At 37.4% G+C, this 72,089-nt stretch overlaps 1 long non-coding RNA gene across 1 annotated transcript; it reads right to left on the bottom strand.

Annotated features, from left to right (window-relative positions):
- Nucleotides 1-40,342: 40,342 nt before the first annotated feature.
- On the bottom strand, nucleotides 40,343-69,815 carry LOC105706651 (uncharacterized). Its single transcript, XR_001104881.2, has 4 exons — nucleotides 69,739-69,815; nucleotides 48,452-48,539; nucleotides 42,903-42,928; nucleotides 40,343-40,721 (listed from the first exon to the last, which is right to left on the bottom strand). It is a non-coding gene; the product is annotated as an uncharacterized LOC105706651 (long non-coding RNA).
- Nucleotides 69,816-72,089: the final 2,274 nt, after the last annotated feature.

The following is a 72,089-nucleotide window of genomic DNA, read 5'->3' as shown; positions in this document are numbered from 1 at the left end:
TGTATACCCAGAGACACCTCATAAAGAAGAGCTCAGGCTGACATCTGGTGGGACAAAGATAACAGAAGAAGAAACCAGCAGCAACCCTTACTGTTCTGCAGCCCTCACAGGTGATCCCCAGACAAGCAGAGTCTGGAGTGGAACTCCAGCAATCCTGCAGCAGAGGGACCCAACTGTTAGAAGGAAAACTAAGAAATGAAAGAAATAGCTTCAACATCAACAAAAATTATGTACACTCAGAGACCCCATCCAAAAGTCACCAACTACAAAGACCACAGGTAGATAAATCCACAAAGATGGGAAGAAACCAGTGCAAAAAGATGAAAACACCAAAAACCAGAATGCCTCTCCTCCCCCAAAGGATCACCACTCCTCACCAGCTATGGAACAAGGCTGGATGAAGAATGAGTCTGATGAATTGACAGAAACAGGCTTCAGAAGGTTGGTAATAACAAACTTCTCTAAGCTAAAAGAACATGTTCTACCACAATGCAAAGAAATTTAGAACCTAGAAAAAAGGTTAGATGAGATGCTAACTAGAATAAACAGCTTAGAGAAGAATATAAACGACTTGATGGAGCTGAAAAACACAGCATGAGAACTTCACAAAGCATACACAAGTTTCAATAGCTGAATTGACCAAGTAGAAGAAAGGATATCAGAGATTGAATATCAACTCAATGAAATAAAATGAGAAGGCAAGATTGGAGAAAAAAGAGTGAAAAGAAATGAACAAAGCCTCCAAGAAATATGGGATTATGTGAAAAGACCTAATCTACCTATGATAGGTGTACCTGAATGTGACAGAGAGAATGAATCCAAGCTGGAAAACACTCCTCAGGATATTATCCAGGAGAACTTCCCCAACCTAGTAAGTCAGGCCACCATTCAAGTTCAGGAAATACAGAGAACACCACAAAGAATATTCCTCAAGAAGAGCAACCCAAGGCATATAATCGTCAGATTCACCAGGGTTGAAATGAAGGAAGAAATGCTAAGGGCAGCCGGAGAGAAAGGTCAGGTTACCCACAAAGTGAAGTCCATCAGACTCACAGTGGATCTCTCTGCAGAAACTCTACAAGCCAGAAGAGAGTGGGGGCCAGTATTCAACATCGTTAAAGAAAAGAACTTTCAACCTAGAATTTCATATCCAGCCAAACTAAGCTTTATAAGTGAAAGAGAAAGAAAACCCTTTATGGACAAGCAATTGCTGAGAGATTTCATCACCACCAGGCCTGCCTTATAAGATCTCCTGAAAGAAGCACTAAACAAGGAAAGGAACAACCAGTACCAGCCACTCCAAAAACACACCAAATGGTAAAGACCATTGACACAATGAAGAAAATGCATCAACTAACAGGCAAAACATCCAGCTAGCATCAAAATGGCAGGATCAAATTCACACATAACAATATTAACCTTAAATGTAAATGAGCTAAATGCCCCAATCAGAAGACACAGAATGCCAAATTGGATAAAAAGTCAAGACCCATCGGTGTGCTGTATTCAGGAAACACATCTCCATCTCATGTGCAAGGACGCATATAGGCTCAAAACAAAGGGATGGAGGAAGATTTATCAAGCAAATGGAGAGCAAAAAAAAAAAAAAAAAAAAAAAAGCAGGAGTTGCAATCCTAGTCTCTGATAAAATGGACTTTCAACCAACAAAGATCAAAAGAGACAAAGAAGGGCATTACATAATGGTAAAACGATCAATGCAACAAGAGCTAAGGATCCTAAATATATATGCGCTCAATACAGGAGCACCCAGATACATAAAGCAAGTTCTTAACAACCTACAAAGAGACTTAGACTCCCACATAATAATAGTGGGAGACTTTAACACTCCACTGTCAATATTAGACAGATCAATGAGACAGAAAATTAACAAGTATATCTAGGACTTGAACTCAGATCTGGATCAAGTGCACCTAATAGACATCTACAGAACTCTCCACCACAAATCCATAGAATGTGCATATTTTTCAGCACCGCATTGCACCTACTCTAAAATTGACCACATAATTGGAAGTAAATCACTCCTCAGCAAATGCAAAAGAATGGAAATCATAACAAACGGTCTCTCAGACCACAGTGCAATCAAATTAGAACTCAGAATTAAGAAACTAACTCAGAACCACACAACTTTATGGAAACTGAACAACTGGCTCCTGAATGTCAACTGGATAAATAATGAAATGAAGGCAGAAATAAAGATGTTTTTTGAAACCAATAAGAACAAAGACACAATGTACCAGAATCTCTGGGACACATTTAAAGCAGTGTCTAGAGGGAAATTTATGGCAACAAATGCCCAATGATGGGAAAGATCTAAAATCAACATGCTAAATTGAAAGATCTAAAATCATCAAAATTGAAAGAGCTAGTGGAGCAAGATCAAAAAGACTCAAAACTTAACAGAAGACAAGAAATAACTAAGATCAGAACAGAACTGAAGGAGATAGAGACACAAACACCCTTCAAAAAAGTCAATAATTCCAGGAGCTAGTTTTTTGAAAAGATCAACAAAATAGACAGACCACTAGCCAGATTAATAAAAAACAAAAGGGAGAAGAATCAAATAGGTGTAATAAAAAACAATAAAAGGGATATCATCATCAATTCCACAGAAATGCAAACTACCATTAGAGATTACTACAAACAACTCTATGCACATAAATCAGTAAACCTGAAAGAAATGGATAAATTCCTGGACACTTGCACCCTCCCAAGCCTAAACCAGGAAGAAGTTGAAACTTTGAATAGACCAACAACAAGGGCTGAAGTTGAGGCAGCAATTAATAGCTTACCAACCAAAAATTGTCCAGGTCCAGATGTGTTCACAGCTGAATTCTACCAGACATACAAAGAGGAGCTGGTACCATTCCTTTTGAAACTATTCCAAACAACCCAAAAGAGGGAATCCTTCCCAAATTATTTTATGAGACCAACATCATCCTGATACCAAAACCTGGCAGAGATTCAACAAGAAAAGAAAAGTACAGGCCAGTATCCATGATGAACATAGATGCAAAAATCTTCATTAAAATACTGACAAACCAAATGCAACAGCACATCAAAAAGCTTATCCATCACGATCAAGTAGGCTTCATTCCAGGGATGCAAGGCTGGTTCAACATACCCAAGTCTATAAATGTAATCCACTACATAAACAGAACCAAAGACAAAAACCACATGATTCTCAATAGATGAAGAGAAGGCCTTCCACATAATTCAGCAGCCTTTTATGCTAAAACTCTCAACAAACTAGGTATTGAAGGAACATGTCTCAAAACAATAAAAGCCATTTATGACAAATATGCATCCAATATCATACTGAATGGGCAAAAACTGGAAGCATTTCCTTTCAAATCTGGCACTAGGCAAAGATGCCCTCTTTTACCACTCCTATTCAATATATTATTGGAAGTTCTAGCTGAAGCAATTAGGCAAGAAAAAAAAATAAAGGGGATTTTGATTAGGAAAAGAGGAAGTTAAATTGTCTCTGTTTGCACATGACAAGATTGTATATTGAGAAGACTCTATCATCTCAGCCCCAAATCTCCTTAAACTGATAAGCAACTTCAGCAAAGTCTCAGGATACAAAATCAATGTGCAGAAATCACAAGCATTCCTATACACAAATAACAGACTTAAAGAGAGCCAAATCAAGAACGAACTGCCATTCACAATTGCTACAAAGAGAATAAAATACCTAGGAATACAACTAACAAAGGATGTAAAAGATCTCTTCAAGGAGAACTACAAACCACTGCTCAATGAAATAAGAGAGGACACAAACAAATGGAGAAACATTCCATGTTCATGGTTAGGAAGAATCAATATCGTGAAAATGGCGATACTGCCCAAAGTAATTTATAGATTCAATGCTATCCCCATCAAGCTACTTGTGACCCTCTTCACAGAACTGGAAAAAAACACCTTAAACTTCATATGGAACCAAAAGAGAGCCCGCATAGCCAAGAACAAAGAACAAACTGGAGGCATAAGCAAAAGAACAAAGCCAGAGGCATCATGCTACCTGATTTCAAACTATACTACAAGGCTACAGTAATCAAAACAGCATGGTGCTGGTACCAAAACAGAGATATAGACCAATGGAACAGAACAGAGGCCTCGGAGGCAATGCCACACATCTACAGCCATCTGATCTTTGACAAACTTGACAAAAACAAGCAAGGGGGAGAGGAGGAAAACTGGCCAGCCATATGCAGAAAGCAGAAACTGGACCCCTTCCTGACACCTTACACTAAAATTAACTCCAGATGGATTAAAGACTTAAACAGAAGACCTAACACCATAAAACCCTAGAAGAAAACCTAGGCAAAACCATTCAGGACATCAGCATAGGCAAGGACTTCATGACTAAAATACCAAAAGCATTGGCAACAAAAGCCAAAATAGACAAATGGGACCTAATTAAACTCCACAGCTTCAGCACAGCAAAAGAAATAATCATTAGCGTGAACCAGTAACCAACAGAATGGGAAAAAATTTTTGCAATCTACCTATCTAACAAAGGGCTAATATCCAGAATCTACAAAGAACTAAAACAGATTTACAAGTCAAAAACAAACAAACCCATTCAAAAGTGGGTGAAGGATATGAACGGACACTTTTCAAAAGAAGACATATATGAGGCCAACAGACATATAAAAAAATGCTCATCATAACTGATTATTAGAGAAATGCAAGTCTCACACCACTTAGAATGGTGATCATTAAAAAATCTGGAGACAACAGATGCTGGAGAGGATGTGGAGAAATAGGAACACTTTTACACTGCTAGTGGGAGTGTAAACTAGTTCAACCATTGTGGAAGACATTGTGCACCTCCTCAAGGACTTAGAAATTCCATTTGACCCAGCAATCCCATTACTGGGTATATACCCAAAGGATTATAAATAATTCTATTACAAAGATACATGCACACGTATGTTCATAGTGGCACTATTTACAATAGAAAAGACCTGGAACCAACCCAAATGCCCATCGATGATAGACTGGACAAGAAAAATGTAGCACATATACACCATGGAATACTATGCAGCCATGAAAATGATGAGTTTGTGTCCTTTGTAGGGACATAGATGAATCTGGAAACCATCATTCTCAGAAAACTGACACAAGAATAGAGAATCAAACACTGCATGTGTGATGCTCCCCTCCCTGTGTCCACATGTTCTCAGTGTTCAACACCTCATAGGCACCTGCAAAGGACATGAACTCGTGTTATTTTATGGTTGCATAGTATTCCATGGTGTATATGTGCACATTTTCTTTATCCAATCTATCATTAATGGGCATTTGGGTTGGTTCCAGGTCTTTGCTATTGTAAACAGTGCTGCAATGAACATACGTGTGCATGTGTCTTTATAATAGAATGATTTATAATCATTTGGGTATATACCCATAATGGGATTGCTGGGTCAAATGGAATTTCTATTTCTAGATCCTTAAGAAATCACCACACTGTCTTCCACAATGGTTGAAATAATTTACACTCCCACCAACCATGTAAAAGTGTTCCTATTTCTCCACATCCTCTCCGGCATCTGTTGTCTCCAAAGTTTTTAATGATCGCCATTCTAACTGGTGTGAGGTGGTATCTCAATGTGGTTTTGATTTGCATTTCTCTAATGACCAGTGATGAGCATTTTTTCATATATTTATAGAAAACCAAACACTGCATGTTCTCACTCACAGGTGGGTGTTGAACAATGAGAACACACGGACACAGGGAGAAGAACCCTACACACTGGGATCTGTTGGGTGGAGCGGGGCTAGGAGAGGGATAGTGGTGGGTGAGGAGATTGGGGAGGGATAACATTTGGAGAAATACCTAATGCAGGTGACAGGGGGATGGAGACAGCAAACCATCATGGCATGTGTGTACCTATGTAACAATCCTGCAAGATCTGCACATGCACCCCAGAACTTAAAGTATAATTTAAAAAAAGAAAGAAAGTAAGTAACTCTCTCACCATATTTTCAGTAAAACGTAAGCATAAAATACTCATGGCATTTAAGAAATTAATTTTTTATTATAAAGAAAATGTTGCATTGAAATGTCCTCTGAATGTTATTGCATTTGAATAGTTGAATAGTTTAAGCAACTATTTTAACATTGATAATGAATTCCCAGCCTTTATTAACACACATTGGTCTGAGGCCATAAGAAATAAGATATATGTGAGAGTGAATTTCAATCCATAGTCTCCTCACAGTGACGAATACTCTAGTAATGGTCTTTACTCCTGTAATTTTTCAGCAGAAAGACACTAGATGACCTTGCATTCATTCTGTAATAATGAGTTTCATTTACACGTTTCTCTGAGAAGATGAAATGATTAAATTGAGAAGCATTAAAAAAAGATTCAAATCACCTGAAAGCAAATTCTTAGTCAATAATAATAGATTTGATGACAACCTACTATATGCCACACAGTTGTGCTTATAGTTCATTTAAAATAATAATTAACTTCTATAATTTGAGGTAATTTTTATGAAAAGATTTAAAAATGAATTATTAATGCCATAATGTTGGTCTTTAATATTTTTGTAACACATGCAGTAAAAATAATTTGGGCATTTTAATTTCATTTTAAACCAAGTAAACTGAAACTACTTGTAAAATTAATAAAAAGAAATGTTTGAAACTTAGAGTAGTTGAAGTGTATGTGACCTGTTGAAAAATTAATATTGAATTTGTGAAGATTAATGACAGAGAAGGATGAGGAACTCTATACAACAGAAATTTTTATGATCCTCTATATAGCATTAAAAGTTTGGTTTTTGTATTTCACTAGAGCTGCTAATTGGGAAGTAGTTAATGGTCTATTTTTGGGGTAGAGGTGTATCACCCAAAGTCAATCTTGTTTTACCTGTATTTATATCGTGTTTTAAAGATGTAAGTCTTTTTTTACTTAAAACAGTCGGTTTTCACATTAATGATCTGAAATATGTATGGACATCTATTTGTATCTTGTGTCACAAATCAGGAGCGTGATTTACAGCTGGTAAGTAGCAGAGCCAAGTCTCAAGCCTATACCTTTAGATTCCAAGTCCAGTTCCTTTTCAAGGGATTTAAAGTATTTGCCCAATATTATTTCCCAGAACAGCCCATTATTAGCTCAGATTGGGATCCAACTCAGGTCTTTTGACAAAATGTAAATTCCAAATTTCTTTTCTCCACTATCCCACCTTTTTTTAGGGGGAGGGCATTCTTCTATAAAACTAAGGCTTTAGTTACATAAATTATAATAAATTAATATGTCTGTCTGTAGGTCTTAGGTTTCCCTTGGGTAAAATCATGACACTGGGACTTCTGATTTTCTGAGCTTCTCCCCTCAGTCTAGTGTACGGTGTACTTGGATAAAAGATAGTTTATACTTGGGAGAACATGCGTTGGCAACCTTAGTACCATGAATGATTAATATGCAAATAAATGTAAAAAGCAACTTACAAATCAAGTAAAAATTATGCACAATAAAATATGCAAAGGAGAAAAACGGGCAATTAATGGAAGGATTATAAAAGTGGCCAATATAAAAAAAAAGTCAAGGCAACCGGATTTTACAAAGCACTGGTGAAATTATAGCTTCCTAATGCTAGATTGGCTGTTTGGAATCCCATTCTGCATCCAGGAGCAGGGAGGAAGCTGTGGAGAGACTAAGCCTGAATTCATGTAAATAGCCCACATGTTCAAGAATGAAAAATACTTAAAAAAAAAAAAAAAGTGGCCAATAAATTTAAGAAAGAGCACACAATTTCTCTGGCAATCAGTAGTAAGGTTTTTGCTTGTCAATATATTAGTAAACATTAAAATTATTAATATTAAATATAAACAGAGTCTCATATAGTTAGAAGGAGCATAAAATAAGGAGTTAAGTTAGAGGACGATTTGGCAGAATTGATAAATAAATCAAAATGTCATATATTTCAAGTTTTCCATTTCTAGGTATCTATTCAAAGAAATATTTGTATGTGTACTTGAAGAGACATGTTTACAGGGATTATTGCAGCATTATTTGAAATACTAAAAGTTGAAGGTCACCTACAATGTCCATCAATTTAAGCATAGTTAAATAAATTATGCTTTATATATACACCATAGAATTTTATTCATCAGATTTTAATGAGGTATCTCTGAGTTATCATGAGAAGCACTCTAAAATATATTAAATAAATAAAACAAACTGCAGAACAAAATGTGCAGTTTAATTATGTTTATATACTAATGCCTTCACCAACCCTGCCAAAAAGCAACACAACTATGTATTTTCTGCCTATGTAAAATCACAAAAAAGTGTGACAAATATCCACCAAATCATTAAGAGCAATTTCCTTTGAGGAATTTTGGTGAGACACAAATAATCAGATGATAGCACCTCCCTTTATCAACCTCTTTTTATTCTTAGGAGGGAATGTTAAGAGGCAAGTAACTTTCACAGCTCTAAAATTAAAAAAAATAAAAGACTGAATATGAATGCTACCTTTAGTACGTGGCAGCTTACACAATGCAGACCAGTTCTCTTATGAAGAAAACAAATCAGTCTGGGGAAAATAATTCTTTAAAAATCATTTAGATGCATTGGAGAACAAACAATAGCACAGAATGAATAGGCCAGAAACAGGGAAGAACAGAGGCCAGAGAGGTGAGGTACCCATTTTGTGGCCAGTTTTCCTCTAGATTTTTTGTAGATTTTGCAGGAGTGGATGAAACATGAAAAAGCTGGGCAGTACAGCCTCCCTGAGCTGGGCTGAGAGTGATTGGTGTCCAGGGCCATTGGGATAGGAAAGAACAAAACTCCTTGCTTTGAATGAGCTCCAAAAGAGGTGGCATCATAGCAGTAAGGATGAACAAGAAGTAGCTATGGCTCTGCCAGGTAGCTCAGTTTAGACTCACCTCAATTCATGGAAATTGGAAGGAGGAGACCCCAGGTTGCTAGTGGCCCCGGATGCCTAGCAGAAGTAAACATAAATCCCCTCTAGAAGAAAATGACATAATCATAGTCCTCAAAATGTTATTTGCACAAGCAATTTTGCAAATAAAATGTCTGTATACAACAAAACATAATTTGGAAACTGACTATAAGACAGTACAAAAGAAAATAAATGTCAGGCCGGGCGCGGTGGCTCATGCCTGTAATCCCAGCACTTTGGGAGGCCAAGGTGGGTGGATCACAAGGTCAAGAGATCGAGACCATCCTGGCCAACATGGTGAAACCCCATCTCTACTAAAATACAAAAAATTATCTGGGCATGGTGGCGTGCGCCTGTAATCCCAGCTACTCAGGAGGCTGAGGCAGGAGAATTGCCTGAACCCAGGAGGCGGAGGTTGCGGTGAGCCGAGATCGCGCCATTGTACTCCAGCCTGGGTAACAAGAGTGAAACTCCGTCTCAAAAAAAAAAAAAGAAAATAAATGTCAATGTGGACAATAGGAAAAGAACTGTGAAGATTCCAGCTATTGAATCTGTCAGAAAAGACCTGAAAATATAAAATATTTAAAAGCATTGATCAAATGCCAGTGCACAATGTCAATGCCAAATAATTAAAACCCTTTTTAGCATTATCTGAAAACACATTGCCATTATGCTAGAAATTAATAAAAAGAAGACAATTGGGTAATCTACAAATATTTGTAAAATAAGAAATAGATTTCCAAATAAATAGTAGGACACAGAAGAAATCATAATGGAAGCCAGATAACATTTTAAACTAAATGATTATAAAATAATACCTGTTAAAACTTGAGGACGCTGCTAAAGGACTGTCTAGAGGGAAATATATAGCTTTAAAATAATATACTAGAAAAGAAGTAACACTGATAAGCAATGAATGAGTGAAAGGAAAAAAGCACAATAAATTAAATGAATGAATGTAGGAGAAATATATAATAAAGATATAATACAAATTAACTAAATAAACCATACAGTAGAGAATATTAACAAATCTAAAAGTTGTGTGCTTGTTCAGAGAGAAAAAGAGGTAGAGAGCGAGAGAGAGAGAGAGCAAGAGAGAGCGAGAGAAGCACAAAAAACCAATATTGGAAATGTGAAAGATGATATCATTTCAGATCCTGCAGATATTAAAGGGAGTATTAGAAATGTTAAAGACAGGGTAACTTTATATCAGTAAATTTGAAAATTCAGCTTATATATATGTTTCAAAAATGCATTCTAATAAAACTGATTTTAAAAAGTAGTATAAATGTGCAAAAATCACAAGCATTCCTATACATCAATAACAGACTTAAAGAGAGCCAAATTAAGAATGAACTGCCATTCACAATTGCTACAAAGAGAATAAAATACCTAGGAATACAACTAACAAGGAACGTAAAGGATCTCTTCAAGGAGAACTACAAACCACTGCTCAACGAAATAAGAGAGGACACAAACAGATGGAGAAACATTCCATGCTCATGGTTAGGCAGAATCAATATTGTGAAAATGGCCATACTGCACAAAGTAATTTATAGATTCAACTCTATCCCCATCAAGCTACCAATGACCTTCTTCACAGAACTGGAAAAAACAAGTTTAAACTTCATATGGAACCAAAAGAGAGCCCACATAGCCAAGTCAATTCTAAGCAAAAAGAACAAAGCTGGAGGCATCACGCTACCTGACTTCAAACTATACTATAAGTCTACAGTAATCAAAACGGCATGGTACTGGTACCAAAACAGAGATATAGACCAATGGAACAGAACAGAGGACTTGGAAGCAACGCCACACATCTACAACCATCTGATATTTGACAAACTTGACAAAAAAAAGCAATGGGGAAAAGATGCCCTGTTTAATAAATGGTGTTGGGAAAACCGGCCAGCCATGTGCAGAAAGCAGAAACTGGACCCCTTCCTGACACTTTACACTAAAATTAACTCCAGATGGATTAAAGACTTAAACAGAAGACCTAACACCATAAAACCCTAGAAGAAAACCTAGGCAAAACCATTCAGGACATTGGCATAGGCAAGGACTTCATGACTAAAATACCAAAAGCATTGGCAACAAAAACCAAAATAGACAAATGGGATCTAATTAAACTCCAGAGCTTCTGCACAGCAAAAGAAACAATTATTAGAGTGAATTGGCAACCAACAGAACGGGAAAAAATTTTTGCAATCTACCCATCAGACAAAAGGCTAATATCCAGAATCTACAGAAAACTAAAACAAATTTACAAGAAAAAAACAAACAAACCCACTCAAAAGTGGGTGAAGGATATGAACGGACACTTTTCAAAAGAAGACATATATGAGGCCAACAAACATATGAAAAAATGCTCATCATCACTGGTCATTAGGGAAATGCAAATTAAAACTACATTGAGATATCATCTCACACCAGTTAGAATGGCGATCATTAAAAAATCTGGAGACAACAGATGCTGGAGAGGATGTGGAGTAATAGGAACACTTTTACACTGTTGGTGGGAGTGTAAATTAGTTCAACCATTGTGGAAAACAGTGTGGCGATTCCTCAAGGACCTAGAAATAGAAATTCCATTTGACCCAGCAATCCCATTACTGGGTATATATCCAAAGGATTATAAATCGTTCTTTTATAAGGACACATGCATATGAATGACTTGGAACCAATCCAAATGCCCATCGATGATAGACTGGGCAGGGAAAATGTGGCACATATACACCATGGAATACTATGCAGCCATAAAAAACGATGAGTTTGTGTCCTTTGTAGGGACATGGATAAACCTGGAAACCATCATTCTCAGCAAACAGACACAAGAACACAAAATCAAACATCGCATGTTCTCACTCATAGACGGGTATTGAACAATGAGAACACATGGACACAGGAAGGGGAGCATCACACACTGGGGTCTGTCGGGGGGAACGAGGGGAGGGACAATGGGGGGTGGGGAGTTAGGGAGGGATACCATGGGGAGAAATGTCAGATATAGGTGATGGGGAGGAAGGCAGCAAACCACATTGCCATGTATGTACCTATGCAACAATCTTGCATGTTCTTCACATGTACCCTCAAACCTAAAATGCAATAAAATATATATTTAAAAAAGATGCATAAAAATACTTATTTTTTAACTTTTGTTTTAAGCTCAGTGGTTCACGTGCAGGTTTGTTACATAGGTAAATGTGTGATAGAGGTTTGCTGTACAGATTGTTTTGTCACCTAGGTATTAAGCCTAGTACCCATTAGTTGTTTTTCTTGATCCTCTCCCTCATCCCACCCTCCACCCTTCAGTAGGCCCCAGTGTGTTGTTGCCCTCTGTGTCGATGTGTTCTCATGACTTATCCTATGTTCTCCCATAAGATGCATAAAATTATCGGGTACTGACGGCCAATGTAGTAAGATGATGGTGACGGCGTTATAGGACTGAGCCCAGAAACCCAGATAAATCCAAGTTACATACATGCTTACTAAAGCCAAGTTTTTTTGAAGCATTTGAACTTCATTTTAAATACTATAGTAACAATACTGCTGCTTTAGAGTCATTTTACTGTTAGAATCATTTAATTATAAGTGAGAACTGAACATTTTGAAAGTGTTTTTGATAAAACACTATAATTTCTATAAGCTTCTCATGTGAGAGTGTTCATTTTCCCCAAGATTCCCATTTAGTCTCTGGGAGCACTTCATGAAATCTTCTGCCTGAAGATGATAGTTGTATCAGAAGATGCTTGAACTTTTCAAGGATCTTTTGAATTCAAGGATGATGTTTTTGTAAGCCATATGTTCTTTTTAACTTTAAAAGAATTGTAGCTTGATTATAGAATTTTTCCAGATGTCTAAGTTGAAGAGGAAAAAATAAAAGCCAGTTAGCCACTTATAGTAGTTTTTAATGTACGTAATTTCATATAACATACAGTATGATATGAATATGTATATGAAATAAAGAATATGTAATTGTGATTTTCCTCAATTGTAAAGATGTACAAGAGTGATTATCCTGGAGTTATTTGGCAAAATATTTTCTAATGTGTCTTTATATGTTCAAAATCTTATTAACTATAGATGAATCACTGCGAGTGGTTATCCTTGGACATTTGCTATGTCATATGGAAATCCCAATGAACATCAGCCCATCTGTGTCTAGTAAATCAAGACAAATCAACATCTGAAATTGATTCTATTTTGTAACAGGGCAGCAGCAATAAATTTGGTTTTAGGCATTGATTGTTGCTAGGGTCTGTTATTATCTTGACTCTTAGATTTTCTCTCTTAGAATTTTTGTGTGATCAATGCCTACGTCTTTGCCCATATAACATTTATAAGATAATTGACTCTACTGCAGTGTTGAGAGATGTGTTATTACATAAGTTAGAGAATGCTGATTGTCCCCACTTTCTTTCATTATAATTCTTAAAAGAAACCTGGAAAGTAATCTTTCTATATTTCTGTCTTGGCAAACTGTACTTAACACATTTCAGCTGCAATTTAAATAATCATGTGAGCACTTTTCAAAAATAGTGGCCTCCCTAGTATCACAGCATTGTCAGTGATAATGTGAATAATTAATACTTGTTGCTTTCACAGAGACTGTAATCTTTTAACAGATTTTCTCCTTATGAATTTGCCAAGGAAATAATGAAAAATAATTTGTACTCCAAGTTGCAATATTTAAAATAGCTCATATACAATATAAAATTTAATTGTTAATGTGCTTAATATTAGCTACCTTGTGGACTGCAGTGGCTCATGCCTGTAATCCCAGCACTTTGGGAAGCTGAGGCGGGTGGATCACCTGAGGTCGGGGGTTCAAGATCAGCCTGACCAACATGGAGAAACCCCCATCTCTACTAAAAATGCAAAATTAGCTGGGTGTGGTGGCACAGGTCTGTTATCTTAGCTACTTGGGAGGCTGACACAGGAGAATTGCTTGAACCTGGAAGATAGAGGTTGCAGTGAGCTGAGATCATGCCATTTGCACTCCAGCCTGGACAACAAGAGCAAAACTGCATCTCAAAAAAAAAAAAAAATGTATTAGCTATCTTATTGAAGGTAAAGTGTGAAATAAATGAAAATCTAGATTGTCTTATAATGGCAATGAAATTAAATAAATTTTCTTTAATGCATGATTCTTTGAATGCATTTTTCTATGTACGTCATTAAAATCTGATAGGACTTTATACTCTGATATATTTTTCAAAATGCCACACAATAAAGTTAATATAATGCAAAAAATAGCATTTGAAATTAATATTTCTCTTTCAGTTTTCTTTAAAATATGATGGTATCAGGTATTTTGGAGAAATGATCTGCAAAGTGTGCAAATCCCAAAGCAGGTAACATGCCACCACTCACAGCCTTGGAAATCCAGAAAATATTCATGGGCACAGGCCTCAGCGCAAATTAAGCAGGTTATATGTTTATATGGATATCACATGAGGAATTCTCAACAGCCCTTACAGAAGGCCTTGTATTACATTAGTTTAAAGCATGAATAATTGTGCTATCTTACATAGCAGAAATGCAGGGGCAGTGAGTACCCCAGGTACCGTGTGGATTAGTGATGTTAGCAAGAATCCAGGATTGTCGTTGTTGTTGTTAGTGGCTGCAAACATTTATTGTTTTTCTGGAGTAGTGGGGAGCTTATTTGACCCAGCAGCTGCCAATACTGCACCAGTCGAGTCCTGGCAAGAGACAAAGGGCACATCTAAACTGAAGACTTTAAAGAGCATTTTCTCTATAATTTATTTAATTTTAGTTTTTCTAAGTTTGGGGGTACATGTGCAGGACGTGCAGGTTTGTCACACGGGTAAACGTGTCCCATGGTGGTTTGCTGCACCTGTCAACCCATCACCTAAGTATTAAGCCTAGCATATATGAGCTATTTTTCTGATGTTCTTCCTCCCGCAGCCCCCTGACAGGGCCCTGATGTTCCCCTCTCTGTGTCCATGTGTTCTCAAACACATGCTTTGATTTGCATTTTTCTGATGATCAGTGATTTTGAGCTTTTTCTCATGTTTGTTGGTTGCATGTCTGCTTTTGAGAAGTGTGTGTTCATGTCCTTTACCCACTGTTTAATGGGGCTGTTTTTTTCTTGTAAATTTGTTTAAGTTCCTTGTAGACACTGGATATTAGATCTATCCAGGATCTTTTGATGTATCTGCTAAACTGTCTTCAGTACCAGTTTCAGCCTCTGACTAATTCCTCCTCTGTGGTAGTAAGATGGCTCCTGTGGCATTCTGGGCTATCTGCTTTGTTCGTTTCATGTTCAGCATGGGAGAGTGAGAAAAATACACTTTTTCCAACTCTGAAACATAAATCCATTAAGTTTTGTCATATACTCATGCTTGGATGACTAATCTATTTCACGAGAATGTTATAAGATTATAAGTTTAGATGAGACAGGATCAGCCCAAACATAGGAATTGGGACTGGTTCACCTTCCCGGAAACTAATGACTGAGTAGGTAACGTGGGACATGTGAATAAAATCAAGCTCTACCTGGGAAGGAGGAAGTGAAAAGATGGTAGCCCCTGCTAGTACTTTCACAGGAGCCTTAAGAGGTAGTTACTATATGATCATCTCCATATTACAGATGAAGAAACAGAGATAGAGGTTAGGTGACTTGCCCAGCTGGTGAAGCTGGACTTTGAATGGAGCAATTGAACACCAGAGTCCACATTTCAAACCACAGCTTAATGTGCCTTATGGTTCCGATCTAATGGAAGAGCAGAATGGCCCCATATACCTCTACTCTGGAGTTAACGTTAGGAGGAATTACATTCTGTGTTCAGGAGTTGGCTTTGGTTTGGAATAGATTTCCCAAGGTGATTCTCAACCAAAGCCAGAGCCGTGCACTTGGATAGAAGGAGAATCTAGAACCATGCAAATACCTGCCAGTCAGGCCTGAGGTGACTGCTGTCTAGAAAAAATAATGCCTTCTCAGAGTGATAAATTGTTCACTTTCATAAGTGCACTCAAACAGTCAGAATGTAGGACAAATTGGGAATTATTTTTCACACAGTTAAGTTTGTGCTTACAGACAATTGACAGCCAAGAAAAATACAGGGAGATAGAATAAATTAGAAAAATGCATTTGAAATACAATACACATCTTTCAGCAGCCTTGCTATTCTTTTTGTCAAAATGCTTGCAAGCTGTCATAAAGTGGTTGCATAGATATAACAGAACAGGCATTAGAATCAAGACTATGTAGCTTTAAATCTTGATTCCTCTAACCTACTAACTGTATGATGGCGGGCAAGACAGTCTCTGAGTCTCTCCATCTATAAAATGGCAATATTATTATTACTCTCCTCAGAGGACTGCAGTGAGAATTAAATCTACATATTTGTAAAGTGTTTAGTGTAGCAGTTGATATATGGTAAATGCTATAGAAATGTCTGCTATTCTTAGTAATTGATTTATATTCCACATAAATTAAGTGGTTACTATGCTACCACTTCTACAATAATCTTTGTTTGCAAAGAACATGTTTTAATTTTAATAATTTCTTACGCTGGAAAAAACAACATAGTAAGATATTAACGGAAATAAAACACTATTCATTGAGAGTAAAACTCTGCCTTAGAAAATATCTTGTTTCACAAACTATATTCTGTTATTTTATGGTTTGCCATTTGATTAGTGGCCTAAAAATAAAAATATAACTGTCTGAAAAACAAACGCCTTCACTCTTATTTTTGGATTCACACGTTAAGTTTTTGTGATTTAAAAGGAAGAGAGATTTAAATGAAAGATCCAGGGAGCTGATCTATGACCTGCTATTCTGGTAATAACTTTAAATCCCCTCTATGTTTGTTCTCTGGATCCCTGTTGTTTATTTATCTAAGTGTGTCATATGTGTGTGTGTGTGTGTGTGTGTGTGTGTGTGTGTGTGTATTTTGAGACAGTCTTACTCTGCTGCCCAGGCTGGAGTGCAATGATGCAATCTCAGCTCACTGCAACCTCTGCTTTCCAGGTTCAAGCAATTCTCTGCTTCAGCCTCCTGAGTGGCTGGGATTACAGGCGCCCACCACCACACCTGGCTAATTTTTGTATTTTTAGTAGAGATGGGGTTTCACCATCTTGGCCAGGCTGGTCTTGAACTCCTGACCTCGTGATCCACTCGTCTTAGCCTCCCAAAGTGCTGGGATTACAGGTGTGAGCCACTGCACCGGCCAAGTGTATAATATTTTAAAAATAAATTACAAATATTTTCAGACAGAGTACTGCAGCAAACCTGAAATTTAATAGAAGCTAAATGTTATATCCTGTTCATTCGATATTTAGAGTGATTTCTTACTATTTACTATAATTGATTTTTACTTTTTATTTTTAGAAAAATATATTAGTTTTGCAAAGACCAAGAGTGGGGAGAGAATTCATCTTAAAATCAAAGGTATTGGATTAATTGGGTAGCCATATCAAAATTAAACTTGACCCCATTTAACACTATATTCTTGATATATTGTAGGTGAATTATAGATTATGCATGTCATATATGAAACAACAACATAACGCTTTTAAGGGAGAACATAGGAGAATGTCTTCAGGACTTTGGGGAAGGAAACTAAAAGTACTAGCATAAAGGAAAAGTTTTATAAATTGGATTTTATAAAAATTAAAAACTTCTGCTTATGAAAAGATACGATTAAGGGAGTGAAAAGATAAGTAACAGAGTAGAAGATACTTGTAATACCATATCTGTCAAATAACTTATGTATGGAATATACAAAGGTTTTCTATTAATACAACAACGACAGACAACTCAAAGGCAAAACACTTCAACAGGCACTTCACTAAAGAGGATATTCAGTTGATTTTAAGCACCTGAAAGGGTGTCAAACATCATTAGTTATCATGAAAGTACAAATTGAAAGCATAATGAAATACCCGTATTTTACCCACCGGAATGGCAAAACAAAAAAGAACAAAAACTATCAATATCAAGCATTGGCAAACACCTGGATCAACTAGAACTTCCATTCACAGTTGGAAGGAGTATAAATTGCCACAATCACATGGGAAAACTGTTGGACTTATTTGCTAGAAATTAACATTCACAAGCTCTATGATCCATCAATATTACTTCTAAAGAAGAAGGGCAATTCTCTCCTGCCTGCAAGAAATATACACAAATGTTTTCTAAACATACATTTGCTACAATAGTCACAGGAACATTTCCCGTAACAACCTCCATCTTGACACAATCTTTCTATCAACATATTCATATATATGAATATATATATGTGAAATACTACGCAGCAATGAAAAAGAACAAATTACAGTTACATGTAACAACATAAATGAGCCCCATAAACATAATGTGGAATGAAAGAAGCCAGACCTAAAAGTATACATACTCTACAATTTCATTCACATAAAGTTTTAAAATGCAAAACTAACGTGCAGCGACACAAGTTACAAGGGTGGTTTCCTTTGTAGAGGGGCTGCTGTTTGGGAATGGGTATGAGGAATGCCATTGAAGATGCTAATAATGTTCTATCATATCTTAATCTAGATGGAGAAACCCTGTATATTTATGTGTGAGATGTTTATAAAACTATACACTTAAAAATTTGTGAACTATAGTTTAAGTTACCTTGAAACATTTTAAATCTGTAGTGCTAGTGCCCTCAAAATGAAAAAAAAATTCCTGCAAACAACATACACTTTACAGATATCACAAACTATCTGTGAGCTCAAGGGATGCCGATGGTTGCTCTCAAGATTAATGTTTCTACAGGACAAAAGAAGGGTTTAAAATTCCTGTGCAAATTGATCTGTTTGATATCATTCAAGGCATGAAATACTTACAGAGCATTTGCATTGGGCCTATCATTTCTCTAGGGCCATAGAGAACTTAGTTTTGGATGATAAAATATTCAGATATGATTTAGATAATTAGAATTTTTCAGAATAATAAAGCAAGATCATAGTTTATGCCCTCATAAAGTTTTACTTATTTATTTATTCTAGTGGAGTGAGTATAATCCTCGTATGTCAGCTGAATAAGCCTACAGCTACTAAAGTTCTTTAGGCTAATAAGCAAATATGGCAAATGCTGTGTCCAGACCACCTCCAAACCCTTTTGCCTGACAGTCTGGACTCTGGTTAAGGATAGGTATGGTTACATGAATGTGATTAATTTGGATCACAATAAGTGTGAAGAAGCAAGATGATAATCAAATCTGAGTGAGAAGACACAGATCCTGTCCTTGTGCTTTTGGGTTATTGGAGCAGGAGCGCTTTGCAGAGGGAAGAGGAGTTATCCAGCATAGCAGTATGTCATCTTGTTTGGACAGATTTCAAAGTGTCTTAGTTTTGGCCTTGGGCACTGGCTACAAATTCGGTAAATAATCTTAGTCAAATATATCCGGAGAAACAATAGGCAGACACTTCCACTCTAGCTGGCCTGAGTTTCATATGCAAAAATGCACGTCCCATCTCCACTTACAAAGTAACAGTTGAATATGTTAGTTTAGCAATTTGGAAGTAAATTTCAAGACTGCCACCTTCTACCATCTTCCGTGGACCACAGTGTTCCTGAGCAGAGTCAGGCACTTCCTTTTCTGTCAGAAACAATATGACTTCCCCTATAGTTATTCTTAAACAGTATGACCTCACCTATAATGTCTTTGCTTTTCAAGTACTATGTGTTTTGTAAACATATTGGTAATTGTTATAATATTCATTTGAAAAATGCTCCTGAATCACAAGAAATGAACTTAGACATAGAGGCTCCAGGAGAGGCTTTTGAGTGTGGCTCCTCAGTCCCCTAATCAACCCTGTATTGTCACTACTTTGGCATTCTAGAACTTTCTCATATGTGTGACTTCTGCACAAAGAGAGATAAGGAACTGAACCCCCAAAGAGTTCTTAGCTATTCTTAGCAGAGCAATATAACAAGGTAGAGCTTGAGTCGAGGATCACACATCACTGGGTTCAAATCTCAGCCCTAACACATACTTGCTGTGAAGACATAAGCAAATTGTTTAACCACTCCAAGCCCCAGCTTCCCCATCTATACAACCTTCTTCATAAGTCTATTGTGAGGATTAAATGGAATAAAGTATATAAAGCTGTTAATATAGTGTTGGTATTTAATGAGTACTCAATTCATGGGTGGCTACCTGGGATGGAATCCTGGATATACAACTTACTATATGTAGACCTTGGATAATCACTAAACTTTTCTTACCTGTTAAGTTAAGGGAGCTAACAGGACCTACTTCCAGGACTGCTGGGAGCAATCAGGGAGATGATGCACATTCAGCTCTCCCCAGGCTATCGGGGCCATAGAGCAGGCTTACTAAGTGTAGCTACAACAATTACATTGCCTGCACTTTTCCTTAAAGTAAGTAGCACAACACGCACAGTAGGCTGTTTATTATTCCCTCTCATTCCCAATCCCTCATCCGACAAGCTCTGAGAATAATATTGATAATAATAAAAATGGCAGGATATAATTTACAAACTTTCTGTAAACCTAGCTTTTTGACCTTAAGAAAACAACTTCTCATTGGCTGTATTTTCTCATCTGTGAAATAAAGATAATACCACCTATTTTGTAAGGCATATATTCTTTATCAAAGAATTAAAGGCAAAGCTTATACCATCTCACACCAGTTAGAATGGCGATCATTAAAAACTCTGGAGACAACAGATGCTGGAGAGGATGCGGAGAAATAGGAACACTCTTACACTGTTGGTGGGAGTGTAAACTAGTTCAACCATTGTGGAAGACAGTGTGGTGATTCCTCAAGGACCTAGAAATAGAAATTCCATTTGACCCAGCAATCCCATTACTGGGTATATATCCAAAGGATTATAAATCGTTCCACTATAAGGACACATGCACACGAATGTTCATAGCAGCACAGTTTACAATAGCAAAGAGACTAGACAGGGAAAATGTGGCACATATACATCATGGAATATTATTCAGCCATCAAAAACGATGAATTTGTGTTCTTTGTAGGGACATGGATGAACCTGGAAACCATCATTCTCAGCAAACTGACACAAGAACAGAAAATCAAATGCTGCATGTTCTCACTCATAGGTGGGTGTTGAACAATGAGAACACATGGACACAGGGAGGGGAGCATCACACACTGGGGTCTGTTGAGAAGAAATAGGGGAGGGACAGTGGGGGGTGAGGAGTTGGGGAGAGATAGCATGGGGAGAGCTATCCCCATAGGTACACACATGGCAGTGTGATTTGCTGCCTCCATCCCCCATCACCTACATCTGGCATTTCTCCCCATGTTATCCCTCTCCAATGCCCCCAACCCTTGCTGTCCCTCCTTTGGCTCCCCCAACAAACCCCAGTGTGTGATGCTCCCCTCCCTGTGTCCATGTGTTCTCGTTGTTCAACACCCGCCTATGAGTGAGAATATGTGGTGTTTGATTTTCTGTTCTTGTGTCAGTTTGCTGAGAATGATGGTTTCCAGATTCACCCATGTCTCTACAAAGGACACAAAATCATCGTTTTTTATGGTTGCATAGTATTACATGGTGTATATGTGCCACATTTTCCTTGTCCAGTGTATCATCGATGGGCATTTGGGTTGGTTCCAGGTCTTTGCTATTGTAAACTGTGCTGCAATGAACATATGTGTGCATGTGTCTTTATAATAGAATGATTTATAATCCTTTGGATATATATACAGTAATGGGATTGCTGGGTCAAATGGAATTTCTATTTCTAGGTCCTTGGGGAAGCACCACACTGTCTTCTGCAATGGTTGAACTAGTTTACACTCCCACCAACAGTGTAAAAGTGTTCCTGTTTCTCCACATCCTCTCCAGCATCTGTCGTCTCCAGATTTTTTAATGATCGCCATTCTAACTGGTGTGAGGTAGTATCTCAATGTGGTTTTGATTTGCATTTCTCTAATGACCAGTGATGATGAACATTTTTTCGTATATTTCTTGGCCTCATAAATGTCTTCTTCTGAAAAGTGTCTGTTCATATCCTTTGCCCACTTTTGAATGGGTTTGTTTGTTTTTTTCTTGTAAATCTGTTTTAGTTCTTTGTATATTCTAGATATTAGCCCTTTGTCAGATGGGTAGATTGCAAAATTTTTTCCCATTCTGTTGGTTGCCAATTCACTCTAATGATTGTTTCTTTTGCTGTGCACAAGCTCTGGAGTTTAATTAGATCCCACTTCTCTATTTTGGCTTTTGTTGCCAATGCTTTTGGTGTTTTGGTCATGAAGTCCTTGCCTATGCCTATGTCCTGAATGGTTTTGCCTCGGTTTTCTTCTAGGATTTTTATGGTGTTAGGTCTTATGTTTAAGTCTTTAATCCATCCTGAGTAAATTTTAGTGTAAAGTGTCAGGAAGGGGTCCAGTTTCTGCTTTCTGCACATGGCTAGCCAGTTTTCCCAACACCATTTATTAAACAGGGCATCCTTTCCCCATTGCTTGTTTTTGTCAGGTTTGTCAAAGATCAGATGATTGTAGATGTGTGGCATTGCCTCCAAGGCCTCTGTTCTGTTCCATTGGTCTATATCTCTGTTTTGGTACCAGTACCATGCTGTTTTGATTACTGTAGCTTTGTAGTGTAGTTTGAAATCAGGTAGCGTGATGCCTCCAGCTTTGTTCTTTTTGCTTAGGATTGTCTTGGCTATGCGGGCTCTCTTTTGGTTCCATATGAAGTTTAAGGTGGCTTTTTCCAGTTCTGTGAAGAAAGTCATTGGTAGCTTGATGGGGATAGTGTTGAATATACCTTCTTTAGTTTTGTAAAGTGAAAACTTAGATGACTGATTTTAGATTTTTCTTCTTTTTCTAATATATACACTTAATGCATATAGGATTCACTACATTCCATAAGTTTGGACAAATTTTATTTTCAATTTAATATAGACTATAATATTTTTAATTTCTCTTGAGTTTTATGTTTTGACTCATTATTATTTAGAGGTATCTTGCTTAATCTCCAAATATCTGGGGATTTCCTAACTATTTTGCTGTTCTTGATATCTAGTTTAATTCCACTGTGATTAAGAACATACTTTTGTAGAATTTATTTCTTTAAAAAAATTTTAAGATGTGCTTTATGGCCAAGAATGTGGTGTATCTTGCTGAATTTTCCATGTGAAATTGAAAAGAATGTGTATCTGCTGTTGTTAGGGAGAATAATCCGCAAACATCTGTTAGATTAAGTTGACTGATAGTACTCTCCAAGCCAACTATATTTGTACTGATTTTCTGCCAGTTTGTTCTATCAATTACTGAAAAATGGCTGTTAAATTCTCTAAATACAATAGTGGACTTGCCTGTTTCTCCTTTTAGTTCTGTCAGTTTTTGCCTTCCATATTTCGATGTTTCATTGTTAGGTACATGATATCTCACTATGTCGTCCAGGCTGGTCTTGAACTCCTGGCCTCAAGTGATCCTTCTGCCTTGACCTTCCAAAATGTTAGGATTACAGGTGTGAACCACTATGGCAAGCCTCCAGCTTTCTTTTGAATGTGTCAGTATGTATGCCTTTCTCTATCCCTCTACTTTTAGCCTATCTGAGTCTTTATATTTAAGATGGGCTCCTTACAGACAACAGTTAGTTGGGTCTTATTTAAAAAAATCATCTTGACAATCTCCTTTAATTGATGTATTAGACTAGTCTCATTAAAAGTAATTTTGACATAGTTGGATTAATACCCATCATGTTTGTAACTTTCTTATTCATGGCATTTGTTCCTTGTTTCTTTTCTACCTTGTCTGCCCTTTTTGGTTTTAATTGACCATTTAATATGCTTTCTCTCAATCTCTTCTCTTAACATGTCAATTACATTATTTTAAAAAATGTTTTAGTGGTAGCACTAGAGTTTTCAATATACATTTTTAACTAATTTAACTCTATCTTCAAATAACATTATTTTACATTGCATGACCACAAATATTTAGAATATTCCCAATTCCTGCTTCCTATATCTGATGACATTACTTTCACCTCACTTATTCATATGCTATACTCACCCAATACACTGTCTGTCTTGTCCATTAAGTAGTTACCTTTTAGAACAATTAAGAATTAAAAACTAAAAACTTTTATTTTACTTTCATTTATTCTTTCTCTAATGTTCTTGCTTTGTGTAGACTTAAGTCTCTGATCCATGCCATTTTTCACTTTCTTTTTCTATGACACGCTTTTAAAATAAAGCATTTCTTGTCATTCAAATCTTCTGCTGTTAGAGAGTTCCCTCAGATTTTCCTTCTCTGGGAAAGCCTTTATTTCTCCCTTACTTTTTGAAAGATAATTTGACTGGATATAGAATTCTAGACTATGTTTTTTAAAACACTGGGTATTACAATCTGCTCTCATCTTGCTTGTATATATTTTTTTCTGATGAGAAGTTTACTATAATTCTTATCTGTGTGCTTCTAAAAATAGTTAAGGTGATTTTTTTTTTCCTTCTGGTTCCTTTCAAGATTGTTTTCTTTGTCTTTGGTTTCCTGCAGTTTGAACAGGAAATATCTAGGTGTGGATTTTTTGATAGTTATCTTTCGTGGTCTTCTCTGAGTTTTCTGGATCTGAGGTATGTTGTCTACGAAAACTCTCAGCCATTATTACTTCAAATATTTTTCTGCTCAATTGTTTGTCTTCTTCTGGTATTCTATTTACACCTATGTTGCAACTTTTTTTTTTTTTTTGAGACGGAGTCTCGCTCTTGTTACCCAGGCTGGAGTGCAATGGCGCGATCTCGGCTCACCGCAACCTCCGCCTCCTGGGTTCAGGCAATTCTCCTGCCTCAGCCTCCTGAGTAGCTGGGATTACAGGCACGCGCCACCGTGCCCAGCTAATTTTTTTGTATTAGTAGAGACGGGGTTTCACAATGTTGACCAGGATGGTCTCGATCTCTCGACCTCGTGATCCACCCACCTCGGCCTCCCAAAGTGCTGGGATTACAGGCTTGAGCCACCGCGCCCGGCCCTATGTTGCAACTTTTAAAATTGTCTCGGTTCTTGGTTGCTTTGTTCTGGGTTTAAATTTTTTCATCCTTTTTTCTCTTTGTACTTTAGCTTGGGAAGTTTCAATTGATGTATCTTTAAGCTCACTGATTATTTCCTTCACCCCGTCCCATGTCCTGGTGAATCCCTCAAAGATATTCTTCAGTGTTTCTGATGTCTAGTATTTTCTTTTGAATCTTTGTAGGGTTTCCATCTCTAAGTGTATACTACTCATCTGTTCTTGGATGTAGTCTATTTTTGTCATCAGAACCCTTCACATAATAATCGTATTTTAAATTTCCCGCCTGATCATTAGAACATCTGTGTTATATCTGAATCTGGTGCTGCTGGCTGCTTTCTCTTTAGACTATGTTTTTCCTGCCTTTTAGCATGACTTGGAATTTTTTTTTTTTTTTTTTTTTTGGTTGAAAACCAGATATGATGTGTTGAATAATACAAACTGAGGTAAATAGGCTGTTAGCGTGAAGTTTTATGTTAATGTGACTAAAAGTGGCAGTGTGTTTATTTTTTGCTGTAGTTACAGGTATTAGAGGCTTCAGATTCCTCTAATGTCCTTGTATTTGTCTTTCCTGTTGATGTTGGGTTTCTCTAAGAACTCTTTGAAGAGAGAGAGTCTGTGTCTTGCAGCTCTTTCATCTATGATTCACTGTGATTATATCGCAGCCCTGCAGGTGTGATGAAAGGGCATGGAGGAGGGGAAGCATTTTATAATATTTTGATTAAATACTAATAATGCATCTCTTGTCTGTGAATCTCTGGATTCACCTGTCTCTCCAGATTTCAGGGTAATGATTTTCCCTGTGACCTCAGTTCTCATATTGGTCCAAGAAAAGTCATTGACTTTCAGTTTGTTTAGCTTTCTCTTGCTGTAAGGACAAGTGTGAAGACTTCCAAGCTCCTTACCTGTGGGAGGTGAAACTGGAAGTCCTTCTGGTAGGCTTTCATGGGAAATATGACGGGACATAATATGGATGAGAAATAGAACAGGGCTGGGCGCGGTGGCTCAAGCCTGTAATCCTAGCACTTTGGGAGGCCGAGGCGGGTGGATCACGAGGTCAAGAGATCGAGACCATCCTGGTCAACATGGTGAAACCCCGTCTCTACTAAAAATACAAAAAATTAGCTGGGCATGGTGGCGCGTGCCTGTAATCCCAGCTACTTAGGAGGCTGAGGCAGGAGAATTGCCTGAATCCGGGAGGCAGAGGTTGCGGTGAGCCGAGATCGCGCCATTGCACTCCAGCCTGGGTAACGAGCAAAACTCCGTCTCAAAAAAAAAAAAAAAAAAAAAAAAAAAAAGAGAAATAGAACAGGGAGAAAATTTTCAGTCTTGGAGTGAGTGGCTGCCTGAGAGTTATGATAATTGATTTTCAGGAGAAAATCAACACTGCCTATCAAGGGGCTCAGGTGAATTCCCACAAGAGAAGTTGGCATGAGCAGTAGCCTCATGAAGGTGGGAGCTGGACTGTTGGTAGAAACTGCAGATCCTCTCCTCTAAATAAAATAACCACACCTTACATTGACTGTCATCTGAATCATTAAGCTCAAATGGCTAAGAAATAAAAAACTGGGGAAATGCCAGGAGAGAACACTTCTTCCCCATGGCTGCTTCATTCCAGGCAACTCCATTAACTTTAAACTCTGGGTCTATCTCCGTCCTCTCACTCTTCTCCAGGAACTGAAGAGTGACTTACCCTTGATGAGTCTGGGAGAGAAACCAGGAGTGTATATTCAGCCCCTTCACTCCGCTTCGGGGCTGGCTACTTGTAGAAAGCACCCATGCTGATCTGTGCTTCCAAGCTGTTTAAAGAGTCAGACTCCACCTCGGCAAGACTGCAGCATCCCATGCTGCCTATTTCTTGTTTTGTAATTCAAAACTCTATTGTTACCCTGTACCTAGGCCATGTCATCCAAACTAGGACTTATCAGCAATAAAAGGAATATTATGATTTTTATCTGTTTGACTATTTTTAATGGATTTAAAAAAATTTCTAATACTTTTGTTCCAGTCTCTCCAATGCACCACAATGTAGGAGTCTCTCATGAGGTATCACCCAGAGTTCTTTGTCTCATGACCAAGAAAATTAAGGAGAATGGGCACAAAGGATGAAGTTGGAGTGAAAGTTTAATAAGCAAAAGAAGAAAGCTCTCTCTGCTGTGGAGAGGCGGCCCAAAAGAGGGTTGCTGTTTCATAGTCAAATACTAAGTCTCTTATAAACAGGCTAGCAGAGTGAGATATTTCATTTACACAAGGCTCAACAACCTGGTTGGGAGTAGGTGTTTCATTTGCATAAAGTGTGAACTGCTGACAGTTACTCCCTGTTCCTTTAGTGTGCATGTGAACTTTTAGCCTAAGTTACTCCATGTTGTTTGATTTTCCTTACTGCTCATGTGTAAGGGGGTAGAATTCCCCATTGCTGGATTCTGTGTTACTCCTCTTAGGCATGTTTCAAGTAACCCTTCCTCCCAATTTCCCTGTGCAAACTCTCTTATCTGAGTATGTCCAAAAAAGGAAATGAATGTGCTCACTGAAGCCCACTGTGTATATGTGACCCTTGCTAGTTATAGAGAAGCCCTCTTTATGGTGGACCTTGCCTCCTTATCTATGCTTGAAGCCTGATCTTTCAGGCTGTTTCTTTGTTAGTATAAAAGGAATTCTACTGAAGACATGTCCTAGCTATTGCCAAACTGGTTCCTTTCTTTTCCCTCACTTTTAGATTTAACAGAAGAGTTGAAAAGGTAGTAAAGAGTATTCCTGTACACTGCTGACACAGATTCCCCTATTCTTAACATCTTACATTACCATGGTAATTTTGTCACAACTAAGAAATCAACATTGGTACATAATTATTAACTAAATTCCAGACTGTATTCAGATTTCTCTATTTTTTCCATGAATGCCTGTTTTCTGTTTCAGGATCAATGTAGTCACCAATTGGTCTAGAACAGTTTTGTTTCCTGTTTTTTATTATTTACTTTTTTTTTTTTTTTTTTGAGATGGAGTCCTGCTCTGTCACCCAGGATGGAGTGCAGTGGCATGATCTTGGCTCACTGCAACCTCTGCCTCCTGGGTTCAAGCGATTCTCCAGTTTCAGCCTCCCACGTAGCTGAGATTACAGGCACACACCACCATGCCTAACTAATTTTTGTATTTTTAGGAGAGACAGGGTTTCACCATGTTGGCCAGGCTGGTCTCAAACTCTTGATATCAGGTGATCCACCCACCCTGGGCTCCCAAAGTGCTGGGATTACAGGCATCAGGCACCGTGCCTGGCCTATTTACAGTTTTATAATGGTCAGGTATTTGTAGAATGTTCAATCTGGTTTTGTTCAATGTTTTTCTCACAGTTAGACATATTCTGAAATTGGGGGAAGAATTCCACAGAAGTGATGTGCCTTTCTCATCACATAATTTCATGGTACTTGCTATCTACAGGAGTAATGACTGATGATATAAATCTGGATCACCTGGCCAAGATAGTGTTTTCTAGATTTAGCCATTGTAAAATTACTGTTTTTACCCCTCTTTTCCATAATCTTAAGTCACTGCTTACGGATCACACTCAAAAGAGGATGATGCTTAAATATATTTGGTCTTATTTTACAGTTAGTTTACAAATCAGGCAAAGCAGAGAGTTGATATTTATCAAACCACACAAGAGAAATTCCAACATGAGCAAATATTCACATACTAGTCACTAGCAAGATGAGTCAGGATAGCAGATCCATTAAAAGGACAGAAATGACATGTATGGTCAGATGAAGGGGATTGAGCTTCAGGGACAGGGGCTTCTCTGTCTGAGAGGAGCAACTGGCAATGAATGGCAAGTTGTAAAACATATATTCTAGAGGCTAGAACCAAGAGGAGAGGCAGCATGTTCCCACTGGAGGATTTTAGTACATTGATCATCAGTTAAGGAATACATTTGCCCAAACTCACACCAGGTAATCAGTTCCTTAATGAATTGCACACTTGAAAAAGAAAATCAATTTTTCTATTTTGCTTTATATGAAAACTCAATGTTCTTTTGCTTCTTCTTCCACTTGCATGTGTGACTGATGGCCAGGAAAAACCAAATGAGTTAAGTTTTAAGGGCAACCTCAGCCCCTGGGTCATCTTCGCTAAAGAAAGACAAGTGGGTGGGCGAAAAGACAAATTAAAAACCTACTGTCAACAAAGTTATCTCAGTTTAGATCAAATACCAAGGGGACCAATTTAATTTTCTGCTGTTTTCATTTGAAGCTCTTTTACTTTGTTGGTTATTGCTACTATAAAATTGATGTTATTTGTAGCGTCTTAAATCAATAAAAAATACTGGAGGCTTAAAGGTGGGCCACTGGCTTCTACCTGTAGATTTCTTATCTTCCTTCAGTTTTCCAAATGAAAGAACAAATTTTTGTACTTCCTTTCTGACAATTACATTTTCTTAAAATTTGTATTTGTCAAAATGTATATCTGAAAATAAACATCTTCCTAGGTAAGCAGGAGAAATCACTAATATATTTCAAGTTAATAAGTGAATAATTAAGGTACTAAACCTGGAAATACTTAAATTTTCTCCCAGAATTTCCCATTTTTCATAATGTCTTTGGAGAAAGTTATATATAGTTATGTGTCATGTATGACTTTCCTTATACTTATTTTAACATTTTTGATTATATAAGCAATTCATGCCCAATGTGCAAAAATTTAAAAAACACAGAATAGCAAGATGGTTGAATAGGAACAGCTCTGTAGTGCAGTTCCCAGCGAGAACACAGAGGGTGAGTGATCACCATATTTCCAAATGAATTTTTACTGCCCACAGACCAGGAGATTCCTGGGCGGAAAAGCTCCATGAGTCTCCAGCATGGCTGTTTCAGCCAGTGCAGTGGGTCTTCCCATAAAAACTCACACAAATCTGGGCGCCATTTCAATTGGTGCCTGGAACGCTTGGCAGACAGAGTTGCCCATCCAACTGAAAAAAAGGGGGCTGAAACAGGGAGCCAGGTGATTTGGCTCAGTGGGTCCCACCCACACAAAGACCAGCAATCTGAAATACTCTGGATTGAGAATTTCACAGCAAGCACAGCTGGACCCAGGATGGTTCAGTTCTGTGAGGGGAAGGGCGTCCACCATTACCAAGGCAGTCCACCACTACTGAGGCATTCCACCTTTACTGAGGCAATCCATCATTACTAAGGCAGTCCACCATTACAGAGACTGTTTGCCATTACTGAGGCAGACACCATTACCAAGGCAGTTCTAACTATACCTCTATAAACAAAACTGCAAGGACATTCACACAGCAGCTGGACAGAGTGCACAGCAGCTCAGCAATGCCTCTGCTGGCAGACTGTGACTAGGCTACTTCCTTGCTGGGCAGGGCATCTCTGAAAAAAGGCAGCAGCATGTCAGGAATTTATAAATAAAGTCCCACCTCCCAAGACAGAGCACCTGGGAAAAAAAGGTGGTTATGAGTTCCACTGCAGCAGACTTAAACATACCTACCCAGCAGCTCTGAATGGAACAAGAGAGCTCGCAGCTCAACACTTGAGCTCCTATAAGGGATAGACTGTCTCCTCAAGCAGCTCCCTGACTCTCTGTATATCCAAAGAGACACCTCATAGAGGAGAGCTCAGGCTGACATCTGGTGGGTTTCCTTCTGGGACAAGGATAACAGAAGAAGAAACTGGCAGCAATCCTTACTGTTCGACAGCTGCTGCAGGTGATTCCCAGGCAAGCAGGGTCTGGAGTGGACCTCAAGCAGTCCTACAGCAGAGGGGCCTAACTGTAAGAAAGAAAACTAAAAAATAGAAAGAAATAACTTCATCATCGACAAAAAGGAAGTCCACTCAGAGGCCCCATCTGATAGTCACCAACTTCAAAGACCACAGGTAGATAAATCCACAAAGATGGGAAGAAATCAGTACAAAAAGGATGAAAACATCCAAAATCAGAATGCCACTCCTCCTCCAATGGATCACAACTCCTCACCAGCAATGGAACAAGGCTGGATGGAGAATGAGTCTGATGAATTAACAGAAACAGGCTTTAGAAGGTGGGTAATAACAAACTCCTCTGAGCTAAAAGAACATATTCTAACCTAACACAAAGAAACTAAGAACTTTGAAAAAAGGTTTGACGAAATGCTAACGAGAATAAACAGCTTAGAGAAGAATATAAATTACCTGATGGAACTGAAAAACACAATAGGAGAACTTCATGAAGCATGCACAAGCTTCAATAGCCGAATCAACCAAGCAGAAGAAAGGATATCAGAGATTGAAGATCAACTCAATCAAATAAAACAAGACGGCAAGATTAGAGAAAAAAGAGTGAAAAGAAATGAACAAAGCCTCCAAGAAATATGGGATTATGGGAAAAGACCTAATCTACATTTGATAGGGGTACCTGAATGTGATGGAGAATGAATCAAAATGGAAAACACTCTTCAGGATATTATCCAGGAGAACGTCCCCAACCTAGCAAGGCAGGCCAATATTCAAGTCTAGGAAATACAGACACCACCACAAAGATATTCCTCAAGAAGAGCAACCCCAAGGTACACAATTGTCAGATTCACCAGGGTTGAAATGAAGGAAAAAATGCTAAGGGCAGCCAGAGAGAAAGGTCAGGCTACCCACAAAGGGAAGCCCATCAGACTCACAGCAGATCTTGCAGCAGAAACCCTACAGGCCAGAAGAGAATGTGTGCCAATATTCAACATTCTTAAAGAAAAGAACTTTCAACCTAGAATTTCATATCCAGCCAAACTAAGCTTCATAAGGGAAGGAGAAACAAAATCCTTTATAAACAAGCAATTGTTGAGAGATATCATCACCACCAGGCCTGCCTTACAAGAGCTCCTGAAAGAAGCACTAAACATGGAAAGGAACAACGAATACCAGCCACTCCAAAAATGTACCAAATGGTAAAGACCATCGACAAAATGAAGAAACTGCATCAACTAATGGGCAAAACAACCAGCTAGCATCAAAATGAAAGGATCAAATTCACACATAACAATAATAACCTTAAATGTAAATGGGCTAAATGCCCCAATCAAAAGACGCAGACTGGCAAATTGGATAAAATGTCAAAACCTGTCACTGTGCTGTATCCAGGAAACCCATCTCACATGAAGTATACACATAGGCTCAAAATAAAGGTATGGAGGAAGATTTACCAAGAAAATTGAGAGCAAACAACAAAAAAAAGCAGGAGTTGCAATTCTAGTCTCTGATAAAATAGACTTTAAACCTACAAAGATCAAAAGAGAAGGGCATTACATAATGGTAAAAAGATCAATGCAAGAAGAAGAGCTAATGATCCTAAATATATATGCACCCAATATGGGAGCACCCAGATACATAAAGCCAGTTCTTAATGACCTACGAAGAGACTTAGACTCCCACACAATAATAGTGGGAGACTTTAACACTCCACTGTCAATATTAGACAGATCAACAAGAAGAAAATTAACAGGGATGTCCAGGACTTGAACTCAGATCTGGACCAAGCAAACCTAATAGACATTTATAGAATTCTCCACCCCAAATCCACAGAATATACAGTCTCTCGGACCACAATGCAATCAAATTAGAACTCAGCATTAAGAAACTAACTCAGAACCACAAAACTTCATGGAAACTGAAATCAATTGACTCTTGAATCATGACTGGATAAACAATGAAATGAAGGCAGAAATAAAGATATTCTTTGAAACCAATGAGAATGAAGACACAAAGTACCAGAACCTCTGGGACACATTTAAAGCAGTCTCTAGAGGAAAATTTATAGCAATAAATGCTCTCGTGAGAAGCAAAGAAACATCAAAAATCAACACACTATCATCAAAATTGAAAGTGCTAGAGGAGCAAGATCAAAAACATTCAAAAGCTACCAGAAGACAAGAAATAACTAAGATCAGAGCAGAACTGAAGGAGATAGAGATACAAAAAACCCTTCAAAAAATCAATAAATCCAGGAGGTGGTTGTTTGAAAAGATCAACAAAATAGACAGACTGCTGGCCAGATTAATGAAGAAGAGAAGAGAGAAGAATCAAATAGATGCAAGAAAAAATGAAAAAGGGGATCTCACCACTGATTCCACAGAAATACAAACTACCATCAGAGATTACTACAAACAACTCTATGCACATAAACCAGTAAACCTGGAAGAAATGGATAAATTCCTGGACACTTGCACCCTCTCAAGCCTAAACCAGGAAGAAGTCAAAACCCTGAATAGACCAATAACAAGGGCTGAAGTTGAGGCAGCAATTAATAGCCTACCAACCAAAAAAAGCCCAGGTCCAGATGGGTTGACAATCGAATTCTACCACACATACAAAGAGGAGCTGGTACCACTCCTTCTGAAACTATTCCAAACAATCCAAAAGGAGGGAGTCTTTCCCAAATTATTTTATGAGACCAATATCATCCTGATACCAAAACCAGGCAGAGGTCAACAAGAAAAGAAAACTTCAGGCTGATGTCCATGATGAACAATGATGCAAAAATCTTCAATAAAATACTGGCAAACTGATTGCAACAGCACATCAAAAAGCTTATCCATCACGATCAAGTAGGCTTCATCCTGGGGATGCAAGGCTGGTTTAACATGCACAAGTCTATAAACGTAACTCATCACATAAACAGAACCAAAGACAAAAACCACATGATTATCTCAATAGATGCAGAGAAGGCCTTCCACAAAATTCAGCCCTTTATGCTAAAAACTCTCAATAAACTATGTACTGATGGAATGTATATCAAAATAATAAAAGCTATTTATGATAAACCCACAGCAAATATCATACTGAATGGGCAAAAACTGAAAATATTCCCTTTGAAATCTGGTACTAGACAAGGATGCCCTCTCTCACCACTCCTATTCAATATAATATTAGAAGTTCTAGCCAGAATAATCAGGCAAGAAAAAGAAATAAAGGGTATTCAATTAGGAAAGGAGGAAGTCAAATTGTCTCTATTTGCAGACGACATCATTTTATATTTAGAAAACCCCATCCTCTCAGCTCAAAATCTCCTTAAACTGATAAGTAACTTCAGCAAAGTCTCAGGATACAATGTGCAAAAATCACAAGCATTCCTATACACCAATAACGGACTTAAAGAGAGCCAAATCAAGAATGAACTGCCATTCACAATTGCTACAAAGAGAATAAAATGCCTAGGAATACAATTAACAAAGGATGTAAAAGACCTCTTCAAGGAGAACTACAAACCACTGCTCAAGGAAATAAGAGAAGATACAAATAGATGGAAATACATTCCATGCTCATGGTTAGGAAGAATCAATATAGTGAAAATGGCCATACTGTCCAATGTAATTTATAGATTCAACATTATCCCCATCAAGCTACCTATGACCCTCTTCACAGAACTGGAAAAACCCACTTTAAACTTCACATGGAACCAAAAGAGAGCCCACATAGCCAAGTCAATTCTAAGCAAAAAGAACAAAGCTGGAGGCATCATGCTACCTGACTTCAAACTATACTACAAGGTTACAGTAATCAAAACAGCATGGTACTGGTATCAAAACAGAGATATAGACCAATGAAACAAAACAGAGGCCTTGGAGGCAATGCCACACATCTACAATCATCTGATCTTTGACAAACCTGACAAAAACAAACAATGGGGAAAGGATGCCCTGTTTAATAAATGGTGTTGGGAAAACTGGCTAGCCATATGCAGAAAGCAGAAACTGGACCCCTTCCTGACACCTTACACTAAAATTAACTCCAGATGGGTAAAAGATTTAAACATAAGACCTAACACCATAAAAAAGCCCTAGAAGAAAACCTAGGCAAAACCATCCAGGACATAGGCATAGGCAAGGACTTCATGACTAAAACACCAAAAGCATTGGCAACAAAAGCCAAAATAGACAAATGGGATCCAATTAAACTCCAGAGCTTGTGCACAGCAAAAGAAACAATCATTAGAGTGAACCAGTAACCAACAGAATGGGAAAATATTTTTGCAATCTACCCATCTGACAAAGGGCTAATATCCAGAATCTATAAAGAACTAAAACAGATTTACAAGAAAAAAACAAACCCGATTGGTGAGGGAAGAATCAGGCTGTTAAAGCTTTCTATTAATACTCAGTTGATCAAATTGAGTATTCATGTGCTAATGTTTGTTATATGTTTATCCTTTTAATGTCCATATGTTATAAAAATTTCTAGAATCCATTTGCTCATTTTATAATTTTGCCCAATGTTTACTTTTGCATGCTCTGTTTTTAAAAAAATTTAGAACATTTAATAGACCAATGTTGTATGTATTCAACATGTACAACATGTTGATTTGTTACATAATAAACATTGTGTAATGATGATCACAACTAATGAACACATCTGTATCTACTCATCGTGTACATTAGATCCCCATAATTTATTCATCTGATAACTGAAAGTTTGTGCCCAGTGGTCAGCATCTCTCATTTCCCACACCTCCCAGTCCCTGGCAACTACTGGTCTACTCTGTTTCTATGAGCTTATCTTAATGCCACATACAACTGTGAATTCTGTTGAAGATTGCTTTTGAAAAGAATTAATAGATTTCTAAGGTTCATGTATGTGTCTTTCTGTAGGCTGTGCAATGTCAGTAATCCAGTCTATGAATGGCTAGCCATTTATTAAGCCAAGATTCTGTCCATGGGTATTTGAGTTGCTTGCATTATTTTTTCTTATATTATAAAACAACATTGCTGTGAATATTTAAAAAAAAAACCCATTCAAAAGTAGGTGAAGGATATGAACAGACCCTTTTGAAAAGAAGACATATATGAGGCCAAAAAACATATGAAAAAATGCTCATCATCACTGGTCATTAGAGAAAGGCAAATCAAAATTACATTGAGATACCATGTCATGCCAATTAGAATGGTGATCATTAAAAAATCTGGAGACAACAGATGCTGGAAAGGATGTGGAGAAATAGGAACACTTTTACACTGTTGGTGGGAGTGTAAACTAGTTCAACCATTGTGGAAGACAGTGTGGCAATTTCTCAAGGACCTAGAAATAGAATTCCATTTGACCCAGCAATCCCATTACTGGGTATATATCCAAAGGATTATAAATCATTCTATTATAAAGACACATGCACACGTATGTTCATTGTAGCACTGTTTACAATAGCAACGACCTGGAACTAACCCAAATGCCCATTGATGATAGACTGGACACGGAAAATGTGGCACATATACACCATGGAATACTATGCAGCCATAAAAAATGATGAGTTCATGTCCTTTGTAGGGAAATGGTTGAATCTGGAAACCATCATTCTCAGCAAACTGACACAAGAACAACAAATCAAACACTGCATTTTCTCACTCATAAGTGAGTGTTGAACAATGAGAACACATGGTCACAGGGAGGGGAGCATCATACACTGGGGTTGTTGTGGGGGACTAGGGGAAGGACAGTGGGGGTAGGGAGTTGAGGAGGGATAACATGGGGAGAAATGCCAGATATAGGTGATGGAGTTCAAGGCAGAAAACCACATTGCCATGTATGTACCTATTTAAAAATCCTGCATGTTCTTCACATGTACCCCAGAACCTAAAGTGCAATGAAAAAAAAAAAAAAAGAATAGTAAAATGAAGACAACGTTTAAACTATTTTTTCAATAAATATTTATGAAGCATCTATTATGAGAACTCTTTTCAGCTCTAGGGACATAGCAATGAACAACATAGAGAAAAATCCTTCCCTTGTGGAACTTTCATTCCATTGAGAGGAGATAGACCAAAAGAAATGAATATTTTGTAAAACAACAACAACAAACAACTTCTCAGGACCTTCAAACTTCTTACGCCAAAAGGAAAGTTAAGCCTGGAGAATGAGTCTTACAACACTGCCATCCTGGACATCTGTTACTGCCTAACCTTATGTCAAAGCATTACACATTGGTCAGACCTCCACAGAAAGGCAGAAGGCCTCATACATCTTGGATGACTGCCTGCATAAACTGTTCATAAGTATATCCTTTTCTGGCCTCAAAACCTTTCAAGATACATATCATCCCATAAAACAAGCACGTTTCAATTTTAACTTTAGCTTTGCAGTTGAAGTCTAGCTCCTAAAATGGAAGTCTGCTAGATTTCACACTGATAATGTCTATTACAAGCTTATCTTCCCAGGTGCAGAAAAAAGACAAGATAACCTAAATTTTTCCTTGACCTACCCTGAGACACCTGCATCATTGATTCTTCTTTTACTTCCATTTTCTTTGAATGTTTACCTTACTTTATGTAAAACGTAGATTGACTGGGTACTAATTAAAGTCTCACAAAAACGTAGCCATTTGCTTCAATGCTTAACCCTCTCTTCTCACATGGCTTCTCCTCCTCAAAGAAATGTATAAATATGGAGCCTCCTGAAAACCTCTTCAGAGAGCACAGGCCACAGAAGCTCTGGCTCAATAAACCTTGTCTGATTCAGACTCTTTCCTTATTCCTTCATTTTGGGTTAACATTTATAAAGGATGTAATAAGTGCTATGGAAAAAATAAAGACAGGAAGAAAGAACAGGAGTATATGTGGGAAAGTTTAAATGGGGCTTAGGGGAAGCCTCACTTAGAAATTGAGGAAAGGCCTGAAGGAGTTGAGGGAGTGAACCAAAGTTAAGCCTGGGGCAAGAATCTTCTTGCCAGAGTAAATGGCAAGTACAAAGGCCCCGGGCTTTACTTGAACTGGGTTGGGAAGCATTAAAGGGTTTAAGCAGAGAAGAGATTTAGTGAGCTAAGTTTTTAAAACATCAATTTAGCTGCTCTGTGAGAACAGACTTAGTGGGACAAAGATGAAGACAGGTACACCAGTTGTATAGCTCTTGACTAGGGCTGTAGCTTGGTGGTAAGTGCTTAGGTATCCGATGTTTATTGATGATAGAGCCAACAAGGATCCTAGAGGATCTGATATGGAGTGCGTGATTGAGCAAGAAGTGTTATGGCCACTGTTTGAATCGGCTCCTATTAACCCACCTCTGCCTCTACCTACCTATACCCAGAAAACTGTCAAGTCCCCAAGGCAAGAGAAAATGGAAAAAAATAGAAGAGTTATACAATCAGTAGTGGTGAAGGCTCATAATCACCAGTGATGTCCATTAATCTTGCTAAGATGTACACCTCCCACGGGCAGCAGCAGAGGAGCAAATATAGACCTGTGTAGAGGAGCGTGTGGTTGTGGTTGGTGAGCCTTTCCAAGCCCTGCTCACTGCCATTTCTCTAAGAGCAGCAGAGTGATTTTATATATTTTAAAATGGACAGAAAATGGAGCTTAAAACATATCTCATTCTCTCTCAACTTTCTCTATTCAACACCTTTGTGCAAAGAGAAATACAGATAGATATCTTACCAAACAAATGAAAAATAAGAAGAGAAAGTTTGCACAGAAAATGTAGAAGAAAAACCTCAGCTCTGATTCAACTCTTTGGTGAGTTGATATCAGAAATAGTATTTTATCTATATTTCTTACATATTTCACACGTATTGGAAAAAAGATCATGAAGTAGCAATAAAATTTACTTAAGGAAAGAATCTCATCTACTACTTTATAATCCTGCATCTCACCCATGTCCTATGCTGCTTTAATTTCACTTTCCTCTCCCTCTATGGGCTTTCTGGTCTTTCAAGAATGTGATTAAGTGTGCCAAATAGTTTTCTAAAGTATTAGATGTACATTTCCTCTTTTGAGTCTCTTCCCCATATCTGAATCACCTCGTATGTTTTTGTTTTACTCATCCTCAAATAAAAACAAATCTATTGAGCCTGAGACTTCTCCAACAAAGAGGGTTTTTGCAGACAGAGTGCCAAGGATTTGTCTCAAGTCCCCTTATGTCTACTCAGACGAATTAATTCCCTACTCATTCTGCAGCTGGAAGGGAATTAAATGGGCTATCTCCTAGCTCAGGATCCAACAGTCTTTCATTTGTTTTAGCTTTATTGGATGAAAATAAGATAATATTCTACCTCTGCTCTCTGCACAGATGCATAGATTGCCACAATTTCCAGTTTTCACTGCTGCCAGATAGTTTCCATCTTTGCCTCCATGTACCATCTCCATTTGTGAGGACTATACATTCCAGCTTGTAATGTCCCACTATATGTCTTGCACATAATCTTACACACTGTCATTTTTTCCAGGTATTACCATCTCCCAATGCATGTGGAAAGGTATCACAATCTCCCAGTGCAAGGTTCTGGACCTTGCCTATCTTAAAATGAATCTCCATGAGATAAAGGCACAGATACTTTTCTTTTAGATGTTGGATGCTTTCCAAAGCTGTATGGCAGGTGTTGTTTTGCTGCTGGTGCTGACACTACCACAAACGTGAGCACCTATTTTTGCACATGCTTTTGACATAGCCGCCACTTAAAAACTGAGTCAGAATGCCCTTCTAAGTGTGGGTAACTTTGATGATTGCATCAATAAAATGTTACAGGGGCCAAATTGGTGAGAAGCCTACAGCAGCCCACCTGTAGCTTGTTCTTGACATCACCTGGCTCCAAATCAGAGACCCCTGTAATACACAATTCTTAGAATTGTGTGTTAGACTATATGTGCAATTCACCAATCTATTTTTCTAACTAGCAACAGATTTGGCAGGGGCTAGGTCAGGACTTCAGATGTTTTTTATCCTTCCTTGTCTTTTTCCCTAAAATGTACAATAACAACAATGCTAAAATTTGACCAGCAGAAGCTCATTGTGCTTATACTAATACTCTAAACGTCAGTGAAAGCCAGGAAGTCTACTTTGTCTAACATAGCCCTGTTTTGGCAACATTAACTTCTTTCTGTCCAGCAGTTGTTTTTTTTTCTGTCAACTTTGCAATCAATGAATCTTAATCAGTTACCTGGTTTAGGGTGGTGCTATGAGGCTTCATCTTTTCTGGTGTCTTCCTAGTCCTCCAAAGAAAAGGCTCCTCCGTGGTGACTTCCATTGCTCCATAAGGGAATTAGGGTATCATATACGATGATTATACGATGATCAGGTTTTTACTGCACTCTTTCCGATTTACTGTGCCTTGGATATGTTGGCGAACTTCCACTTCTGTCCAAGGGAACTCTCTATCTAGGTGTTTTCTTCAGGTTAGAACTATTCTGCCTACACACAGCTGAATCTGATACTGTGATTTCATTTGCCTCTGGCAGATTTCAAGTATTTTTCTTTACTAAGTTATCTTTTCAGGAACACTTCTGTTTTGTGCGAAAATATCTCCTACCATGACTTTATTCTGTTCTCAGATTTTTCTACTCGATTGATCTCACATAAGTTAGTATACTCTTTTCTGCCATATGTTGAGACTTTCTAAGTTGGTTGAAATCACTACCCTTTTGTATTCCTAGTTTTTTAAAGTTAATGATCCTCAAAGCGTGGTCCTTGCATTAGCAGAATCAGTATCACCTGCCAATCTGTAAGACAAGCAAATTCTTAGGCCCTACCCCAAGCCTACTAAATAAGAAATTCTGAAGGTGGGGGTCAGGCAATCTGTTTTTAAAAGTCTTTCAGGTGATTCTGATGCATGCTTTAAAAACTCTGTAAATGCTCATTCTCTCCAGAATGTTAGCTCTGTTAGATGCATTAATAGAAAAATAAAGAATGCCAGTGGAAAGAATAAACATAAAACAAATATGGTTTCAGGTTGGCTGGGGGCTGGGTGCAGCGTCTCAGGCCTGCAATCCTGCAATCTAGGAGGACTTCTTGAAGCCAGGTGTTGAGGACTATCTTGGGTAACATAGTGAGATTCCATTTCTGAAAGAAAAAAAATAGCCTTAGAGTTTTGGATATTCTAGTCTTGTTTAAGAACTACTACTCAATTATACACCATAGAGTACTATGCAGCCATAAAAAAGAACAAAATCATGTCCTTTGTAGCGACATGGATGCAGCTGGAGGTCATTAACTTAAGCAAACTAATGCAGAAACAGAAAACCAAGGACTGCATGCTCTCACTTACAAATGGGAGCTAAACACTCGGTATACATGGACATAAAGATGAGAACAATAGACACTGGGGACTCCTAAAAGGGAAGGGGAGTGTGGGGTGCAAGGGCTGAAAAACTGTCTGTTGGGTTCTATGCTCACTTTCTGGGTGTTGAATTAAATCATACTCCAAACCTCAGCATAACACAATACACCTTTGTAAGAAACCTGCACACATACCCTGGTATCTAAAATTAAAGTTGAAAAAAAAAAAAAGAACTACTCCAAACTGTTTCCCTTTTATCAGCTTTGAAACTAGCTCATATCACCAACTGTCTTCGTTCTTAGTAACCATCTGTCAAATTGTTGTGTCATTTGCATTTCAAAAGTATATTTTATACTGGATAGGTTTTCATTTACCAGGGAAACAGAAATTATGATACAACTACCATGAAATTTGGTGAGAGAAAATATTTTTGCACATAGTTTTCACTCCTCTGTAAAATATGGGGACATAGGACATTAGAGGCAGCACAAACCAATTATATCTGGTTAACATCTGCTTTTGATTATTATGTAACCTAAAGATACAGAATTACAGAGAATTAACTTTACTTGCTGGTGGTTAGCCAGTATTTGATACTTGCAATATTTCTGCTTGCTTTTGCAATGAAGACAAGTTAAATTGTCTTAAATCTCTTAATCTTCATAAAGACCTTTAGTGAATAAGGTAAGCCTTTTAAATTAGAAGTCTAAAAAGCATTCTTAATTAGAAATTTTAATTTTAATCACATGAACCATTTTTTTTTGGCTGGTTGGTGAAGAACAACCTGTTCAGCCAGTTGGTTTTATGTTGATTACACAAAGTGTGCAATTGTAATCCAGCAACACACACACAAAAGCCGGAAAATTGAACCAGTGGGTAAAAGACAGCCATTAGCCCAAGCTGAGTGCTCTGCATGCATGCCTTATATCTCTTTTCCACCTTCCCTGTTTTCTTTTATTATGGATTTTCTATCACCTGCAACATAATATCTTGAAATAGGAAAATAAAACACTTGCTCCCAAATATACTGTTTTTTATGCAATAGAAAAAACATATAAAAAATGTTAAGTTGACAGTGCTTTAATAAAATGTTCTGCAAAAGGATAGAAAGGCTTATAGGAATTTTCTAAGTGATCTGTATCTAGAACTACCAGGCAATTGTAGGATAACCTATGGCCTATCTCATAAAAAAGGTTTATTCTTTTAGGGTTACATTTCATCTATTGAATTATTTCATCTATTGAAAAAACTTTTATTTGCTAAAGGATGTAATACAAGCTAATGGGAAAGGATAATGGCTCGAAATTCATTGACATATGATTTTATTCACAATATTTAAAGAAATCTTAAAAATCAATAATAGAACATCCAATTTAAAATGAAAAGGTTTGAACAGATACTTCGCAAAAGATACAAAATGGATGCTGAGCACACAAGAAATATCACAATGTAGTTTTTTTTTTAATCACGATCATTCAAATTAAAATCACGATGAGATATTACTACAAAACTCCTGGAATGGCTAAAATCAAAAAGGCTGACAACAGGTCAGATGTGGTGGCTCATGCCTGTAATCCCACCACTTTGGGAGGCCAAGGTGGGCAGATCACGAGGTCAGGAGATGGAGACCATCCTGGCTAACATGGTGAAACCCCGTCTCTATGAAAAATACAAAAAAAAATTAGCCAGGCGTGGTGGCAGGTGCTTATAGTCCCAGTTACTTGGGAGGCTGAGGAAAGAGAATCGCTTGAGCCTAGGAGGCAGAGGTTGCAGTGAGCTGACATCGCACCACTGCAATCCAGCACTCCAGCCTGGGCAACAGAGCAAGACTGCATCTCAAAAAAAAAAAGACAACACTAATTTGTGGCTGAAACTCTCATATATTGCTGATGGGACTGTAAAATGATACAATTATTTTGGAAAATAGTTGGAATGTTTTTAAATAAAATTAAACATACACTTACCCTATTATGGCCCAGCAATTACAATCCTAGGCATTGATCCAAGAGAAATGAAAAAAAAGTCTGTATCAAGACTTGCTAAGAATGTTCACTGCAGCTTTATTCATAGTAGCCAAAAACTGTATTTAATCCACATGTCCATCAAGAGGGGCATGGATAATTTTTGGTATATTCATACATAGGACTGCTACACAAAAATAAAAAGAATGAAATGCTGATAAATAATGCAGATTGATTTTTATACATTGTCACGAAAGAAGACACAAAAGAATATTTACAGTTGATTCCTTGTAATTGAGGTTCTGGAACAGACAAGTCTATTTGGAAAGAAGTCAGAAAATTGTCACCTCTGAATGCTGGTGTGTGAACTGGGATTAACTCAAAGAGGCATTCTGCAAATTTCTGAGGTTTTTAAAAGAATCTGCATTTTGATAGGTATATGGATTACATAGGTGTATATATATTTGTTATATTTTCTAGACATCAAAAGGTTCATGCTAGAACAAACTGATGAATGTAAGGATTATGAGCAAAGTTGTTTTTTGTCATGAAGTTATTAGTAAACATTAGAGAGTTCTGTAGAAGAGCAAACAATCATATAAATAAATAAGCACTTCTTATAGTAGTAGCTTGCAATATTGTTATATAAATATAGCTCAATTAAAAAAATAGCTCTAGCTATAGTCTGTAAGTTTCATGCCAAGCTTCACATATTTATATAGAATCCATCAAGGTTTTGATGGTTTTCCTTATTTTCCTTATTAATTTCCGTAAAATCTTTTACTTATCTTACATAAACAATTTACATGTCACCAAACCAACAGAAATAAACTGATTAGCACTGAGATACTGCTCAGAATGTGCTCGGTTTTAGCATGCTTTAAATTTTTGTTTATATTTAATAATGACTTTTCCCCCTTTTGAAATTATTTATCTGCATGCATTTTTAAACTCTGATTCCCAAACTATGGAAAGGAGTGTCATCTGTGGATCTGACTGAAAATTATATGCTAAATTCTTAGCAAGATTTATTAACTATTTATGGGTGTTTTCCCAAATAATCACATTTTTTAAAAACAAGCTCTTTTTGGTGGTTCTAATTTATCATAATAGAAAAACTTACCTTCTAGACTAAAGGTTCTTGGTCCTGATTGTGCATTAGAATTATCTGGGTAGCTTTAAAACATAGTAGTCCCCCTTCATCTGGGAGAGGAGAGATACTTTCTAAGACTCCCAATGGGTGCCTGAAATCTCAGACAGCACCAAACCCCTATAGATCTTATGTTTTCTTCTTTACATAAGTACCTGTGATAAAGTTTAATTTACAAATTAGGTATAGTAAGAAATTCATGACAATAACTAATAACAAAGTAGAACAATGATAACACTATGCCAGCATTGCTACTCTTGCTCTTGTGCTTTTTAAGTAAAATAAGGGTTACTTGAGCACAAGCCTTGTGATACTCCCACAGTTGATCTGGTAACCGAGATGGTGACTAAGTGACTGAGGGGCAGGGGCATGCTACTTACAACACTGCACGACTTAAAACTCATGAATTGTTTATTCTGGAAATTTCTAATTTGATATTTTTGAACACTGGTTGACCATGGGCAACTGAACCTGCAGAAAAAAAAACTGTGGCTAAGTAGGACTATTATAAGGACTGAATTTTGTCAATACTGTTCATTAGCTGTTTTGGATCGAGTCAGGCCTATTCATAATGATTTACTTTTCTTCTCATAATACTTGAATTTTTGTTTTTCTAGGAACAACATATACACTCTTCCATCAAAGAGAAAACTTAAAGCCAGGCATGGTGAGACCTGCCTGTAGTCCCTTAGAACACTGAGGCAGAAGGGTTGCTTGAGCCCAGGAGTTCAAAGACAGCCTGGGCAACATAACGAGACTCCTATTTCTCTTTAAAAAGTAAGCTTAAAATGCAAATTTTCCCTAAAGATAAAAGTTTTGTTTCCTGAGTGGTACCATTAAGTGCTTAAAGGGAATAGGGAAGAATCACCCAGGTGGAGCAGGGAAAGTGCAGGGTTCCTGAAATGCTCAATACAGAATTTTTCCCCTAATAATTTTGTCACAAACTAGACTGTTCTGCAGGGAAGAAAACACTACTGAACTCAAATTGTTGTTACAGGAAAGAGAGAAGACAAAATGCCTTCTGGGAGTTTATTATCTAGTAGATATGAGGGACTCCTCAGAGTTCAGGGAATTTACAGAGAGAATATGGACTCTGTTACTGGCCATTAACTTTTCTTGAACATCTGCAAAACTTGTCTCCATAATACACAGAGCTTTTTTTTTTTTTTTGACAAAGGTTGACTCTGACTTCTTTAACTTGTACTTCAGAAAGTCATTTAAATTCTGAAAAAGTAAAAGAATTTTAAGAACAGAATTCTCTGGATAAAATTTAACTAGAGAACTGAGAGAGACGTAGTCTATGTTTAGTGTTTGATTGATTATAAATCTTTCCATTCTACCAATCAAAGTGATACTTGTTCCTGATTTGAACAAGGCTTGAGAACGTATAAAACATAAAATAATGCCTGAGTTTAGTTTAGGGTTAAAAATTGAATTATAGACCAAACAAAGATTTAATTAATGTCCAACCAATGCCATCACTGCTGCCATTTGTATCAGTGTTCTCCAAAGAGATATGTGTTAAAACTGTTAGAACTTTTATTTATATTTATGTTTTTCTCAAGAAGAAAGTATGCTTTACTAATAATGAATTGATCATAGTGAATGTATAATATGGTTAATATATAAAATTTATTATAATAAATGTATAAAATAAATGTTTATACATTTATTTTAAATATTTATTTTTATATTAATAATATATAAATGTATAAACATTCCCCCATACAGGCTAAATGTTTAAAAAGTTATTACTGATGGGATACATGGTTAAAATTTTAGTGATTTAAATTATTTTGAAAAACAGTGAGTTAAATGTCAGGACAACTGGTTTATGTACTGCTGTCTTTTGCAGATGACAGTTCTAACCTGGAGGGAATGGGAGCAGTCTAAAAAGAGTCATTGGTGATGTGCTCTCTTTTCTCACCTGGAACATAAATGCTTTGTAGTCATAGCCATTTGAGTAGCATCTGTCTCACCTGTGGTTTGAAGTTTCTGTTCATAGACAGTTGATCTGTATTCACTGAAAGGAGTCTCAGAATGTCACAGGTGAAAGGCACCTCAGAGATTTGTTCTACCTCCTTATTTTAAAGATGGATTAATATGAACCAAAGGCAGAGGTAATAAAAATGTGCATTTAAAATAATTCAGTTAAGAAAAGAAGAGACATCTTTTTCATTATAGGAGTCCAAGGAGAAGAGAGAGAAAGAAAGGGGCAGGAAGTTTACTTAAAGAAATAATGCTGAAAACCTCCCAAATCTAGGGTGAGATATGGACTTGCTGGAGCTTGGACTTTAATGATCTCCACTTAGGTTTAATTAAAAGAGGACTTTACTAAAATATATTATAATCAAACTGTCAAAAATTAATGACAGAGAGAATTATGAAAACATCAAGGGAAAAAGAAAGTTCTTCACATACAAGAGTGATAAGGTTACCAGTGGATTTCTTAGCAGAAACTTTGCAGACAAGGAGACACTGAGATGATACATTCAAAGTGCTGAAAGAAAGGAAAAGACTGCCAACCAGGAATACTTAACCTTGTAAAGTCTTTCAGAAATGAATGAGAGATAGAATTTCCCAGAAAAACAGAAATTCATGAAGTTAATCACCAAACCTGTTATAATAAATGCTAAAGGGAGTCCTTCAATTTGGAAGAAAAGAATATTATTTGTAACATAAAAAGTTATGACAGTATAAAATTCACTGGTGAAAGTTAAGTATTTGGTTAAATTCAGAATACTTTAGCACCGTATAGGTGGTGTGTACATTACTTATAATTCTAGTATAATGATTAAAAGACAAAACTATTAAAAATAAGTATAGCTACAACAATTTGTTAAGGAATACACAATATAAGTAGATATAAATTGACACATCAAGAACATAAAAAGGAAAGGAATGTAGATTTTTTTTAAGTACAATCATAGTTAAGTTGTTATCAGCTTAAGATAGCCTATTATAACTACAAGCTGCTTTATGTAAGCTTTATGGTAACAAAAAAGCAACTATTGATAGTATATACATGAAAGATTTAAAAAAGGTAATCACAGGATATCACCACAAAAAAAAATCATAAAATTGCAAATGATGATGGCAAGAGAGGAGGAAAGAAATAAACAAGGTAACAGCCAGAAAACAATTAACAATGTCAAGAATAAGTCTCAACTTATTAATAATTACTTTAAATATAAGTGGATTAAATTCTCCAGTCAAAACCAGAAGTGATGTAACAGATGAAAAAAAGACCCAACTATATGCTGTCTTCAAGAGATTCACTTCAGCTTTAAAGATACACATAAACAGAAAGTGAAAGGATAGAAAAAGATATTCCATGCAAATGGAAACCAAAAAAAGAAGAGGTAGTTATACTAATATCAGACAAAATAGACTGTAAGTCAAAAACTGTAAAATGAGACAAAGAAAGCCATTATATAAAGATAAAAGGGCCAATGTATTATGTAAATATAATCATTATACATAGATATGCACCCAATACCACAGTACTTAAATATGTAAAGTAATTATTAACAGATCTGAAGGGAGAGATAGATTCTAATACAATAGTAGGAAGGGAATTCAATAATCTGCTTTCGACAATGGATGGATAGATCCTCCAGACACAAAATCAATAAGAAAATATTGGACTTAAACTATCATTTACACCAAACGGACCTAACAGATATATACAGTACATTCTAAGCAGCAAAATGCACATTATTTTTATTTTTTATTTTTGGTGGTGCATAGTAGATACATATATTTATGGGTTATATGAGATATTTTGGTACAGGCATATAATATGTACTGATTGCATCAGGATAAATGAGGTATCCATTACCTCAAGCATTTATCCTTTGTGTTACAAACAATACAAGTATACTCTCTTAGTTATTTTAAGACTTTCCAATTGAAACCACAGAAATAGAAAGGATCATTAAGACACTACTATGAAAGATTGTATTCTAGAAATTTGTTAACCTAAAATAAATGGATAAATTTCTGGAAACATACAACCTCCAACACCAAAATGCAGAAGAAATAAAACCTGAATAGACCAATAATGAATAAGGAAATTGAATAGGTAATAAAAAGTCTCCCTTTAAAAAGAAAAAAAAAAAAGCCAAAAAACAAGCCAAGAACATGATACATTGACTGCTGAATTTTACCAAACGTTGAAAGAAGAACTATTATCATTTCAAATTTTTCAAAACATCAAAAGGAGGAAATATTTTCAGACTCATTTTATAAGGCCAAGACTATCATGATAGAAAAGCCAGACAAGCACAACTTTTAGAAAGAAAATTACAGGACGATATTATTGATGAATGTAGATGCAAAAATTTTCAGTGAAATATTAGCAAACTAAATTCGACAGCATATTAAAAGGATCATTAAATACCGTGTGTAGCGTGATGGTATTTCAAAGAGTGAAGGACTGAAGTAGTAAAAAGAAGCATGCCTGTCCTCAACAAATTTTCTCCTCGGATCTGAAATGACAGAACAGTTTAGTATTAGTCTCACTATTCTACTGCGATATTTTTTATTACTTTATATAATAATCTGTAAGAGTTTTAAAAATATTAAGAATCTTATCAGGTCTGTAATTTATGATACATTTTTTTCCAGTTTAAAAAAACCCTAAATTTATAATTTTTGTTATAGGGATTTCAGATTTTTATGGAGTCAAGCCTTTATGCTCTGTTGGTTTGTATAATGCTTAGAAATGTTTCCTCACTTAAATATTACAAAGACAGTTTTCTGTGTTTCCTTCCAGTATTTTTTTTGTTCAAATTTTAACCTGCATATGAAAATCATGTAATGGATGATAATGTGTAGGTTTATTTTACAAAAAGATAATGATGGGTTGTTAAATATCTTTCTTTCTAATTACATTATTTACCATAAGATTAAACAATTGATCTTGAATTTAAAATGCCATTTGTTTAATCTCAAAATTGTAAGACATAATTATATTAAATTCTGTCTGTTTATTCTAGAATCTCATAAAAATTTCAGTCAGAACAAAAAGTTAATAAACCACACAATAAATATAAAAAATATTTAAATGATGTATCAATATAAAAAATGTTCTCTTGGAATTTCAAAGAAAAATCAGTCTTGCTTCTGTAAGACTATCTATCTACCAATAAGTGAATTTGATTCATCTTTTAAATTTATTATTTTAAGTTCAGGGGTACATATGCAGGTTTATTATATAGGTAAACTTGTGTCATGAGAGTTTGTTGTGCCGATTATTTCATCATCCGAGTCTTAAGCCTAGTACCCCTTAGTTGTTTTTCTGACTCTCTCCCTCCCCTCAACTTTCACCCTCTGATAGGCACCAGTATGTGTTGTTACCCTCTATGTGTTCATGTGCTCTCACCATTTAGTTCCCACTTGTAAGTGAGAACGTGCAGTATTTGGTTTTCTGTTCCTGCATTAGTTTGTGGAGCAAAAGCAACACTTATACATTGTTGGAGGGAGTGTAAATTAGTTCAACCATTGTGGAAGACAGTGTGGCAATTCCTCAAAGACCTAGAAACAGAAATATTAATATCTTCCACCCAGCAATCCCATTACAGGGTATATACCCGGAGGGATATAAATTGTTCTAATATAAAGACACATATATGTGTATGTTTATTGCAGCACTACTCACAATAACAAAGACATGAAATACAACTAAATGCACATAAATGGTAGACTGGATAAAGAAAAGGAGCTGGAGGCCATTATCTAAGGATAATGTTTTTCCATTTGTGTCATCTTCTTGAGCAGTTCTTTGTATTTCTCCTTGCAGAGTTTTACCTCCCTGGTTAGCTGTATTCCTAGGTACTTTATTCTTTTTGTGGCAATTATAAATGAAAGTTTGTTCATGATTTGGCTCTCTGCTTGCCTCTTGCTGGTGTACAGGAATGCTAGTGATTTTTGCACATTGATGTTGTATCCCAAGATGTTGCTGAAGTTGTTTATCAGCTTAAGGAGTGTTTGGGCTGAGACTATGAGATTTCTAGATATAGGAACGTGCCATCTCCAAACTGGGATAGTTTGACTTCCTCTCTTCCTATTTGGAGGTGTTTTATTTCATTCTCTTTCCTTATTGCTCTGGCCAGAACTTCCAATACTATGCTGAATAGAAGTAGTGAGGGAGGGTACCCTTGTCTCGTGCTGGTTTTCAAGGGGAATGCTTCTAACTGTTGCCCATTTAGTATGATGCTGGCTATGGGTTTGTCATAGATGGCTCTTACTATTTTAAGGTACCCTTGTCTCGTGCTGGTTTTCAAGGGGAATGCTTCTAACTGTTGCCCATTTAGTATGATGCTGGCTATGGGTTTGTCATAGATGGCTCTTACTATTTTAAGGTATGTTCTTTCAACATGTAGTTTATTGAGTGTTCTTAACATGGAGCAATGTTGACTTTTATCGAAAGCCTTCTCTTCATTGATTGAGAGAATCATGCAGTTTTTGTCTTTAGTTTGATTTATGTGATCAATCATATTTATCAATTTGTGTATGTTGAACCAATCTTGCATCACACAAATAAGGCCTACTTGACAATGGTGAATAAGTTTTTTGATGTGCTGGTGTATTGAATTTGCCAGTATTTTCTTGAGGAGTTTTGCTTCAAGGAATCTCATTAGTTTCAAAGAACTTCTTGAGTTGTGCCTGAAGTTTTTATTTTTGTTGTATCTCTGCCAGTTTTTGGTGTCAGAATGAAGCTGGCCTCATAGACTGAGTTAGGAAGGAGTCCTTCTTCCTCGATTTTTTTGGAATGGTTTCAGTGGGAATGGTACCAGTTCTTCTTTGAACATCTGGTAGAATTCAGCTTTGCATCTATCTAGTCCTGGTCTTTTCATGGTTGGTAGGCTATTTCGTACTGCCTCCTTTTCAGACCTCATTATTTCAATTTCAGAGCTATTCAGGGATGTGCCTTGGGGTTGCTTTTCTTGAGGAATATCTTTGTGGTGTTCTCTGCATTTCCTGGATTTGAATGTTGGCCTGCCTTGCTAGGTTGGGGAAGTTCTCCTGGATAATATCCTGAAGAGTATTTTCCAACTTGGTTTCATTCTCCCTGACACATTCAGGTACACCAATCAAACATAGATTAGATCTTTTCACTAATTCCATGTTTCTTGGAGAGTTTGTTCATTTCTTTTTACTCTTTTTTCTCTATCTTGCCTTCTCATTTTATTTCATTGAGTTGATCTTCAATCTCTGATATCCTTTCTTCTGTTTGATCAATTTGGCTATTGAAACTTGTGTATGCTTCACGAAGTTCTTGTGCTGTGTTTTTCAGCTCCATCAAGTTGTTTATGTTCTTCTCTAAGTTGGTTTATTCTAGTTAGTATTCCATCTAACGTTTTGTCAAGGTTCTTAGTTTCTTTGCATTGGGTTAGAACCTGTTCCTTTAGCTCAGAGAAGTTTGTTATTACTCGCCTTCTGAAACCTGGTTCTGTCAATTCATCAAACTCATTCTCCATCCAGTTTTGTTCCCTTGCTGGTGAGGAGATGTGATCCATTGGAGGAGAAGAGGTGCTCTGGTGTTTGGTGATTTCATCCTTTTTGCACTGGTTTCTTCCCATCTTCATGGATTTATCTACCTTTGGTCTTTGAAGCTGGTGACTTTTGGATGGGGTCTCTGAGTGGATATCCTTTCTGTTGATGTTGAAGCTATTTCTTTCTGTTTTTAAGTTTTTCTCCTAACAGGAGCCTCTGCTGCAGGTCTGCTGGAGTTTGCTTTAGGTCCACTCCAGACCCTGTTTGCCTGGGAATCACCCACAGGGGTTGTAGAACAGCAAGGATTGCTGCTTGTTCCTCTTCTGGTAGCTTCATCCCAGAAAGGGACCCTCCAGATGTCAGCCAGAGCTCTCCTGTATGAGGTGTCTCTTTGGATATATGGTGGTTAGAGAGCCACTTGAGGAGGCCATCTGTCCCTTTTCAGAGCTCAAGTGCTGTGCTGGGAGCTCCATTGCTCCCTTCAGAGCTGTTAGACAGGTAAGTTTAAGTCTGTGGAAGTAGGACTCACAACCGCCCCTTTTGCAGGTGCTCTGACCCAGGAAGGTGGGACTTTATTTATAAATTCCTAATGCCTGCAAGGAAAATGTCTAGTCACACTCTGCCTACAGAGGTCTTGCTGAGCTGCCGCAGGCTCTGCCCTTCTGCTGCGTAAACTTTCTTGTGATTTTTTTTTTAGTTAGAACTGCCTCGGTAATGGCAGACACCTCTCCCCCCATCAAGCTCAACTGTATACTCAAGGACTGAGATAAAATTAGAAATAAAAAGAGGCAGATGAGAACAGAGCAGAATAGACAAAAATGTATTGAGGGACCACAGCTTTGATTCTCACTTTATCATTATTTATTGGTGTCCTTTACCTAAAAGCATTAATATATATAAAGATTTTGAATTAACATCTCTTCTCAATCTAAAATTTTATTGTTCACTTATTTTTCTCATTCATTCATTCACTCATTCATTTTGTAATTCAAGCCATGTGAAGGCACTGTGCTCATCATGAAGGGACCAGGCAGGATGAGGTCATCGGGTTGTTCTTTGTGGAATTTATATTCTAGTCCTTCTTTCCTTTCTGGCCATTAAAAACAGTAACAATAGGTGAACACATTGTGAAATAATTTCTGCTGTTTTTTATGAGAATATATAAACTGGATGTAAAAGACAAGAACATTCTTAAACTTAGGGAGATTATTGTCCATACTTCTTATGAATGATAGCTAGGGATCATTGGCCCAGGGCAGACTGCCCAGAGCACATCTTCCCCATTTTAATAATCTTCTATGGCCCCTACATCCTGAGTCTAGTAGCTTTCCTCTTAGTTTTGAAGAGAAAGATAAACTATGAGATATTTCTCTTCCTCTTATGAATTCTAAATAAATGCAACCTGGGTGGATACCTTGCTATCTAAAGAGCATACATTCTGTCACATCCACATATTCACATGTAATGCTTCTATAAATTTGTCCCAGTAACAGCAATTTTCTCATAAATTTGTCAAGAAAAGTGAATAAGAAGGTATACAACTCCAACCTGTCACACATCACAATTTCAAGGTAACTGTTCTAGAGAAATGGAAACAATGTTAAGCATCAAAATTTCAGAGTGGAAGACAAGTTAATTTAATTCCATGTCACTAACGATAATGTTATTAACCATCAAACAGTTTTGCTAGCTGACTTTTAACACAGTTTTAAAGTTGAACTAACTCAATTCTATCAGAGTTTGGGGAAAGTTGATATAAAAGTCAAATCAAGGACAGACAGGCAGGTAGCAATATTCAAATACATGCCAAATATCAAGTGAAATTGATAACCGAGATTGAATATAGAAATGAACTTAGAATCATAGAATTTTACTGCCAGAAGGGGCTTTAGAGGTAATCTGATTCAATTTTTAGTGAAGCAGGCAAAAGATTCAAAAAACCATCTTTTCCATTAAGAAGACAATTCTACCCCACCCCATACCCTTCCATCATCACCACAATTTGCACTAAAAAAAAAAATGTAATTCTTAGTGTATAATTTTATATGTCAGAAATAAAAACAATGACTGTGGTTAAATAAAATACAGAAAATAGGACATTTAGTTGCTTAACTCTGCTATATTTTACTCTGCCTTTGTTAGAAAGATATAAGAAATGCTTGACTGTGGGCAGAAAGAAACATATTTCTATATTCAGATAAAGAGTTACAAATAATAACTTTTTTGTTCATAAAAGAAACAAAGCACATGCTCATTTAATATTTGACAAAACAGAAACATAGTACCTCTGAGAGGTGACCACTGAAACATTTGGTACGTTTCCTTTCACCCTTTTTTCCCCTATATATCTATTTTATATAGTTGAACTCATACTATTTAAATTCTGCTTAATATTAAGTTGGGAAGTTCAGGGTATGTGTGAGGTGACAGTCTATGAGAATGGACCATAGGCCACATAGCATGTCTAACAGGACAGATGATTTGAACTGGGGTCAGACCACACAAAACCTCGAACACCATACCACTGGGGAAACATTGTATGGTATCCCGAGGTATCCCTTAACTTGAGAAGATCGCAACATCTCTTCTGTTCTGCCCCTGCTTTCTGAATGCTGACTTGGAGGCAAGGACTCTCTAGGGCCACCTATGCAGCAATCATTATTAACCTATAAAGAAAGTGGGCTTGTAATATTACTTGTCTGCAGAGCTTGTTAGACAATAGTTCATTCATTTACCCTGGCACAGGTTCCCGCATGATGGACCTGAAGATTATTCAAATAATGTTCTAGAGCAGAACTTCTATTTATTCCAAACTACATAAACTCTGCACTTCCTTTCCGAGGGCAAATACAATATGAGAGGGCGTAGTGCTGCCATTATTGGAGGCCCACTCCGTAGCCCAATAAAACATGTCCTAATTTTCAGCAAATTTTGTTGCTTTTGCAAAGTTCTTCAATGGGTCATTTTAAGGTTTTTTTCTCTCATAATCTAGCATACAATAATTCCCTAATAAATGGTTCTACCAAATGCAGAGAGATAATTAAATGATTAATGAAATTAGAATTTTAAAAAATCATTACCATAGTTTTGTTTTGATTTTGAAAATAATCAGATTGAAAATTCTAACTGGTGACAATTACAAAACAATATTGTATGCACCATGTTCTTTACAAATTTCATTTGTTCCATTAAAGTTGCATTTAGGAGATATATTTTTAATACAGATTAATGGTTTCATTTAAGGTTGTTACGGCTTGATCATTGTTTTTATTTTTTTATTTGTTTGTTTAGAGACAGGGTCTCACTCTGTCACCCAGGCTGGAGTGCAGCGGCAGAATCTTGGCTCACCACAACCTCCACCTCTCAGGCTCAAGCGATTCTTCCATCTCAGCCTCCCAAGTAGATGGGAGCACGGCATGTGCCACCATGCGTGGCTAATTATTTTTATTTTTGGTACAGCCGGGGTTTCATCATGTTGCCCAAGCTACTTGAACTCCTGAGCTCAAAAAATTCACCTGCTTTGGCCTCCCAAAGTGCTGGGATTACAGGTGTGAGCCACTGTGCCAGGCCAGCTTGAGCATTTCTTATGCTTCTAAATATATTTGAGTCAACAAACAAAGCATATTTTACTTTCTGTTATATTTGTATAAGTACTTTTCAGGAAAAGCCTGCAAGCTCTATCCTGACTACCTTCATCAATATGCAGGAAAAAGGCGCTCATAGGAGCACTTTCAAGTGAGCAATAGAAGGAAGCTACTTACTGAAATGGAGAGGCCTAAATGAATGTAATGCTGCACAGAAGCTACTGTTACTTAAAGAACAGCATTTTTTCATGGTCCGAGGATGCATAATATGTAATTTTTTACTGACATTTCAAGTACTTGAGACTAAACATCCACCAACTTTCCTGCATAATCAACTCAGTTTCAGTCTTAAGCTGCAGCTAAGTCTATTATTAACATATATCATATGTATATGCAACAGAATGGCTCTTAATTTGCTTTTTTCCTGGTACAATTATATTCCTTCAGTGTTTTGTTGTAATATTCTCACATTGGCAACCAACCAATCAATTAAAAAAAAACCCTTACTTGAGCTGTGTTTACTCCAGGGGGTCTGAATTGCTCTAAATCCTTTCTCTAGGGTGTCTTTGAAATCATCTTGCTATAAGATAGCTTTGGTTTGATTCAAAAAATAATTTTAGTTCCAGAAACTATTAATTGCCAGGAACCTACCCATGAAAGCTCTAAGACTTTCACAGGTGTTAGAACCAAACCACGGGATAAGAGCAAGATTGACATTTAATAGTAAAATTTCGCAAATACTAATTCTACTTAGTAGTCCTTCTAGGGAACCATTTATCATTTTGTTTTTTAATCCTGGTAAATAGAGGGAGGCTACACACAAGAGACAGATAAAAGCATCAGGAAGCCCAAATCCAATTGAAAAACTACGTTCATTTCTACATTTTGCATGAAACTTAATTGGCAACACTTATCAATGAGAAGAATTATGTTGCAAGTTAGTTTTGATCATTACATGTTGAATCTGTAAGACCTGATAAATTATTCTTTTTTATTTTCATTTGATGCATCACATAATTAGGTTTAATTAAAAGGGCATCATGATTTTGAAGAGTTTTGATTACAGGCATTCTACTCTTTGAAAGAACAGAGTGTGGAGTTAGGAAAAATGAGTGGAAGTTATACAAAGTTGGACTTCTGTCTCAATGTAGAGAAATATCTTCTAACAATTACAGTTATTAAGAAAAGGAATAGACTGACTTGTAAGGAGTAAATTTCCTGAGTTTGGAAATGCCAGTCGACGACTGGATGAACACTTACCAGTGATGTCGTGGGTGGAATTCTCACTTTGGAAAATCAAGTTAAATGGCTCCATGCACCCAGTGTTCCAGAAAGGCTAAGAAATATGCAAAACCTTAAACAAAATCGGTCATGTCCTCTGTCTCGAATGCCCTTTTTTCTTGAACTTTTACTCTTCTATTAAGACCCAGTTTAATTGCACCCTCTCCTTTTCAGCAAAGTGTTTTTTCTTTTGTATTTTTACAGAACTTTGATGAATACATATTAAATTCTTACTGAAAAAATTATATACTTGTACTGTCTTTCCTGCTAGACTTTGGAGCCCTGGAAAGTAGTGTCTGCATTCTATGTGTGTTTGTATTTCTAACATTTAGCACAATGCTAGCATATCATTTGTACTTCATAATGGCTACCAACACAAAGCCACTGCAAATATAGTGATAGGGCTATACATATTCTACAACATTTTATATACATTTTCTTGAAGTAGGTTTTATTTGCATTTCATTGAGGAGAAAACTGAAGCTCAAATTTTGCCAAAATTACCACATTAAATAAATGGCAGGAGCCCTGGAATCTGAATTTAGGCAGACATAGCAGCTGAATTCCAATACCATTCATTATTTTCACTTCCAAAGCTAGCTTCTTTACTCTCTGCTCTAAGATACTGTGAGTCTCACTTTAGGTTTTGATATGCTTTAAATATTTGTCCCCTCTGAATCTCATGTTGAAATGTGCTTCCTGATGTTGGAGACAGGGCTTGCTGTAAGATGTTTGGGTCATGGGGGTGGATCCCTCATGAATGGCTTGGTGCTCTCCCCATGGTAATGAGTGAATTCTCTCTCGGAGTCCACACAAGAGCTAGTTGTTTTAAAGAGTCTGGCAGCTCACCTCCTTCTCTCTTGCTCCCTCTCACCATGAGATATGCTTATTGCCTTCTGCCGTGACTGTAAGCTTCTCGAGGGCTCACCAGAAGCCAAGCAGATGTTGATGCCATGCCTGTACACTCTGCAGAATCGTGAGCCAAATAAAGCCCCTTTCTTTGTATTACCCAGCCACAGGTATTCCTTTATAGCAATGCAAATGGATTAATATAGATTTCAGCTAATTAAAACTTTCAGAAACCTCATGAATCTTCTAGGGAGATCAAGTGAAACTTACCTGGAACAATTTGACTTTTGTATTTAATAAATGACTTACGCACTGAGGACAATAACCTATTCCCTTCAATGAAGAAACTCTCATACTTTCCCTTGAAAAAGTAAACTTGCTTTACATAAGAGGCATTTAGAATGCCTTTAAAAAGTACTATGTGCTGTTTTTGTGTACAAGTTGAGTGTTTTCTTGGAATTGGTAGAGCCTTTTAAACTTCAAATTAAACTAAATGATTCAGGAAAGAGCCATGCTTTTGTTGTAACTTTTGGAGAAGACTTGTAAAAAGTTTTGCACATTGGCCTAGGTAGGAAAGAAGACACGCACAGGAGGACCTCATACACCTGCTATTCTCAGAAGATACTGGATGGCATAATGGCTTGAGAGTCAAAATGATACTATCATCAGTAATACAAATGTAGATCACCAGTTTTGATATTGCTGTTTTAGGATGGCAGAAGAATTGAAAACAAGTCTTGAATGTCAAACATGTTGTTTTGAAATTTAGGGTTTAATATCTACAGGATTCTTATATGTCTGTATTTCTCTTTTCTGTTTTTCAACATACACATGTAATTTCTTCAAATAATATTATTTTAGATAATGTAATTTTAGTTTTCTATTGGCACTCAAATAATGCATATGCTAAACATACTTCTCTCTGTGAAATAATATTTTCATGCATTTACTTAGTAGTTGTATTTAATGAAGTTTCTATTAATTCATTCTTTGCATGGTTTACTTCCTGACTGCCTGGAAATTGCTATTACTGAAGTTTTAGGGAAATGTCCTCTGGATGCATCTAATGTAAACTGAATATTAACAACTGATACTTTGGTTTAATTCTTTTTAATTGCCATCAGAATTGAACTGGAAAATAGATGTTAGCCCATTCTAAGCCCAGTTTTTTGGGGCTTGGAAGAAAATTTGCATTTATTACATTTTAAATGTTTCTAGTTGTCCATGCAAAGCTGTATAATGTATAATAAATAACTTTGGTAATTATTATGAAAAATATGTCAGTTAATCATTCAAACTATTAAATTTCAATTATAAATGAAGTAATCCTATCTCTGTCTCTATCAGCCATCTATCTTTCTACCTATTAACTAGTGCTTTTATAAAATGACTGCAAAAATGGTGCTGTATAATGCTGAAGCTAGGTCACACCTGGTGATGCAACTTCCAACAAATTCACTGAAATAGTTGCATTCAGAGCCTTGCGCTGCCATATTAGAAGTCCAACTACTCTAAGGTTCTAGCGAAGTCAAGTCATGTGGAGTAGCCATGTGGAAACAGTCCTGTCAACAGCTCTAGGTGGGCTCCCAGCCAATAGCTAAGGTCAGCTTTCAGTCATATGAGTGACCCATCTTGGTCATTGCATCCAGTTGAGCCTTTGGATGATTTCTACCCCAACTAAAACTGGACTATAATGACACAACAGATCTGTACAAGAAACTTCCAAATGAGTTATTCTTGAATCTTTGACCTACAGAATGTATGAGCATAATAAAATAGGTATTGAAACAAGACACTGAGTTTGGGTTAGTTTATCAGCAGTATTTGTAATCAAACCAGTCTATGTTTGACAAAGCAGAAACTAGAGCGGGAAAGCTCCAGATTTAATACCCAGCAAAAGAAGGAAACTAACTTGATGAATATCAACACGGACAATGATCAATCAATAAATGTGTATTTCAACAAATATTTCTTAGAATATCTTTATGAATAGTACTGTGCTATACTTCACAGGGCCTAATGTACCTAATAGTGCTGAGTAATGGCTAAAAATTAATTACATTACAATCTACCATTAATAACTATGGAGTATCAGAGAAAGTCAGCATGGGTTAAAATTATTGGTAAAGTATCATTCAGGAGACAAATGAACTATATTTTGAAAGATAGATGTAGATAAGTAGACAGGAGAAGGGGAGAACATTCCAGGTGGAAAACAGCTTGAATAGGCAGATAGAGGGCTTTAAACATTCCCAATTTGGGAGCAGTAAGGAATTCTCTGGCTGAAGTGGAATCTGTTAGATTTGGTGGGGAGTCATTGGGGATTATAGAGTAGAAGAGAAACTTGATGGTGATATTTTAGGAAGTATTGGCTGTATGCAGAGGAAATTTGAAGTAGGATGCCAATCTTTTGGCACTTGTCTACCAATCTGAAACTTTGTCGTCTTTACACTTTTGCTTTTAACCACTCCTAACCTGTATCTTCTATAAGCTTGGTATAGACTTGCCTATTCCTTTTTCTTAAAAAGGTTTTGTTTCGTTGTATCACCTTCAAACACCTGAAAAAAATATGTTCTATTTTTACTATTGCTAGATAGCTCATATAGTCAGGGTTCTCCAGAGTAACAGAACCAGTAGGGTGTGTGTGTGTGTGTATAAGGGAGAGAGAGAATATAAGAATTTGCTGGAAAACATAAAATCTGCAGATCTGCAGGATGGACCAGCAGGCTGGAGACTCAGGGAAGAGCTGTTGCTGCAGTTCAAGTCCAAAGGCCATCTTCTGGTGGATGGCCTTTGGACTTGAACTTTGGCTTGAGATCGACCTTTTTTCTCCTCTGAAAGGAAATGCTGCCTTTGGAAGAGAAAGTGGCAAAGTCTTGTGAATCCAGGTTGCACATGTCTTCCTGATCATGCCATATTTTCATTCCATCACCAAACACCAAATTTGCAGGCATGTAGATTTTGGACCTCTCAGCCTCCGGAACTGTGAGAAATAAATTCCTGTTGCTTAGAAGCTCTCCAGTCTATGGTATTTTGTTAAAAGCAGCCCAAATGGGCTAATACAGGTGATATGGTTGGCTCTGTGTCCCCACCCAAATCTCATGTGGAATTTCAATCCCACGTGTCAGGGGAGGGACCTGGTGGGAGGTGATTGGATATTGGGGGTGGATTTCTCCCATGCTGTTCTTGTGATAGTGAGTGAGTTCTCATGTGATCTCATGGTTTAAAAGTGTGGCACTTCCCTCCTTGTTCTCTTCTGCCACCATATAAGACATGCCTTGCTTCCCCTTTGCCTTCTGCCTTGGTTGTAAGTTTCCTGAAGCCTCTCCAGCCATATGGAACTGAGAGTCAATAAAACCTCTTTTCTTTATAAATTACTCAGTTTCAGGTAGTTCTTTATAACATTGTGAAAACAGATTAATACAACAGGAAACAAGAGGACCTCTGTTTTAGCCTTATCTACCACTTATTCTGTCTGTTCATAGGCAATTCTTCACAGTTTTTACTTATTTCTTCTGATATTCATTTTCTTATTTTTAAAATGCACATGTTACCATTTCTTGACTTTTTAGTTTTAGACATTACTCATTGACTTTGAAATGAGAAAGATAAGAATTTGGGCCCTCTTCTCTTATTGTTGCATAATCATAAAACATAATTAGATTTTACATTATTAAGACTAAATATTAATCTTAGCTAAACCACATAATAATGTGACATGATATGATTACCTTTCCATTTTTGAACCATTTGTATGGTTATGCCCTGTTTTGGGAATTAATAATGATGATTTTTGGCATTCACTTAATTAACTCTGTATATACCACTAATCATACATCCTTAATTTCTCTACTAGAAGTGTGTGCCTGATGTTAAAACCATCAGATAATGTTTAATTAAAAATATCCATAATCTGCTAATCTGTGATCAACTCCAATCTATACTTGTTGTTTTCTAAAACTGCAGTTCTCCTGACATCATCGTGCCTTTCATCTCTATCATCCTAGAAAGTTACTCTGTGTATTGGATTTTCTCTTTTCTGGTACAAAGGAGGTAAAATTTTTGAGATCTTGAATGCCTTTTCCCATAATTAAAACCCAAGAATCTCTCTAGAAAACACTTACACCAAGAAAGAAAGAAAGAAAGAAAGAAAGAAAGAAGGAGAGAGGAAGGAAGAAAGAAAGAGAAAGAAAGAATCTTAAATGTCTTGCTTGGATTTTAGTTTTGAAATTAGATCATGTTTTGAATATAGCATGATATTATCCTAAGATTGATTATATTGTTGATTTGGACTAATATCGAAAAGTAAATAAAGCTGTGTGTCTTCAAAATGATAATAAAAGCAAGAAGATCAGTTCCAGAAATATTACCAATTTTTAAAACTAGGGAGAATTATACTGCTATGGAGATATTTCTGTTTTTATTGCTTATGTGGTATGAAATCAAAATTCAATACCACTTTCAGAGTTAAAGTTATGTCTTGAAGATCTGGGTGTTTACACTGGACTATGAGGTTCCATATTTTTGTTGTTATTGAAATTTTAGGACTAGAGATTGATAAACGCAGAGAAGTTGTAAAAATAATGGGTTCAACAGTTAGTAACTTTATGTTAGGTAATGAGTTTTTGCTAAGCAAATTGTGAAGTATGAAAAAGAATAATAGCTCAGAGCAGTTTGAACTATTTGGTGTATACAAAACTTATTATGCCCAGAGAGAGATAAGTATGGGACTTCAGTCACTACCCATGCCCAGGGGCAATTGTTTAAGGACATTTCTTTTCCTTTCTTTTCTTCCCTGCAGTTCCCTGACTAGCTGCCTCACTCATTATCTTCATGTGTCTGGACTCTGATACAGAGAGCAGTGTATAGCCTATCAATCAATAGCTTATATTATTTTTATATAAATTCTTGGTAAACAACCAGGAACTGACTCTTTAAAACCCCACTTGTAACTGCTGCTAATTGGAGATATATTCAGGGCTATTTGAACCTATGCTCCAGGTTACAGTTCTTAAACTTGGCCCAAATAAACTTTCTACTGTGATTAATGTTGTTGGTCAAGCTGGGCGTAGTGGTGTCACTTTCACTGACTATTCTGTGAATGGTGGTCCCTGGAGCTATATTTTATGGTGATCTTACAGTAAAATCAACTGGCATTAGCCAAATTCAACAATATTTTCTGAGAGGAAAGCTTATATGAGGAAAATACAAGGACTTTTTCTGGGGCAAAGAGTTTAAACTTTATCCTAATGAGGCATGAGTCTCCCACTATGGTCACTTGAGCGCCATTAAACCAAAATGTCACGAATCTCTATTGCTTTTGGATTCAGTAGGTTGTCACTGCAAGAGCTGGGAAGTTTCCCATAAGAGTCTCTGTATAACAGGAGATAATTAGCAACAAGTCTTAGAAACCTTGCCTACTGACATGTAGCAGTCAAGAATATGTGACCACAAATTGTGATTGTAGGAGACCAAAATATGCCAACCCCAAGTATGCCTCTGCTGTAGGATTATTTTGAGTTGGGTATTTTGAGAAACTGCTGATATAAGAGAAGCTCTGAAAACAGAAAAGAAGTTTTCCTTTTTTAAGGAAAATTAACATCTGTAAAGAAAATATCCATTGGTAAGAGCATCTTCCTTTCAATACCAGGAAGAGAAGAGGAACTCTAAATCACTAGAGACTCTTTGTGATGGAAAAGGTATTGACTTAAATCTGCATGACAGTTGGTCATGTATGTGGCCTTGGGCAATTTGCCTGTTTGTGTTACAGTTCCCTTATCTCTGAAACAAGTACTTGCATACTAGAGTTTTAAGGTTTAAGTAAAATGACATGTGAAGAAAATTTATATCCCAGCTTCAGGCACATTGTATGCTCTTAATAAATGCATACTAGGACCAAGATGGCCGAGAGAAGCCAGCGCCAGAGTGCAGATCACAAAGAAAGAGCCACAGAGGGCTAGAGGACTTCATGGTTCCAAACAAGGTGCTGGGTTCTCTTCTGTGGGACTGATAGGGCACTGGAATTGGGCCCAGGGAAGGAGCCTCAAGGCAACCGCCACCCAGGGGGGCAAACCAAGTTGGGATGAAATGTGCGGCTGGCTTGGAGGGTCGGGGGACTTAACCCCCTCGGTGCTCCATTTTGGATCCTGTGCTTGCCTCATCCCTCCTGCAACCCACGGTCCACGGGAGGCCCTGCCAGATGGTGGGGTGCTGTGGGTAGCCCATGCAAATCTGAGCAGCGGCTACCACCCTGGCTTGGCAAGTTGTCGCAGGGACCTGGGGGGGAGTTTGGACTAACACCAGCAGGACAGATTGTCCCACTCTGGGAGAGATGCCATTTGGAAGGTGGGGCCAATCTCACATGCAAACAAACTCCAGGGAAGGACCACCCACCCAACAATCTGACTGAACCCGAGAGAGCCCAGCAACACCCTCTACAGGCCAAAAAAGATACAGCTCCAACCTCAATGGAAAAAAAAGTCCACTCAGAGACTCCTCCTAAAATCACCAACTTCAAAGATTAAAGGGAGATAAATCCATGAAGATGGGAATAAACCAGTGCAAAAAGGATGAAACCACCAAAGAACAGAACACCTCTTCTCCTCCCAGGGATCACAACTCCTCACAATCAAGGGAACAAAAAAAGACAACGAATCTGATGAACTGACAAAAGCAGGCTTCAGAAGGTGGGTAATAACAAACTTCTCTGAGTTAAAAGACCATGTCCTAACCCAATGCAAAGAAACTAAGAATGCTGAAAAAAGGTTAGACGAAATGCTAACTAGAATAACCAGCTTAGAGAAGAACATAAATGACTTGATGGAGCTGAAAAACACAGCACAAGAACTTCATGAGGCATACATAAGTTTCAACAGCTGAATCAAGCAGAAGAAAGGATATCAGAGATAGAAGATCAAATCAATGAAATAAAATGAGAAGACAAGATTAGAGAAAAAAGTGAAAAGAAATGAACAAAACCTCCAAGAACTATGGGATTTTGTGAAAACACCTAATCTACGCTTGCTCGGCATACCTGAATGTGACAGGGAGAATGAATCCAAGTTGGAAAATGCTCTTCAAGATATTATCCAAGAGAACTTCCCCAACCTAACAAGGCAGGCCAACATTCAAATCCAGGAAATACAGAGAACACCACAAAGATATTCCTCAAGAAGAGCAACCCCAAGGCACATAGTTGTCATATTCTCCAGGGTTGAAATGCAGGAAAAAATCCTAAGGGCAGCCAGAAAGAAAGTGCAAGTCACCCACAAAGGAAAGACCATCAGACCCACAGTGGATCTCTCAGCAGAAGCCCTGCAAGCTAGAAGGGAGTGGGGGCCAATATTCAACATCCTTAAAGAAAAGAACTTTCAACCCAGAATTTCACATCTGGCCAAACTAAGCTTCATAGTGAAGGAGAAATAAAATCCTTTACAGACAAGCAATTGCTGAGAGATTTCGTCGCTACAAGACCTGCCTTACAGGAGCTACTGAAGGAAGTACAAAACAGGGAAAGGAACAACCAGTACCAGCCACTGCAAAAACGTACCAAATGGTAAAGAATGAAGCAATGAAGGAGCCACATCAATTAATGGGCAAAACAACTGCCCCAGTCAAAAGACACAGACAAGTAAACTGGACAAAAAGTCAAGACCCATTGGTGTACTGTATTCAGGAGACCCATCTCACATGCAAAGACTCACATAGAATCAAAATAAAGGGATGACAGAAGATTTACCACACAAATGGAGAGCAAAAAAAAAAGCAGGGGTAGCAATCCTCGTCTCTGATAAAATGGACTTTAAACCAACAAACATCAAAAGAGACAAAGAAGGGCATTATATAATGGTAAAAGGATCAATGCAACAAGAAGAGTTAACTATCCTAAATATTTATGCACTCCATGCAGGAGGACCCAGTTACATAAAGCAAGTTCTTTTTTTTTTTTTTTTTAGAGACAGGGTTTCACCATATTGGTCAGGCTGGTCTTGAGCTCCGAACCTCAGGTGATCAGCATGCCTTGGCCTCCCAAAGTGCTGGGATTACAGGCATAAGCCACTGCGCTCAGCTGCATAAAGCAAGTTCTTAGAGACCTACAAAGAGTCTTAGACTCCTGCGCAATAACAGTGGGAGACTTTAACACTCCACTGACAATACTGGACACATCAATGAGACAGAAGGTCAACAAGGATATCCAGGACTTGAATGCAGATTTGGACTGAGTGAACCTAATAGACATTAGAGGACATTCTACCCCAAATCTGCAGAATACATATTCTTCTCAGCACCACATCACACTTACTCCAAAACTGACCATGTAATTGGAAGTAAATCCTTCCTCAGCAAATGTAAAAGAATGGAAATCATAACAATCTCTCAGACCACAGCGCAATCAAATTAGAACTCAGGATTAAGAAAAGCACACAAAACTGCACAAGCAAATGGAAACTAAACAACTTGCTCCTGAATGATGAATGGATAAACAATGAAATGAAGGCAGAAATAACAATTTTCTTGGAAACCAACGAGAATGAAGACACAATGTACCAGATCCTATGGAACACATTAAAATCAGTGTCTAGCACTTTGGGAGGCCGAGGCGGGCAAATCACAAGGTCAAGAGATCGAGCCCATCCTGGCCAACATGGTGAAACCCTGTCTCTACTAAAAATACAAGAATTAGCTGGGTGTGGTGGCATGCACCTATAGTCCTAGCTACTCAGGAGGCCGAGGCAGGAGAATTGCTTGAACATGGGAGGCAGAGGTTGCAGTGAGCCAAGATCACGCCACTGCACTCCAGCCTGGTAACAGAGCGAGACTCTGCCTCAAAAAAAAAAAAAAAAAAGCAGTGTCTAGAGGGAAATTTATAGCAATAAATGCCCACATGAGAAACAAGGAAAGATCTAAAATCGACACTCTATCATCAAAGTTGAAAGACCTAGAGGAGCAAGATCAAAAAAGCTCAAAAGCAAGCAAAAGACAAGAAATAAATAAGATCAGAGCAGAACTGAAGGAGATAGAGACACAAAAAACCCTTTAAAAAAATCAATAAATCCAGGAGCTGGTTTTTTTTAAAAGATCAACAAAATAGACAAACCGCTAGCTAGACTAATCAAAAAGAAAAGAGAGAAGAATTGAACAGATGCAATAAAAAACGATAAAGGGGAGATCACCACTGATTCCTTGGAAATACAAACTACCATCAGAGATTACTAGAAACAACTCTATGCATTTAAACCAGTAAATCTGGAAGAAATGGAGAAATTCCTGGACACTTGCACCCTCCCAAGACTAAGCCAAGAAGAAGTCAAAACTCTGAATAGACCAACAACAAGGGCTGAAGTTGAGGCAGCAATTAATAGCCTACCGACCAAAAAAAGTCCAGGTCCAGATGGGTTCACAGCTGAATTCTACCAGACATACAAAGAGGAGCTGGTAGCGTTCCTGTTGAAACTATTCCAAACAATACAAAAAGAGGGAATCCTGCGTAACTTTATGAGACCAACATCATCCTGATACCAAAATCTGGCAGAGACACAACTGAAAAAGAAAACTACAGGCCAATATCCATGATGAACATTGATACAAAAATCTTCAATAAAATACTGGCAAACCAAATCCAACAGCACATCAAAAAGCTTATCAAGTAGGTTTCATACTGGGATTGCAAGGCTGGTTCAACATACACCAATCTATAAATGTAATTCACCACATAAACAAAACCAAAGACAAATACCACATGATTATCTCAATAGATGCAGAGGCTTTCAACAAAATTCAACAGCCCTTACTAAAAACTCTCAATAAACTAGGTATCGATGGAATGTATCTCAAAACAATAAAAGCTATTTATGACAAACCCACAGCCAATATCATACTGAATGGGCAAAAACTGAAAGCATTCCCTTTAAAAACTGGCACTAGACAAGGTTGCCCTCCCTCACCACTCCTATTCAATATAGCATTGGAAGTTCTAGCCAGAGCAATTAGGCAAGAAAAAGAAATAAAGGGCATTCAATTAGGAAAAGAAGAAGTCAAATTGCCCCTATTTGCAGATGACATGATTGTATATTTAGAAGACCCCATCGTCTCAGCCCAAAACCTCCTTAAGCTGATAAGCAACTTCGGCAAAGTCTCAGGATACAAAATCAATGTGCAGAAATCACAAGCATTCCTATACACAAATAATAGACAAACAGAGAGCCAAATCATGAGTGAACTCCCATTTACAATTGCTACATAGAGAATAAAATACCTAGGAATACAACTAACAAAGGAGGTAAAAGATCTCTTCAAGGGGAACTACAAACCACTGCTCAATGAAATAAGAGAGGAAACAGATGGAAAAACATTCCATGCTCATGGTTAGGAAGAATCAATATTGTGAAAATAGCCATACTGCCCAAAGTAATTTATAGATTCAGTGCTATCCCCATCAAGCTACCATTGACCCTCTTCACAGAACTGGAAAAAAACCACTTTAAACTTCATATGGAATCAAAAGAGAGCCCACATAGTCAAGACAGTCCTAAGCAAAAAGAACAAAGCTGGAGGCAACACGCTACTTGACTTCAAACTATACTACAAGGCTACAGTAATCAAAACGGCATGGTACTGGTATCAAAACAGAGATATAGACCAATGGAACAGAACAGAGGCCTCAGAAGCAATGCCACACATCTACAACCATCGATCTTTGACAAACAGGACAAAAACTAGCAATGGGGAAAGGAGTCCCTGTTTAATAAATGGTGTTAGGAAAACTGGCTAACCATATGCAGGAAGCTGAAACTGGACCCATTCCTTACACCTTATACAAAAACTAACTCCAGATGGATTAAAGATTTAAACATAAGAACTAACACCATAAAACCCTAGAAGAAAACCTAGGCAAAACCATTCAGGATATAGGCACAGGCAAGGACCTCATGACTAAAACACCAAAAACATGGCAACAAAAGCCAGAATAGACAAACAGGACCTAATTAAACTTAAGAGCTTCTGCACAGCAAAAGAAACAATCATTAGAGTAAACCAGCAACCAATAGAATAAGAAAACATTTTTGCAATCTACCCATTTGACAAAGGGCTAATATCCAGAATCTACAAATAACTAAAGCAGATTTACAGGAAACAAACAAACAAACCCATTAAAAAGTAGGCGAAGGAAATGAACAGACACTTTTCAAAAGAAGTCAAATATGCAGCCCACAAACACACGCAAAAATGCTGATCATCACTGGTCATTAGAGAAATGCAAATCAAAACTACATTGAGATACCAACTCGTGCCAGTTAGAATGGCGATCATTAAAAAATTTGGAGACAACAGATGCTGGAGAGGATGTGGAGAAATAAGAACACTTTACACTGTTGGTGGGAGTGTAAATTAGTTCAACCATTGTGGAAGACAGTGTGGCGATTCCTCAAGGATCTAGAAATAGAAATTCCATTTGACCCACCAATCCCATTACTAGGTATACACCCAGAGGATTAAAAATCATTCTATCATAAAGACACATGCACACATATGTTCATTGTGGTGCTGTTTATGATAGCAAAGACCTGGAACCAACCCAAATGCCTATCGATGATAGACTGGACAAAAAAATGTGGCACATATACACCATGGAATACTACGCAGCCATGAAAAATGATGAGTTTGTGTCCTTTGTAGAGACATGGATGAACCTAGAAACCATCATTCTCAGCAAACTGACACAAGAACAGAAAATCAAACACCGCATGTTTTCACTCATAGATGGGTGATGAATGATGAGAACACTTGGGCACAGGGAAGGGAACAACATTCACAGGGCTGGGGGCAGTGGAGGGGAGGAGGATGACAGTGGGGAGGGTGGGAAGGAGGGGGAGGGATAACACTGGGAGAAATGCCTGATGTAGGCAATGTTGGGGAGGGGGGATGGAGTCAGCAAACCACCATGGCATGTATGTACCTATGCAACAGTCCTGCAGGATGCAGGACGTGCACATGTACCCCAGAGCCCAATAATAATAAAAATAAATAAATAAATAAATAAATGCATACTAGTAATTTTTTTGAGATGCTTTGCTCATGAAACATTACATTTAAATGACTCATATTCAGAAGCCCAGTCTGGACGAATAGTAAAATCAGTTTTTCTGATTGAGGTATATTTGGGAAACCCTTGAGACTGCTCTTAGAAACCCTCAAGATAAGTCAGAGTTCATTGGAAAGCCACCAGGTTACTATAATTTCTGTTTATCCACTTCACAGATTAGAAAAAAATCTTCCTTTCTGAGTTACTTTCTGGAAGCTGTCCAGCTAAGACATGGCCAATTTGTATCCTCATTGTTGAGACAGAGATGAAGGCAAAGTTCAAATGACTTTAGTTCATATTCTTTAACCTTTCATTTTGTCACTATTCCTGAATAAAGCCAGAAAAAAAGCCCATTCAACTAGAACTGTTACCAGTGGAAAGTATTCAAGTTACCTCGAATTGCTGGCAGAGAATCCAGACATGTTTGCAGCAACTGTCGTTCTTGCCTCCTCAGAAGAACGACTTCAGCTGAGGGGCATAAAGCAGGAGAGACCAAGGTAAGTTTCAGAGCAAGAGAGGAAGTTTACTTAAAAAGGCTTTTGAACAGGAAAGAATAAAGTTATGCTTGGAAAAAAACATGTGAAGGTTAAAAAGAGCATTTAACCTTGATCCCAGGGCTTTCTAGGCTCACCTCTTTCCCATGATTCTTCTCTTAGGTAGGCTTCCCGCATGCTCAGTGCCCTCCTGACCCTTGGGAATTGAGCATGTGCAGTGCGTTTAGGAAGTTGGACTTATGCCCATCTGAGGCTTTCTTCTTTTTTTTCTGGTGGAGTGTCCCTGAGAGGTCATACTTCGCTATCTTTTTTCTTAATGCTCATGCCCAGAAAGTGTCTTCTTCCTGGCATCTGCATTCAATTAACACTTTACTATTAATAGCTGTGAAGCATCAGAAGATTGTCTCTCCCTGGCTTTAGAGAGGTAGTGTGATAATTATCAAACCATCACCTGATATTCCTGATGGGTATGGGAAGAGTGCTCTTCTTTCTGCCTTGCTCATGCCTATCTAACTACCTGTAACAGAATGTCCCTGTACTTAATGGGAAGGGCATGGGGCTTGGAATTTAGACATGAGATCTTCTACAGATCTGCCATAGTCTGCTCCATATCAGCTGACTTAATCTGGGATGTTTATATAACTCCTCTGGGTCTCAGTTTCCTGATTATGAAATAGGTTTAATGACGCTTTTGACACAGTGTTGCAAGAATGTGATAATATCAATATAATTGCTGCTGGGCAAGGTGTGGAAGCCCCAGCATCAGGAAGTGGTCCACTTGCGGGGGTTGGTAGGAAGAATTTACTGACAACAGTATAGGTCTGTATAGGTCTGAAAAAGGAAACTTTCTTAGAAAGAAAGAACACTGCAAAAGGGTGCAGTGAGTGCCTCAGAGACAGGAGTGAGTGTGCCATGGTAGATATTCCTTAGCAGTGTTTATGGACCTTAAGGTGAACGCTAAAGGGTAATTTTGACCATGTTAGCCACATAGTTCATGATAAATGGTTGCATTTGTAGATATTTTGGTGCCTTAATATCAGCAAGGGTTGCACAATGAATTCTGGCATGGCATTCTAGAGATGTGCAGGAATTCTAGTTACTTATAATATTTATGTTGAAAAGTGGCCTGGAACCAGTTGCTGAATTTAGATACTAGAGAAGTTTAATTACTTCTAAATTCCCAGATAAAAAGTTTTGCCTCTGGATGGCCTATATTATGGTCACTGGGTGGTCTTTGGTCCCTTCTAAATTCTTCAAATAAGGAGTTTTTGTCTCCAGGGGCCTGTTTAATTGTCACTGGGTGACTTTTGCTCTCTTACATTACCTAAGGCAGTACCTGGTACACTCAATAGATGGCAGTAATGCTAATTTCTAATCTAGTTCTATTACGTCATGTGAAGCAGTGGATAAATTTTATTCGCTACATATTGGCTAGAGAATAAAGATAGTCCCAGCTTCAGTTTGGCAGTCTCCAAAACATAAAACAGAAAAGTTGTACTAGGAAGCATATCAAGGAAATGAGATTGAACATAACTTACTGAAACTGTGTAAAATCTGAATTTGGAATAAACAGGAATGCTGTTCATATATAGCTAAAACTATGTGACTATTCTCTATTTGCATGAATTTTTTATTTTCCTTATTTTTTGGTAAATCTATGGAAGAGCAGAGTCACATATAAGGTATTCTAAATGATACTTCCGACATGCTGAGGATGTTGAACTAAAGAAATAGCCTCAGAACCAGGGTCTCTCTGACCCTCTCCTGGCTCCTCATCTCTCACCCTCTGCTTCTCCCAAAGCACAGGAAGGGACTTTCTATGATATTCTCTTATCTTACTAAGAAAAGTTCTTCCAGAAGGAATGTGATTGGTGTGAGCACCCTCCATTAAATTTACATTAAGCATAGCTGACTGACTCCTTTTGAAGAGGAAACTAGAGTTCTCCACATCCAGGACACCACATCCAGATAGAATTTTTCACCCCTTCTTCTGTGGACCATTACCTGAGAGAAGACACTCTAGAGATTTACTTTTTTTTTGAAATCAGAAGACCTAGATTTTGTTTTCTTCAACTTTCCCTTCCACCGTGATGGCAAATTTTCTGAGGCTTCCCCAGTCAGGCAGAACTGTGTGTCAATTAAACCTCTTTCCTTTGTAAATTACCCAGTCCCAGGCAATTCTTTATGACAGAGTGAGAATGGAGTAATACAGTAAATTGCCCCAGAGGGAGTGGGGTGCTATAAAGAAAC

This window comes from Aotus nancymaae, unplaced genomic scaffold (genome assembly GCF_030222135.1).
Source record: "Aotus nancymaae isolate 86718 unplaced genomic scaffold, 86718_ANA_hifiasm-v0.15.2.pri h1tg000092l, whole genome shotgun sequence".
NCBI lineage: Eukaryota > Metazoa > Chordata > Mammalia > Primates > Aotidae > Aotus > Aotus nancymaae.
Note: the sequence above shows the minus strand (reverse complement) of the source record. Positions and strands in the feature narration are given on the sequence as shown.